At 42.9% G+C, this 72,089-nt stretch overlaps 1 pseudogene; it reads left to right on the top strand.

The window, feature by feature from the left end:
• Positions 1 to 39,911: 39,911 nt before the first annotated feature.
• LOC126093849 (5S ribosomal RNA) lies at positions 39,912 to 40,029 on the top strand (annotated as a pseudogene).
• Positions 40,030 to 72,089: the final 32,060 nt, after the last annotated feature.

Below are 72,089 nucleotides of genomic sequence, written 5' to 3'. Positions count from 1 at the left end.
CCTAGAACTTAGAACTAGTTAAACCTAACTAACCTATGGACATCACACTCATCCATGCCCGAGGCAGGATTCGAACCTGCGACCGTAGCAGTCTCGCGGTTCCAGACTGCAGCGCCAGAAGCGCGGCCACTTCGGCCGGCTCTTCTGTAGCACCACATTTCGAAAGCTTCTATTCTCTTCTTGTCCAAACTATTTATTTTCCATGTTTCACTTCCATACATGGCTACACTCCATACAAATACTTTCAGAAACGACTTCCTGACACTTAAATCTATACTCGATGTTCACAACTTTTTCTTCTTCAGAAAAGCTTTCCCTGCCATTGCCACTCTACATTTTATATCCTCTCTACTTCGACCATCAACAGTTATTTTGCTCCCCAAATAGCAAAACTCCTTTACTACTTTAAGTGTCTCATTTCCTAATCTAATTCCCTCAGCATCACCCGACTTAATTCGACTACATTCCATTATCCTCGTTTTGCTTTTGTTGATGTTCATCTTATATCCTCCTTTCAAGACACTGTCCATTCCATTCAACTGCTGTTCCAAGTCCTTTGCTGTCTCTGACAGAATTACAATGTCATCGGCGAACCTCAAAGTTTTTATTTCTTATCCCTGGATTTTAATACCTGCTCCAAATTTTTCTTTTGTTTCCTTTACTGCTTGCTCAATATACAGATTGAATAACATCGGGGAGAGGCTACAACCCTGTCTCACTCCCTTCCCAACCACTGCTTCCCTTTCATGCCCCTCGACTCTTGTAACTGCCATCTGGTTTCTGTACAAATTGTAAATAGCCTTTCGCTCTCTGTATTTTACTCCTGCCACCTTTAGAATCTGAAAGAGAGTATTCCAGTCAACATTGTCAAAAGCTTTCTCTAAGTCTACAAATGCTAGAAACGTAGGTTTGCCTTTCTTTAATCTTTCTTCTAAGATAAGTCGTAAGGTCAGTATTGCCTCACGTGTTCCAACATAGTAGCTTAGTCAGCTTAATTACATGATCTAACCTGCTAGCATTCACAACGGTAACGGCTCTCTAGCCGTATCGTACATTGTAACATCCCCCCCCCCCCCAGCTTTACTATAATATTCGATACCAGGAATTTGTAGCCACTGTGGCACTTTTCCTGTTATGTAATTGTACTATATAATACTATTAATGATATTTAAACAGAATTTACGAATAATTAAATAATATGTAAATATGTAACATAATAATCACTATGAACCATCAACATTAACTCAGAACTATAATAATCAGTATGTAATTAATTTGATTAGAAGTAGTTATAAATGTTAGCATCGTTATTACTTTCGTTAATTCACTGTAATTAGATCTCGAAAGTTCAGTTCGGAAAATGTTATTGCAAATCGATTAAAAAGCAAGAACCAAATTTAAATTCACGTAATTTCCAGTGATACGTAATTTCAAACCGAAATTTGTAAACCAGAATTAATACCATTACTAAAATCATTAATTAATCATTGTTAGCAGATGTAATTAACTCCATTACTTACGTTTGTATCCATATTTCCAAGTTATGAGCCATTAAAGAGGTTAAACAACTTGTGTATATATTACGTAAAAGTTAGCAATATTTTCCGATCGATAATTTATTTGCATTTATTAAAATAATGAAACGCATTATTGTAAAAAATACATATTTAATTTTCAATCTTAAATTGTACAATATCTAACCTAAAACTCATCTGTAATGAACTAATGTTTTATGCTGTAAGTAATCTGATTGTCAACCTTTTATATATTTGTAACTATTAATTGTAACTATTAATTGCATTGTGGTGTAGTAACTGAAATAATGAACACTCATTGTTCGGTATATATACAAGCAAACGCGGCAATGCACCGTCAGTTTGCCTAGGGGCTCACTTTCTAGTCAAGTGTTATCGGTCAGTAAGTCAGCCTGTCAGCTGTTGGATTGTGAAAGAGACTATATGTGAAGTTTGATGTATTCTGCAATGACTTTGGAAAAATGTTATCATCAACAAATAAACCTCCGCAAATTGTATAACCTGGAGTTTTAATTAGAAGAAATCACCGGCTACCCGACTCACGCAAATTACAAGATAAATGCCACAAAAATACTTTGTTATGCATCGCCCTCACTTATGTCCACTCCAGGTGCAAATAAATAGGTAAATATATTAACGCATCGGTGAATAAATCATATGCATTCATAACGTAAGGGAGATGTCATAACTTCCGGTAACTATATACATCGGACCTTATTAGTACAGGTCCGCAGCTCGTGGTCTCAGGGTAGCGTTCTTGCTTCACGAGCTTGGGGTCCTGGGTTCGGTTCCGGCGAGGTCAGGTATTTTCACCTGCCCCCAGATGACTGGGTGTTGTTGTGTCGTATTCGTCACTCATCATCATTCACGCACATTACGGTCGGAGGAAACCACCACCTTAGGGCCTTGGCTACTACGGCGGTGCGAGTCTCCCGCATCGTTTCCCTACGCTCCGTAAAGAAGCATGGGACTTCATTTCCGTATTAGTGCAGACTGTCAGTTGGTTAGTTCATTAAGCTTTCATTATTGTCAGACAACGGAGTTTACCCTTGTGTCAATTCTCACATGCCAAGCGCGTCTTTAAGCAAAATAACCTCTCGGTATGGCTAACTATTGCTCCTTATTAATATTATAACTTAGTATGTTTTAGTGCACTACTCCTCGGGTCCTGTCATTGTTCGCGTTTCCCGCCAAGTTCCTGGGGAATCAATTCAAGTTGTTCATGGCGATCTGAGTGGTCTGGCCCAGTCAGTTGATGAAGGAAGGAAACTGCACAATGCAGTTACCGTATTTGTAATATAGCTGTGACAAAGGAAAACGGGTCGGCGCCTCGGCTTTGAATTCTTATGGACTAAGTTGTGTACATAACAGCTGTGTTGAAGTTATGCTGAAAGGTTTGTTGAAGTGCCTCTTTAACTGCGTGCCTAACAGTATTTTCTTATATTCTGTGCGAGTGCACGAAATCCATTTAATCACGTTTTAATCTCTGTAAATTAGTACTAGCCAGTTATTGAAAGTGGGTTTTACGATTTAGCCAGTTGTGTCTTGAAAAATGATTGTTTCTTAAATGAATGACTAACGGTCATTTTTATGTATGCATTCTTGATGTTATAAATTTAATCAATCATTTTTAGCCTCAAATTTTGGCACGAATTCAGGGAGTTACTAGGTGTTCTAAATGTTGATTGCCTTCATAATGGCTAAATATGTAAAGCAAACATCATACTTAAAATATCATTTTCTTGGGGTGTGTTAAGATTATTTTTGATAGAGAGTTCTTAAGAAAATTTTTATCTTTTTTTAATAGATTATTATTTTAAATAGATTTTAGATTGCTCAAGTTGAGTGAGACCTGAAAAAAAATTCCGTGAGATTTATTATCATAAATATACGCCATATCAAATTGAGCTGGCCTATTATTAAATAAATTTTCTGTTAAAATTTTTAACTGTGAATGGTGTTGCTATTGTGTTACATTTCCACACCAGGGGCTTTGTGCTGGCCTCTACATCACCCCTGGTAGAACACTTATCAGGTTTGTTTCTGCAGCTTTAGCTTCAGTGCCGACATTGCTTTAAGCCCAAGAACTGAGGGACTTCCTTCATGATGAACTTAACTTTACTCAGATTTCAAGATGTTTATTTCTACATGTTAAGGAACTTAAATATCCGTCTTTGGGATTCAGGAAATTTGTCTATCATTGAAGAGGTTTTCTTTGATTGTTTCATTGTGGAAGAATTTTGTGTAATTTCAGATTTAAAGGAATTTTACTTCCATAGTGCATCGAGATTTTTGTTAACGTTGTGTTAGAGAAATAGACCTGTGTCACTCTGACGGCCTTGCTGTTTATGTGAATCTCCGAAAGGACAGATACCATTGGTGATCTTGCAGCTCTCGAAGAATGAAATTGCAATGAAATCCAGACCTTTAGCTGCTGACATTCGTTGATAAAGTGTAATTTCATATTTAGAGAGCTGCAAGATCACCAATGGTATCTGTCCTTTCGGACATGTAGCTAAGGCTTATCGACCAATCATCTTCTTCACTGCGGATGCACTCACATTGGCCGAACTCTTACGGGACTTTCGCCATGTGGGATGATTGAGCGGTTCTAGGCACTAGAGTCTGTAACCGCGCGACCGCTACGGTCGCAGTTTCGAATCCTGCCTCGGGCATGGATGTGTATTAGGTTTAAGTAGATCTAAGTTCTAGGGGACTGATAACCTTAGAAGTTAAGTCCCATAGTACTCAGATCCATTTGAACCATATTACGGGAATCGGTAGATTGACTGCCGCGAGTAATGAGTATGGGGTGCAGCGGCACTACAAATGTAGTGTGTGGACAGTAAATTGGAAATGTGGGTCTCATGGGAGCGTACCAGATATAAATCCCTGCAGTCGTACTATTCTCTGTGTCTTCGGTGGCTCAGATCGATGTAGTGTCTGCTATGTAAGCTGGAGATCCTGGGTTCGAGTCCCGATTTCGGCACACATTTTCAACTGTCCCTCTTGATACTTATCAACGCCTGTAAGCAGGTAAGGGTCTGGATGTCATTGTAATTTCAACCTTCCGTTTGGTGGATATTTTCGTGGAACCAGATATAGCAGACTCTCAGCCCGTAAAGTTCCATTTCGTGGGCTTCCCGTCTCCCCAATTTTGAGTTCTGTTTTATTTCTCTCAAGCAGTGTATTTTTGTTATTATTTTTATCTTTATTTTTAGGAATATGCTTCCTGACGAGGTAAGAGTTCAGCTGCTTAAGAAATGAGCAGAGGCATTATGGATTTATTTTCATAAGTAGAATTTGCAGTTGGGTGTAATGACGGAGGTGGAAGAGTTCGTTATCATAAGAACTTTTGTCAGTTGATGTACGTTACCTGCTGCACATGATTGCTTGACCTGACATACTATTAATATACGAGGTGCATTCAAGTTCTAAGGCCTCCGATTTTTTTTTCTAATTAACTACTCACCCGAAATCGATGAAACTGGCGTTACTTCTCGCCGTAATCTCCCTTCAGACGCACACATTTTTCACAACGCTGACGCCATGATTCCATGGCAGCGGCGAAGCCTTCTTTAGGAGTCTGTTTTGACCACTGGAAAATCGCTGAGGCAACAGCAGCACGGCTGGTGAATGTGCGGCCACCGAGACTGTCTTTCATTGTTGGAAAAAGCCAAAAGTCACTAGGAGCCAGGTCAGGTAAGTAGGGAGCATGAGGAATCACTTCAAAGTTGTTATCACGAAGGAACTGTTGCGTAACGTTAGCTCGATGCGCGGGTGCGTTGCCTTGGTGAAACAGCACACGTTCAGCCCTTCCCGGGCGTTTTTGTTGCAGTACAGGAAGGAATTTGTTGTTCATAATATTTTCGTAGGATGCACCTGTTACCATAGTGCCCTTTGGAACGCAATGGGTAAGGATTACGCCCTCGCTGTCCCAGAACATGGACACCATCATTTTTTCAGCACTGGCGGTTACCCGAAATTTTTTTGGTGGCGGTGAATCTGTGTGCTTCCATTGAGCTGACTGGCGCTTTGTTTCTGGATTGAAAAATGGCATCCACGTCTCATCCATTGTCACAACCGACGAAAAGAAAGTCACATTCATGCTGTCGTTGCGCGTCAACATTGCTTGGCAACATGCCACACGGGCAGCCATGTGGTCGTCCGTCAGCATTCGTGGCACCCACCTGGATGACACTTTTCGCATTTTCAGGTCGTCATGCAGGATTGTGTGCACAGAACACACAGAAATGCCAACTCTGGAGGCGATCTGTTCAACAGTCATTCGGAGATCCCCCAAAACAATTCTCTCCACTTTCTCGATCATGTCGTCAGACTGGCTTGTGCGAGCCCGAGGTTGTTTCGGTTTGTTGTCACACGATGTTCTGCCTTCATTAAACTGTCACACCCATGAACGCACTATCGACACATCCATAACTCCATCACCACATGTCTCCTTCAACTGTCGATGAATTTCAGTTGGTTTCACACCACGCAAATTCAGAAAATGAATGATTGCATGCTGTTCAAGTAAGGAAAACGTCACCATTTTAAGTATTTAAACAGTTCTCATTCTCGCCGCTGGCGGTAAAATTCCATCTGCCGTACGGTGCTGCCATCTCTGGGACGTATTGACAATGAACGCGGCCTCATTTATAACAATGCGCTTGTTTCTATCTCTTTCCAGTCTGGAGAAAAAAAATCGGAGGCCTTAGAACTTGAATGCACCTCGTATTACGGTTCGCTATTAATAAGGGCAGATTGGGTTGTAAGGAGAAGGAAATAGGGAAAAAATGCACAGGTCACTAATTCACGCTTTGGCCGTGATTCTCCATTAGGGGATAGCCGTTTCGATTTCTGGGAGTGGAAGAAATTCTAATTTCGAGTATTTGGCTGAAGGGGAGCCTCTCTTTAGTGTCTCAAGAAGTGATAGCATGTATCACTTTTGAGCTGCTCTGTCCATCGGATACGGGTTGCTAATCTCGGGACTGGGTTTCATCCTCTACCTTCCCACAATCTATACACAGTACACATCACTACAGTGAACGAACCTCAACGCTGTCATCCACACGAACAGTTACACACAACTGGTGAGGGGTGGGGAACGGCAAGCCAACTCCTTAGGACATTGTCCATGATGGGATTCCTACATCCGCATCAATTCTCATTACCCTGACAGTTTTCCCACTCTGAGTTGTTTAGAATGATTGTTTAAGTACCACAGTAGCTCAGCGATCCGTCTGCCAAAGTAATTTTTGCTTGCAAGCCTAACTGATTCCAGTCTATCACTTATATTGTACTGCTTGAGAAATGTTGTTTTGCAGCGTTTCAGAAACGGAATAAAGCCTCCATATCGTTTACGACTGCAGTGGCGTCCTTGCTCTTATGACAGGTATAACGTAAAAATGAGAAATCATCTCTGGATCAGTCGGAAAAAGAGAGTGCAGGTATTAATAAATTATGTCCGAATAATATTTGAGCTAAAACCCAATTCGTCTCCAGCCCCGCACAAATATGCCGAAAGGAAGCGATTTTCGGTACCTGTGTTAGCAAGTAAAACAATTGGCTGGAACGGAACGGCGTTCAGTGAATGTTGGTGGGGGTACAAAGTCGTGCACAAATAATCCCTTCGGGATACGTGAAGACGACATACTACCAAATTTTGCACTGCATTTTACTGAAAAGGTGTCATTAACAAAAAATCATTTCATACATGCATTTCTGTGGGGGGTAAATATACTGTGCAGAAAATTGTGGTAACGGCTATGTACGTACAAGTCATACCATTGCACAATAATCTATTTGCATTTAACAGCCTCTAGCCACCACTTGCTATTAGTCCGTAACCAAGATCAAACCTCACTGGTCCACTGGAAGCGAAAATTGGTGACGCCTGATCCCTGGCGGATTCACTTCTGAGCGGAAACATTCGCTTGTTTGCCGTTCTTATATCATTATAGTTGACTGCGCATTGTTACCAATTTTTCAAGCTCGTGAGTGGTCGTTTACAAAAAATTAACTTCGTGTGTAGATCAAAATGCCGAAACGTTCAGTGGCATCGTAATGGGACTGGATAAAAAGTTATTCCGAGTACAGTCAATGCGACAAACAGTATCTGCTAGGAACATACTTAAATGGTTCAAATGACTCTTTGCACTATGGGACTTACCATCTGAGGTCATCAATCCCCTAGATCTTAGAACTACTTAAACCTAACTGACCTAAGGATGTCACACAAGGACGTCACACACATCCACGCCCGAGGCAGGATTCGAACCTGCGACCATAGCAGTCGTGTGGTTCCGGGCTGAAGCACCTAGGACCACTCGGTCACAGCGGCCGACTGAAAATACTTACCTTTGATACTATGTTAATGAAAGGAATTCAAACAAAATTTATGATTCATGACAAATATTTCCATCGGAAAAAAATATTTCCTAAAATTTTTAGTGTATGCTTGGTAAGTAACTAATAAGTTAATAAGTCATCAAACAGTTTAAAAAGTTCTATATTATATCTGTTCACGTCACCTCAGAATTTACCAAAAGAGAATTATCGCTTGGATTGCTTTTGGTGCAAACCAGTGGGAACAAAGACAGAGCTTCAATAAATTTAAATATAAAAGAAATTATTCATTTATTGAAAGATGAATATTTAATGTTCCACTGGGTATTAACCTTGTAAAATCAACCCAAAATCCATATTTTGTGACACAAATATAACAAATTGTATGTATGTAAATAACTATATAAAGTTTGAATAAAATATTTAAGGATAGTACTTTTCATTTAGCTCTTCTTGATATATGATACGTGACATGTCAAGAAAAGTTAACAACACAAGTCATGGTTCATGTACAATCGAAAAGGCTGAAAATGTATGTAACTGAAGTCTCTTAAACCCAGAGACTGAGTGGAAACTATCATAAAACTGACGTAACCGTCTGAGACGTAAGTTATTCGGTTGTCTCACACTAATTGAAACCACTCTTACCAGGACAGTGAGTGAGAAACGTTCATGTAGCTGACGTGGCCGCAGAGACTAGCGTCATTCGATTGTTTCATCCGACTGACATGAACGAAAAAATTCGAGTAGCCAGTCGGATTTTAAAAACAGGCGGGAGTCCCATCGCAACTTGCTTATTTCTCCTGGGAGAATAAGAGACGTCAACAGGAAATATGTAAAACAAACGAATCTAGTAAGGCTGAACTACAGCGGCGACCATGCATTTTGAAACTCCCTTGCTGCACACTTTGCTCCTTGCCCTCTGGCCTACAGACAAAAGTGAGCAATCCTGACGCATAGGTCGTGCAAAACAACGTGTAATGCCCGACTACAACTAGAATACAAAACATGTAGTTACTCTTTCGAACATTCGTCTCTGCGGGATTGAAAATAAATTAGAGGTCTAACGACACTAAGTAACTTACTAAGTATGTAACAAGATTAGTGTCGCTGGGATCTATTATTTGTGCACTATAAGGTGGCAGTTCTCGTTGGGGTACTGGGGACAGAGGTACAGGATCCCTATCTCATCCCGCCAGCCGCTGTGGCCGAGGGGTTCTAGGGGCTTCAGTCCGGATCCGCGCTGCTGCTACTGTCGCAGGTTCGAATCCTGCCAGGGACATGGATGTGTGTGACGTCCTTAGGTTAGTTAGGTTTAAGTAGTTCTAAGTCTAGGGGACTGATGACCTCAGATGTTAAGTCCCATAGTGCTTAGAGCCATTTCAACCTGTATCATCCACAGACTAATTTGACATTGTAGGCAGCATGGTATAAGAAACCAGTACGTACCTATGTCTCGTCCTTTTTAGAAATCAAAAGAGACACGGAGAGGTAAATATGGCTTAAATGAATCTGTTTGGTCGAAACTGAGAGTCTGTAGCTACAGAGTAGAAAATATCAATAGACAGTGCCACCGCTGCTAGTATTTTTTACTTGTAGTGCTAGACACACTGAGTTGACCAAAGTCATGGAATAGCGCTATGTACGTACTCAGACGGCGGCATTATCGAGGAAATAAGGTACAAAAGGGCGCCGGCCGGGTTGGGTGAGCGGCTCTAGACGCCACATCTGGAACCGCGCGACCGCTACGGTCGCAGGTTCGAATCCTGCCTCGGGCATGGGTGTGTGTGCTGTCATTAGGTTAGTTAGGTTTAAGTAGTTCTAAGTTCTAGGGGACTGATGGCCTCAGAAGTTAAGTCTCATAGTGCTCAGGGCCATTTGAACCATTTTTTTTTATATAAAAGGGCACAGCACTGGTGGAGATGTCACCTGTACTCATGTGAGCCGTGTAAAAAGCGTCCGACGTAATTTAAGTCGTACGACGAAATTTGAACGCAGAATGGTAGCTAGAGCTAGACGCATGGGAGATTCTATTCAAGAAATCGCTGGGGAATTCAATATTCCGAGATCCACAGTGTCAATACTGTGCCGAGAATGCCAAATATCAGGCACTGCCTCTCACCACGGACAATGCAGTGGCAGACAGCCTCAGTTAACGACCGAGAGCGGCGGAATTCGCTTAAAATTGTCAGTGCTAACAGACAAGCGTGAAATAACAGCAGAAAGCAATGTGGGAAGTACGACTAACGTATCCGTTAGGACAGTGCGGCGAAATTTTGCGTTAATGGCTTAGGGCAGCAGACGACCGACACGAGTGCCTTTGCTAACAGCACGACATCGCCTGCATCGCTTCTACTGGGCTCGTGACCATATCGGTCATACGGATAACCGTGGCCTGGTCTCATGAATCCCTGTTCCAGTTGGAGTGGACTAATGGTACGATTCGTGCGTGGTGCAGTTCCCATCGAACCATGACCTAAAGCCTTGCAGACAAACAAAAATTACGCGAAGCGAAATGTAATGTGGGGAGGGCTATGCGAGAGGCGTTCAATGAATTCGAAAGTAAAGTTCTATGTACTGACTTGGCAGAAAATCCTAAGAAATTTTGGTCTTACGTCAAAGCGGTAGGTGGATCAAAACAAAATGTCCAGACACTCTGTGACCAAAATGGTACTGAAACAGAGGATGACAGACTAAAGGCCGAAATACTAAATGTCTTTTTCCAAAGTTGTTTCACAGAGGAAGATTGCACTGTAGTTCCTTCTCTAGATTGTCGCACAGATGACAAAATGGTAGATATCGAAATAGACGACAGAGGGATAGAGAAACAATTAAAATCGCTCAAAAGAGGAAAGGCCTCTGGACCTGATGGGATACCAGTTCAATTTTACACAGAGTACGCGAAGGAACTTGCCCCCCTTCTTGCAGCGGTGTACCGTAGGTCTCTAGAAGAGCGTAGCGTTCCAAAGGATTGGAAAAGGGCACAGGCCATCCCCGTTTTCAAGAAGGGACGTCGAACAGATGTGCAGAACTATAGACCTATATCTCTAACGTCGATCAGTTGTAGAATTTTGGAGCACGTATTGTGTTCGAGTATAATGACTTTTCTGGAGACTAGAAATCTACTCTGTAGGAATCAATCATGTGAAACCCAGCTCGCGCTATTCGTCCACGAGACTCAGAGGGCCATAGGACGGGTTCACAGGTAGATGCCGTGTTTCTTGACTTCCGCAAGGCGTTCGATACAGTTCCCCACAGTCGTTTAATGAACAAAGTAAGAGCATATAGACTATCAGACCAATTGTGTGAATGGATTGAGGAGTTCCTAGATAGCAGGACGCAGCATGTCATTCTCAATGGAGAGAAGTCTTCCGAAGTAAGAGTGATTTCAGGTGTGCCGCAGGGGAGTGTCATAGGACCGTTGCTATTCACAATATACATAAATGACCTGGTGGATGACATCGGAAGTTCACTGAGGCTTTTTGCAGATGATGCTGTGGTGTATCGAGAGGTTGTAACAATGGAAAATTGTACTGAAATGCAGGAGGATCTGCAGCGAATTGACGCATGGTGCAGGGAATGGCAATTGAATCTCAATGTAGACAAGTGTAATGTGCTGCGAATACACAGAAAGATAGATCCTTTATCATTTAGTTACAAAATAGCAGGTCAGCAACTGGAAGCAGTTAATACCATAAATTATCTGGGAGTACGCATTAGGAGTGATTTAAAACGGAATGATCATATAATGTTGATCGTCGGTAAAGCAGATGCCAGACTGAGATTCACTGGAAGAATCCTAAGTAAATGCAATCCGAATACAAAGGAAGTAGGTTACAGTACGCTTGTTCGCCCACTGCTTGAATACTGCTCAGCAGTGTGGGATCCGTACCAGATAGGTTTGATAGAAGAGATAGAGAAGATCCAGGGGAGAGCAGCGCGCTTCGTTGCAGGATCATTTAGTAATCGCGAAAGCGTTACGGAGATGGTAGATAAACTCCAGTGGAAGACTCTGGAGGAGAGACGCTCAGTAGCTCGGTACGGGCTTTTGTCAAAGTTTCGAGAACATATCTTCACCGAAGAGTCAAGCAGTATATTGCTCCCTCCTACGTATATCTCGCGAAGAGACCATGAGAATAAAATCAGAGAGATTAGAGCCCACACAGAGGCATACCGACAATCCTTCTTTCCACGAACAATACGAGACTGGAATAGAAGGGAGAACCGATAGAGGTACTCAAGGTACCCTCCGCCACACACCGTGAGGTGGCTTGTGGAGTATGGATGTAGATGTAGATGTAGACCCCAAGTTGTCAACAGGGCACTAATCAAGCTGGTCGTGGCTCCAAAATGGTGTGGGCTGTGTTTACATGGTTCAACTGAACTGATATTGACGCTGTATGGCTATGTTCGGCTACTTGAAGACCATCTTCAGCCATTCATGGAATTCATAATTCCTTAAAAGTGACAGAATTTTTATGGACGGCAATACGCCATGTCACTGGGCCACAATTGTTGCCATTGGTTTTAAGAACACTCTGGACAATTCAAGCGAATGAACTACCCAGCCCGATCAGCAGACATGAATCCCATTGAAAATTTATGGGACGTAATCGAGAGGCCAGTTCTTGCACAAAATCCTGCATCGGCACTAGTTTCGCAATTACAGACGGCTATAGAGGCAGCATGGTTCGATATTTGTCCAGGGAACTTCCAACGACTGGTTAAGTTCATGCCACGTCGACCTATTGTACGACGCCGGGCAAAAGGAGGTACGACACGAAATTCCGTGGCTTTCGTGGCTTCAGGGTATTTCACTGACATACAGTTGCATGATGACAGAAATAATTCCTACTGACAACTCTCCAGGTTACACGAGTAAGAGGCGCGCTTTCCACATGCGTTGTTCACTCGAGCAACTTAAGCCAAGGAGGAGTTTCCCGCAAACAAGAGAATATTTTCTAATACACCGCAAGAAGCTAGTGCAAAAAAGTGGCAAGGAGAATGTACAACTCCGAGATTGGTATATTGTTGTTGTCGTGGTCTTCAGTCCTGAGACTGGTTTGATGCAGCTCTCCATGCTACTCTATCCTGTGCAAGCTTCTTCATCTCCCAGTACCTACTGCAGCCTAAATCCTTATGAATCTGCTTAGTGTACTAATCTCTTGGTCTGCCTCTACGATTTTTACCCTCCACGCTGCCCTTCAGTACTAAATTTGTGATCGCTTAATGCCTCAGAACATGTCCTACCAACGGATCCCTTCCTCTAGTCAAGTTGTGCCACAAACTCCTCTTCTCTTTAATTCTATTCAGTACCTACTCATTAGTTATGTGATCTACCCATCGAGATTGGTATATAAACTAACAAAAGACGAATTACCCGAAATACATGGAGGAGTGGGACATACAGAGGTCCTTTAAAAGACTATGGTCCAGAGTGTCTAGAACCGGATGCAAAAGAAATAGATAAGACTTATCAGACGAACAGTGGACAAAAGTAGACTACAGCCGACCTTATGCTGTGCAAGCTATACCTAAGCACTTGCACTTTGCGCGAATGCTGCCCCAATGCGACAGCTCTAGATCCAAATTTTCCTACCTCTGTATTCCTCCAGCTGCGCTTGTTTTCTTCCACCATCCCTTCAGTTATGGTTTTCAGCAACGATTCACGTAGCATGCACCAAACAATTCACTCTCTTCAATTTATTTCGCTCCCTATTAGGTACTATTTCTTGTTGACCCTTTAGGGAACAGTTTCATTTCTTTCTTGGTAAATACACCTTCTCGTCTTCAGTATCACCACACTGCAAACGCTTATAATCGTTTCATTGTTATCTCTTCCATTGTCCACGTTTCCAATCTACAATGGTACGTAGAAAGTCAGAATGTTCAAATGTGTGTGAAATCTCGGACTTAACTGCTAAGGTCATCAGTCGCTAAGCTTACACACTACTTAACCTAAATTACCCTAAGGACAAACACACACTTCCATTCCCGAGGGAGGACTCGAACCTCCGCCGGCACCAGCCGCACAGTCCATGACAGCAGTGCCTCAGACCACTAGGGTAATCTCGCGCGGCATACGTAGAGCTGTGCACAAAATATAGTTGTTCATGAAACATTTTCTAATCTCAGGGCTTATATTTTAGGACACTGCCTGCTATCATTTTACAGGAATCCGTTTTTACTAGAGTAGGTCTTTCTGTTGGCATCTTTCTTGGCATTTTCATTCTTTACCCATTCTGCTTCCTAAATGATTGGTGTGTAGAATTTATCACACTGCAGACATACCATCAGACTTTTGGCGAAATAGCATCCACAGTACCCCGAAGATAGATGGTGTAGATGCATGGGGCAACTCTTTCACATTCAGCTCAAGACCCCACGCACCCAAGTCTCCGACAAATGGATGAAAAGTAGGACGGAGACAAAATCTGAGGATCTATTAGACGACAGCGAGTTTTTCTTTATGAAAGCTAAAGGGACCATAGGAGACGATCTACGTTTGCATTTCACAACCGAATCCATAATTAAGAGAATACGAGACATTTCTATGGGATTTGTCAGCCTAGAAAAATAGTTAGACAATGTAAAGCTGCTGCAAGATGTTCGGAATTCCAGGATAATATGTATTAGCAATAGCAAAAAATGGTCAATATAAAATACGTACAATAAACAAAACTAAGAATAGTAGTCCTAGAATGAAGTGCTCGGATTTAAAGGGCGTAAGACTGGGGTGCCTCCTTGCCCTATGCAATGACGAGTGGAGAAAAGACGCCAGTGATAACATTCGCTGATGACATCATCGTTCCCAGTGAAAGTGAGGAACATTACAGAATCACTTGAATAGACTGAATGGTCTATTGAGAACAGAATAGAACATGGGTTGAGCGTAGACCGAGGACAGACAAAAGTAATGAAGAGTGGCAGAAATGAGATTATCGATAAACTTGACACCTAATAAGGCGGATTGTAGTAATTCTTGCTATCTTGGCAGCACAGTAATACACAAGGAGAAAACACGCAGGCCAGAGCAGACAAAAAAAGTCTTTACTGACCAAGAGGCGTTTACTGGAATGGAACATTATTCTTAATTTGAGGAAGGTATTTGCGTGATATTTGGAGCACAGAACTCTACGGAAGCTTATTAAGAGTAGTTAGAAAACTGGTAAAGAAGAGAAGCGTTTTACATGTGGTGCTATAAGAGGATGTTGAAAATTAGGTGCACTGATAAGACAGGAAATGAGGAAGTTCTCCGCAATATTGGTGAGGAAAGGAATATGGGGATATCACTGTCAACAAGAGGATAAGGCTTAATGGGACATGTGTCAAGACATGAAGGGTTAACTGTCATGGTGCTAAGTGGAACTGTAGAGGGTGCAAATATAGCGGAAGATGTATTGCAGTATATCGAACAAACAATTGAGAACGCTAGGTGTAAGTGCTGCTCGTGATATTGTGAAATTTAGAGGTAAGCCCACAAGCGTTATCAGATTAGTCAGAAGAGTTATAATACGAAACCAATTAACTAATGCAAGAGTCATTAGATATTTAAGTATTCAGTAGATCCTGGAAACTCAGCAGTTCTCGTAATTATTAGGTCCACATTTCAAGATGGAAAAAGGAGGTAGTGGTAACTTATGAGACATTCCAAGTGCTGTAGTAAAGACCTTCCTTTTTCTTAGAACTCTTCTCGGTGCTTTATTTTGCTGAATTGGAAACTTCCAGAGTACAGACTTCGGCGTCAGATAGTAATAAGACTGCAGTTATACCGAAGATAAGAGTGCCACTGCAACCGCAATAAGCGTAAAACGATTATTGGTGTAATAAAATGCGGTCTTCTAGGACCATAATCCAGCTATTTCCACTTTTCCAATACGAGAAAGTTTGCAAGAGTGTTCAAGCAGACTGTTCACGCCTATCTTTGACACAATTCTGTTACAGCGGTAAGAATGGAATCATTTTATGGCTCTTGGTCGTTGATTCACGTCGGACGATGTTGCCTGCAATTGGCAACGAGACGTCATGAGGAACAATTTCTACTCTTCGACCACCGCCTCTTAGCCCGGAAGTTTAATTAATGATATTTTATCCTGTTGTTTTTTCATGTAAATACGCAATCGTAACTCTTCTTAATTACTTTTATCAAATATACATTGAACAAATATTAGTAGTACAGCTATCCCAAGACATCTGTGGATCCAACTGTTTGCAGCGTATATTCACTGTAAATCCCTAGTCGGTAAATTAACTCCTTCTCTATAACAGCAGAAAGATCTTTGATGTGTCGTGAAACTGTATTACTAGATACCTGTACCGCATCTACTTTTCTTGGCAGTCTGTTCGTTAATAAGACATAACGCTAAGTCTTTTACACATGGCTTAATACGTTTCTCTCCAATTGAACGAGATTCACCATTAAGTGCGTTACGGTAACTTGCGCAGTAAGATGCTGCGGTTACATACTCATTTTCCGTTTTTGCAAAAGAAATTATTTGGTGTTTCGACCTTTTTGTTGAGACGCTCTCTCTTTCAAAAAAGTGAGTTCCTTTGTGGTCAGAATGCATTGATTCTAAGTGCCTACGAAGTATGGCTGAGGTCAAAGAATTTTTGCGTGTTTTGGGTTGACATAAGACACACTGCGTAACCAAAGCTTGTGACTCCCCAGCACACATGAATCCAAATTTTCAATAGCTTTCATAGTGCCAGCGTTTAGGTATATTAGTACGGGACACTATCTTTTGAAGAAATCCGAGTGTTGTGGATTGGCAAGACAGCCAACCCACTATGACAGGAAGCCGAAAGGCACGTGTTTTAGCTCACGCAGGCTGGCGTGAGGTCTGGAACAGTTAAAGGAATTGAGACTAGTAAAAAAAAGTACGTAGCTGCTGGAATACTTAACTTTAATCCATAATTGGTGAACATCGCTCTTGACGGTACATGTTTTACAGCATCAATAGTAACTGGTAATGGCGCCTTGCTAGGTCGTAGCAAATGACGTAGGTGAAGGCTATGCTAACTATCGTCTCGGCAAATGAGAGCGTAATTTGTCAGTGAACCATCGCTAGCAAAGTCGTCTGTACAACTGGGCGAGTGCTAGGAAGTCTCTCTAGACCTGCCGTGTGGCGGCGCTCGGTCTGCAATCACTGATAGTGGCGACACGCGGGTCCGACGTATACTAACGGACCGCGGCCGATTTAAAGGCTACCACCTAGCAAGTGTGGTGTCTGGCGGTGACACCACACCGAGAATGTGTATCCTCTGCTTCTTCGGCGGTGGATGTACCAGTTTAAGTTGGCGTCCAGCTCCACCAAGTTCAATATTTTAGAATTTCGTTCCCAGAAAGACGTTCGTCATCTCAGATTCGTGTAGGGAGCGGGGTAACAGAGTATGTGGGCTGACTAAATGTCATTAGCTGTACGGGGGTTGTCCAGAAAGTTATGCAGACCATGTTCATTGTTCAACAATTCTGTATTGAACATAATGAGAATGAGACACACGAAAGAATAGTGTTTTATCTACACACCCTATTTCTCCACGTAATCTCCATCCTGTACTGTGGCCCTTCTGCAGCACGAAATAAGGGCTTTTACGCGCTGTCGGTACCAATCCTTGTCCTAGTGGCGGAGCCAGTATTTCGCTGTGTGAATCACCTCCTCATCGTCCTCAAACTGTCTTCCACGAATGGCATCCTTCAATCTCTCCTCGCGAATGACATCAGCTCGCTGCAACGTGTCAGGTGTGACAGCCGTGGATGGTCTCCCCGATCGCTGCAAATCGTGGAGCTCCGCCGAACCGCCTTCTGATGACCTCACCCTCCGTGCTCAATTCTATCGACAGCCGAAGCTCCATATACTTTGCACAAGAGTTTGTGAATATTCCCCACAGCTTATTACTCTGCAGGTAGAAGTTCAATGACGGCACGTTGCTTGTAACGTACAGCACCTACAGACTCCATTTTGAAACTGACCTACACCTACGCCATTTGTCGGAAGTGACGGAAACTTGGTGCGCTCACTCAGGAGACTTCAGATAATACATACGTAACGTTTTGTATTCGAGCAATGTTTTCGGCAGAGAAAAAAAATGCGGTGTATTACTTTCTGGGCAACGCTCGATTTGTTAGTCGCTCTATGCTGTATGATCGACTTGAAGAAAAATATCTCAGTCTTCGTTTTTGAATGACTGCAGGTTCTGCACATACAGTAGGTAAGAAGGGACAGCGAAGATTAGTAATGAAATCACGCCAAACGGCAGATCGGTGCGACGTTGAACTATTGTGTCTTCCCTCCTAGAAACATTGAAAAATAAGACATACTAAAATGAAACTAAACTTGTGTATTGCAGGATTAATAATAAAACAGAAGTAATTCAAAAAAGCTCGTATATTATGAAATCATTCACGGATAAAGCCCACGAAGCTTACATTGCGATAGTTGAGAACAGAAAGACAAATGAGAACGGCCAGGCTTCTCCTAGTTGCTCTCAAAAAAATTTGAAGACTGTGCCTTCTTTTATCACACAGGCAAAACAAATATGAACATTGAATCTTTGCTCGCGAATGTTTATACAGATTTTTAGGTCTCTAACTTGCCAGTGGTTTGTTTAAGGGCGGCCTCACGGGAGCGTAGGAAGCGGAGAGGGTCCGTGCCCACTGTTTGGAAAACGGATGAAAGAGGGGACCGTTGCTATGCTTGCCTTTCAGTGGCGACCATTCAAGCGTGCATCCGCTTCACTAGCTGCGGGAAAAGTACGAGTACAAATGGAGGTAATAATTTCTGTGAAAGCCCATCGCAGATACGTTAATGTTCTTACACACCTCGTACGTTATTTCTCTATTGAGACGCACAACACAACTTATTCAGGATAGTGCCACAGGTGTTAGATCACTGAGGTTGGTAGCAGTCGGAAACATAAGACAGTGGATGCAAGGTTATTCGACGTATAGAGAAATTTGCTACGTTCAAATTCGGAAGGTCGCACGCCGCCGACAGCTTTCTCATTTGCATGAGCACGCCGTTCTGAAAACCCAAATGCAGGACACAAAACATTATCACATATCACTACGTGTGTTGTCATTTTAACGGCAAATTCGGCACTCAGGTGAATGCTAAATGGAACTGAAGAAAAAGAAGGAGCCAATCCATTATTTATTTACACACTTGTATAGCTGTTCAACACGAACCAAGTGTTGTAGATTCATAGGTCGATCAGCTGATCCACTTTTTCCTACTCCGTTGACTTGGTTCATCTTGAAGAATGTATTCGGATACGTTGGCCATCAGAAGCTCGTCAATGTGCAATGGCATGCTTCCATGTCCGAAGGAACAATGTGTCGTACTTTGGAACGACACAGGCTCTTCAGTATCATATTTCTCCGCCGACACCGGGCAAGCGACATTCAATTAAAATGTCTCCGTTGTACAGGCATATACATAATGAATGTACGAGTACACGTTGTAGACACATGGTTGACGACATATGGAAGCTTGGGTCTAGCAACGAGTCGTGCTTGCATAGCCTACTCCTAAGGCGACCGCTCGCGGTTGTCGGGATATCACGGTTAGAGTCTTTGTATGTCCATCTCTATATACAGACAGTTGCGGGAATTCTGCTGTTCATTGCAGAATATCGAATTAAAACACCTTTCAGACGTCTGAATTTCCAATTGTTGTTTCATTGGGCAATGGTTTCGGCGATATTGCGCCATCTTCAGGCCCTTGACCGACATGTAGGAGGATTCTCACCTCTGGTCCCTTCAAAATAGGGCCCAGAATTCAATGATTGGTATCAACAGATTTTTGACACAGCTATCACTTCGGTCATCACTTGCCGACTAACTTGTGTGCTCAATTCGGTAAATGATGACCGGAGGGATCGTGGTGTCAAAAATCTACGGAATCCTACCATTGAATGCTGGGCTCTATTTTGAACGGGCTAGAGGTGGGAATAATCCTACCAGTCGGCGAAGGACCTGAAGATGGCGTAATATATCGTCGAAACTGGTCGCTCAATAAAACAACTGGAAATTTAGACGGCTAAAAGGTGTTTTGATACGATATTCTATATCGTTACGAGACCAGGGCGGCATAAAATTACTTTCTCGTCATTCCATCTCACATCTGCTAGTTGTCCATATTCGTAACTGCAAGTACATTTCATATACACTCCTGGAAATTGAAATAAGAACACCGTGAATTCATTGTCCCAGGAAGGGGAAACTTTATTGACACATTCCTGGGGTCAGATACATCACATGATCACACTGACAGAACCACAGGCACATAGACACAGGCAACAGAGCATGCACAATGTCGGCACTAGTACAGTGTATATCCACCTTTCGCAGCAATGCAGGCTGCTATTCTCCCATGGAGACGATCGTAGAGATGCTGGATGTAGTCCTGTGGAACGGCTTGCCATGCCATTTCCACCTGGCGCCTCAGTTGGACCAGCGTTCGTGCTGGACGTGCAGACCGCGTGAGACAACGCTTCATCCAGTCCCAAACATGCTCAATGGGGGACAGATCCGGAGATCTTGCTGGCCAGGGTAGTTGACTTACACCTTCTAGAGCACGTTGGGTGGCACGGGATACATGCGGACGTGCATTGTCCTGTTGGAACAGCAAGTTCCCTTGCCGGTCTAGGAATGGTAGAACGATGGGTTCGATGACGGTTTGGATGTACCGTGCACTATTCAGTGTCCCCTCGACGATCACCAGTGGTGTACGGCCAGTGTTGGAGATCGCTCCCCACACCATGATGCCGGGTGTTGGCCCTGTGTGCCTCGGTCGTATGCAGTCCTGATTGTGGCGCTCACCTGCACGGCGCCAAACACGCATACGACCATCATTGGCACCAAGGCAGAAGCGACTCTCATCGCTGAAGACGACACGTCTCCATTCGTCCCTCCATTCACGCCTGTCGCGACACCACTGGAGGCGGGCTGCACGATGTTGGGGCGTGAGCGGAAGACGGCCTAACGGTGTGCGGGACCGTAGCCCAGCTTCATTGAGACGGTTGCGAATGGTCCTCGCCGATACCCCAGGAGCAACAGTGTCCCTAATTTGCTGGGAAGTGGCGGTGCGGTCCCCTACGGCACTGCGTAGGATCCTACGGTCTTGGCGTGCATCCGTGCGTCGCTGCGGTCCGGTCCCAGGTCGACGGGCACGTGCACCTTCCGCCGACCACTGGCGACAACATCGATGTACTGTGGAGACCTCACGCCCCACGTGTTGAGCAATTCGGCGGTACGTCCACCCGGCCTCCCGCATGCCCACTATACGCCCTCGCTCAAAGTCCGTCAACTGCACATACGGTTCACGTCCACGCTGTCGCGGCATGCTACCAGTGTTAAAGACTGCGATGGAGCTCCGTATGCCACGGCAAACTGGCTGACACTGACGGCGGCGGTGCTCAAATGCTGCGCAGCTAGCGCCATTCGACGGCCAACACCGCGGTTCCTGGTGTGTCCGCTGTGCCGTGCGTGTGATCATTGCTTGTACAGCCCTCTCGCAGTGTCCGGAGCAAGTATGGTGGGTCTGACACACCGGTGTCAATGTGTTCTTTTTTCCATTTCCAGGAGTGTAATTCATTTTTGTTTCAAAAATTCACGAGTTTAAGCCTAGGCAGTAAATTTCAGTACCAGTTTCCAAAAAGACTTAAAGCCAACATAAAGGACTGAACAGGTACCGAGACCGATTGTTGGTACGTATAATTCAAGTTATCAAATCAGCTTCTAACATACCGGCACGCATTCCGGTATTTCGCCGACCTCTACAGTACAGTTACAAGCAAACACGGAGACTTGAGGATGTTCTGTTTTGTTTCTCTACACTCGCGGACCTACTGACAATTAATTTTCATTACATTACAGCACTAATTCGGAGTTATACGATTGTGAAGAGCCATATTTTAATTATATGGGTTGCCACTCATACAGATCAAAGCAAATTCTCCGGTAACGAAACACCATTTCATGACTCTGACGATCAAAGAAACAGTGTCTCTTAATGGCAACTAAGAGTTACAGCAAAAAGGTTTATTGCAAATATACATGCCCATCGTACTCGTTTTGTGGCACTGTCAGGGGTCGGTTATGAAATTTACATACATTAAAGTAGTATCGTCGACATGTTGAGAGCGTGTTATTACTAGTGTTTTGCGGAGCACTTATTCGTTTCTGGCGGAACACCAGTGTTCCACGGAAAACAGTTTAGGAAACCCTGATGTAACTGAGAGAAGATAGTGGAAATGACGCGATTCCACGAATTATCCAACATATTGCCGCTATCACGCTTAATAATCACCTCTCCAAAGCGTATGCCCGCAGACCGTCTAATAACGCCGTCCAAAAGCGATGTTGTTGTCAAGAAAATTACATATTCCACTGACTGTGCAAATGAGATACTTTGCTCAACAAAAGCAGACACCACGGAATGGAAAAAGCGAGTGCAGTGCTGGTGTTCACTGCAACGTTATCTTGCAGAGTGCCTGTGTACCCACCTGTATAATTCGTAATACACCAGCCATTTATTTAACTAAACCCAGTCTTCCGCAGCCGTAAATAAACCTGTATGAATTCCGTCCCTTCGGATCGCATACTGTCGGAAACCTTACGTGAGGGACGAAAGATCATTTTAAGTTATCTGGCCGTCTAGTGGAAACGTTGCCCACATAACGAACAAATGAAGGGGATTTTGACGGGGTCCTTTCTTCCTAGGTTGAATGGTCAACATCGCGTCACCAAAATGGAGAACCCAAAACACTCATCAAAATCCATATCCGTTAAGTACGTGCCATAATACCAATTATAGACGTTCTAACGTCACATTCGTTGGCTTCACCAATTCAAAATGGAACTGTCACCTTCCAAGCAAAGCCAGATCCAAGCTACGCTTCAAAGCAGTATCTCACAACAAACTACATGGATGCCGCCTCAGTCCAAAAAGCTTGAAGACTACATTAATAAAAACTAGAGAAGGGTTAAGATGGTAGGTTTGTGTCACAGGAATTCTATATGAGCTCCTTCAATGCACAGAAGGTCACACAACCACTCTCAAATGTCAGAAAAGGCAATCTTTGAGATACTGTTCAAATCGTGCGTCGAAGTGGCTTGAATGTCGGTTACGTTGTCAAAGTGTTGATCTCTCATTCTAATATCAGCACTTTGTCGTTTTGCGGTAGGTTCAAATTAATTACACCAGTTACGGTCACCCATGCTGCATTTTTTTTTTCAGGAAAGATCTGTCCGTCTTTTGCATTCCTACCACGTCAGGCTAGTGTTCAAGATTCGTTGTTTTTATTCAGCGGCCAAGGTGAGCGTGGAAAGCATTGCACACTATTACGTCTTCTTGAAAATATTCGGGAGATTGTCTTGAATATTTGATTTAGAGATGCTGCAGTATTGGTATTTATGACATGCCAATGTCTACACACTACAGTAGCATGTCCCCTGCTTAACTATGTGTGCTGACAGCTGATTGGTCGAACGCATATCTATTGTTTACAGTTGTTAGTCCAGGCTGCCACGGTAGTTACTGTGCTGACGTCGCTTATACGCCAGTAAAATATCAGTCCCGGAGCTTTTTCGACGTACGGATATTTAGAGAAACACGCCGTTGCCCAGGTATTTATTTATATCAAGCTTTTATTAGCCCTTCTCCTCCACCCTCCTCCCTCCGACCATCTCCTCTTTACTCCTCTCTGCCTATCTCCTCTTGCCCCCTCTCTGTCTACCTCCTACTTCCCCATCTCTCTACCCATCCTCCATCTCAGTATTCGCATCTCTTCACTCCTCCCTGTATCTCCTTCACCCCCATCCCTCCCCCACTCTGTCCACCACCACCTCTTTCTGTTCACGTCCTCCAAACCTATCGCGACCTGCCCCTCTTTCTCACTATCACCCCCTCCCCCTGCCAATCTGCTCCTCATCCTCTCTCCATCTGCTTCTTCCCTGTCTCCTTCTCCGCTATCCAGTTCCATATTCTCCTGCCTCTCTCGATCTCCTCCTCCCCTTTCTGTGTCCATCGCCTTCTCTCCCCTCTCTGTGAATTTCCTTCTCCCCTTCTGTCTGTTCATCTACTCCTCCCACCCCTACCCCCCCAATCACTCTGTCTATTCCTCCCATCTTTGTCCATATAATCCTGTTTTCTTTGTCTGTCCATCTCCTCCTCTCTCGTCTCTTTGCACATTTCTCCCTTCCCTATCGCTGTCCATCTTCACCTCCTCACTGAGTGAGGTGGCGCAGTGGTTAGCACACTGGACTCGCATTCGGGAGGACGACGGTCCAATCCCGCGTCCGGCCATCCTGATTTAGGTTTTCCGTGATTTCCCTAAATTGCTTCACGCAAATGCCGGGATGGTTCCTTTGAAAGGGCACGGCCGACTTCGTTCCCCATCCTTCCCTAATCTGATGAGACCGATGATATCGCAGTTTGGTCTCTTCCCCTGAAATCAACCCAACGCCTTCACCTCCTCCTATCTGTGCCTCTCTTCTCCTTCCACTCGCCATCTTTCTCCTCCTCCTCCTAACTATCCCTCTCTCCTCCTTTCGCCTTGCTGTCTTTTGATCTTGTCGTCCTCCCTTCTCTCTCAACGTTATCAGACTCGTCCCAGTAGGAGGCTGATCGTTCTCAAACCTACACAATTTCTTTCCACATTTTACCTAATATGTGCATCAAATTTAACCGAAATTTACGACGAGCATTTTACTTGTGGGTTTGCTCGCATATGCACATATACCATACATTTCATACATATTTAACATATTTGTACACATATTGTACACATATTCCGCTGTATATCTAGCGAATTTCGCATTGCAGTTTCATTTTCAAGCACCTTATTATTTATGACGTCATACCTCCTATATGTGCTGCACAGTGATGTAATTTTGCAGGTACATCCAGTGGTGTATGTGTCTGCAAAATTATGTCACATGCCTCCCGTCTGCGAAATTTCTTGTCAATAGAAATAGTAGTACAGAATTAATAAAACGTCATGGACGTTCTCACTGTTTATGACAACATATCTCCTGAACTAGGTGCTGTACAACGCTATGTTTTTCCAAGTACATTCAGCGGCATATGTGAATATAGTCTGCGAAATGTGCTGCCAATCGAGTTGGTAGTAAGGAAGTAAGAAATTCAAATGGTTCAAATGGGTCTGAGCACTATGGGACTTAACATCTGAGGTCATCAGTCCCCTAGACCTTAGAACAACTTAAACCTAATTAACCTAAGGACATCACGCACATCCATGCCGGAGGCAGGATTCGAATCTACGACCGTATCGGTCGCGCGGTTCCGGACTGAAGGGCCTAAAAACGCTCGGCCAGTGGCCGGCGAAGTAAGAAATTAAAACGTGCTCGTTGTGGCAGTTTTTACTCGCATCTCAGTATTTGACGTCATATCCTTTGGTCCTTATCCCCACGGTGATTCTATGCAGACAGTTACTGATATATGTACCAAATTTGGTTGAAATCGGTCCAGTGGTTTCGGAGGAGACGTCGAACATACATTTGTACATACATACATACATACATACAGTTTTATAATCTGTATACAAATAAATAGTCTAAATGTAAATCACAGATTAATAACGTTGCGGATCAGGGTCGACACACGGTACTGGTAGGTTTCCATCCACCAGTGCTAGGAAAGTAGTAATGTTTATTGAGTTTCCACTTTTATATATCGTTACGTGAGGAAAAAATAACGAAAACGTATTCGTATTAGCGCTAAGCGACATTGGCATGGTTACCGTATAGCAACGACGCAGGATTATGCAGTAAGGATTTAATTGGTATCTTGTGGTATCACTTTGGAGTTTCAGAGGTATAACTGTCATTCTACCTCCCGTCGATGTGCCAGTTGCATAGTAAGGGTAATCATTTGATCTTTCAGACTTTCTCGCAGACATGGATAGTTTCTGATATTTTGGATTTGTACTCGAGGAGTAATTTTCTTTACGACTTACATCGAACCGTCAAATGAAACCGAAATACTTGTGTGTTGTACGAAACAAAGTCAAGGACTGAGCAAATATGACGCATACCACATACGCTTCGATGCGACATTTTTGCATGTTGGGCAAAGATGTCAAGAACACAAGTGCTATACTGCGGTCGAACAGCTCACAAAGATCAGCTGTCCCCGACCACTGCCTCACTGTGAGCGTGAAGTCAAATACGAATAACCGGGGCAGTGTTACAAAAGTGGTAACAGAGGTCATAATAGTGGATAATTTAATTAACAAGAGCTGAAGCTTTATTTTAAGTAAACGGTGTGATCCTGCGCCCAGATGGCTCAAACAACATGATAAAATATTTTATCAATGCGCTCTCTCCCTCCCTCTCTCTCTCTCTCTCTTTCTCTCTGCTCACATAACATTGTATTAAGACGTTTATTCGTCAAGACTATCTTTCCACGGCACTTTTCTTCGCAATATTTTTTTTTTACAGTTTGGCGTACTATTTGATTCGTCTTAAATTCTTGTAACACTTTTTTATTCTTTGACTGACTCTATGATACCTACATGGGTTCATTTTTATTTTATTTTCGTACTACTGAACAATTTCTACCTTACGCTATTTCCAGTTATCGTGTTAAAAGTTTATCTTAGAAAAAAATAATAAAACTTTTTTACTGTTTCATCATTTAATATCTGCTATGGCGAAAGATGCTGTTAACAAAGAACTTACGATATAAGTATACTGCACATGTATCAAGATGATACATTCTTGTATGACACGTTTTCTGTAGAAAGCTGGTAGCATGAATTTAGTGTTATGAGCAGCGGACGGCTTAAATGTAGGGCTATGAACACAGCTTAGCTCCAGTTATATTTCAGCTATAGCAATATATAACCTACCAGTTGCAACAAGATAATAAATTACGGAAATACTTTGGATCTAGATACTAACGCCTCGCCGGTAGCTGCCACCGAGCGGTTCTAGGCGTTTCAGTCCGGAACAGCTCCGCTACTACGGTCGCAGCTTCAAATCCTACCTCAGGCATGGATGTGTGTGATGTCCTTGTGTTAGTTAGGTTTAAGTAGTTCTAAGTCTAGGGGACTGATGACCCCATAGTGCTTAGAGCCATTTGAACTAAAATCTCGACATCAGTCAAATGAAATCGGAACACCTCCCACAACGGGTCCATGGAACGGTTCCATTCATAATCATCGCACTCTTTAAGACATTTGTCCTACTGGGTAACGAGACAGTCAACTCCTATTCGTAGACAGTTGTCGGCCGCTGATACACACAAAACCGCACCGTTTTGCACTCCCTCGTCCGAGTGAAAGCAACGTTGACGTATGTCTTTCTACAGGTCACCATCATTACACGCTCGAGGCCTCTCTCTCTTTTAAAAATATGTTTGTTCGGTTAGCAAGTTCCAAATCACTACGTTTGTCGCAAATATCATCAATGAAAGATATACTTAACAATGAGGATTAAATGAGGCAACCACGGAGAGCTTTCGAAATATTTTTCGAAACAATTGGCAACTAGACTGCGAAATTTAATTCTTATGAACTATACATAACGTACGAATGCATGCTCTCACGGCGACATCCAATAATAAAATATTCTCGGTTTTCAAACCGCGTCAAGTGGTTAACGAGCTTTCGGCAGAGACCTCCTCCTAAGTTATTAAGTGTTTGACTGTCGTCTGAATGCCGCTGGCGTGCTTATATAGCCGCGCCACCGCCAGTGACGTCACTGGTGCCCAGTTCCGGACCATATATGGCGGTTGAAACCAGACGGACGGCGTCGGGATGGAGAGCCCATTAGCTCCAGTTGTACCCAACCTCTCTACAGAGCATTTTGAGGATTCGGCCTTGGACACGGCTCCTGCAAATCCTAGCTGTTTTTATCGCTACGTCGACGATATCTTCGCCATATGGCCTCATGGACATGAAAAGCTCTAAGAGTTCTTGGAACACATCAACTACCGCATAAAGCTCAGAATAGAGGTAGAGAAGGACGGTTCCTTGATGTTTCTGGACGTCCATGTCCGTCGTGAACCCAGTGGGTGTGTCGCTCACAGCGTTTACCTCAAGCCCACAAACACGGACCAGTATCTGCACGCCACCAGTTACCACGACCCAGTAGAGAAACGGTCTGTTCTGAGGACCTTGGTACATCGAGCTGAAATCGTTTCAGACCCCGAAAACCTACATCTACATCTACATCTACATTTATACTCCGCAAGCCACCCAACGGTGTGTGGCGGAGGGCACTTTACGTGCCACTGTCATTACCTCCCTTTCCTGTTCCAGTCGCGTATGGTTCGCGGGAAGAACGACTGTCTTAAAGCCTCTGTGCGCGCTCTAATCTCTCTAATTTTACATTCGTGATCTCCTCGGGAGGTATAAGTAGGGGGAAGCAATATATTCGATACCTCATCCAGAAACGCACCCTCTCGAAACCTGGCGAGCAAGCTACACCGCGATGCAGAGCGCCTCTCTTGCAGAGTCTGCCACTTGAGTTTGTTAAACATCTCCGTAACGCTATCACGGTTACCAAATAACCCTGTGACGAAACGCGCCGCTCTTCTTTGGATCTTCTCTATCTCCTCCGTCAACCCGATCTGGTGCGGATCCCACACTGATGAGCATTACTCAAGTATAGGTCGAACGAGTGTTTTGTAAGCCACCTCCTTTGTTGATGGACTACATTTTCTAAGGACTCTCCCAATGAATCTCAACCTGGTACCCGCCTTACCAACAATTAATTTAATGTGATCATTCCACTTCAAATCGTTCCGCACGCATACTCCCAGATATTTTACAGAAGTAACTGCTACAAGTGTTTGTTCCGCTATGATATAATCATACAATAAAGGATCCTTCTTTCTATGTATTCTCAATACATTACATTTGTCTATGTTAAGGGTCAGTTGCCACTCCCTGCACCAAGTGCCTATCCGCTGCAGATCTTCCTGCAATTCGCTACAATTTTCTAATGCTGCAACTTCTCTGTATACTACAGCATCATCCGCGAAAAGCCGCATGGAACTTCCGACACTATCTACTAGGTCATTTATATATATTGTGAAAAGCAATGGTCCCATAACACTCCCCTGTGGCACGCCAGAGGTTACTTTAACGTCTGTAGACGTCTCTCCGTTGATAACAACATGCTGTGTTCTGTTTGCTAAAAACTCTTCAATCCAGCCACACAGCTGGTCTGATATTCCGTAGGCTCTTACTTTGTTTATCAGGCGACAGTGCGGAACTGTATCGAACGCCTTCCGGAAGTCGAGAAAAATAGCATCTACCTGGGAGCCTGTATCTAATATTTTCTGGGTCTCATGAACAAATAGAGCGAGTTGGGTCTCACACGATCGCTGTTTCCGGAATCCATGTTGATTCCTACATAGTAGATTCTGAGTTTCCAAAAACGACATGATACTCGAGCAAAAAACATGTTCTAAAATTCTACAACAGATCGACGTCAGAGATATAGGTCTATAGTTTTGCGCATCTGCTCGACGACCCTTCTTGAAGACTGGGACTACCTGTGCTCTTTTCCAATCATTTGGAAACTTCCGTTCCTCTAGAGACTTGCGGTACACGGCTGTTAGAAGGGGGGCAAGTTCTTTCGCGTACTCTGTGTAGAATCGAATTGGTATCCCGTCAGGTCCAGTGGACTTTCCTCTGTTGAGTGATTCCAGTTGCTTTTCTATTCCTTGGACACTTATTTCGATGTCAGCCATTTTTTCGTTTGTGCAAGGATTTAGAGAAGGAACTGCAGTGCGGTCTTCCTCTGTGAAACAGCTTTGGAAAAAGGTGTTTAGTATTTCAGCTTTACGCTTGTCATCCTCTGTTTCAATGCCATCATCATCCCGGAGTGTCTGGGCATGCTGTTTCGAGCCACTTACTGATTTAACATAAGACTAGAACTTCCTAGGATTTTCTGTCAAGTCGGTACCTAGTATTTTACTTTCGAATTCACTAAACGCTTCACGCATAGCCCTCCTTACGCTAACTTTGACATCGTTTAGCTTCTGTTTGTCTGAATGGTTTTGGCTGCGTTTACCTGCTGAGGTAACTGAGTCAGCTACGTCAAGTTCTTATGGAAAACAGTTACAACAATAGAGAAATTTCGCAAGCAGTTTAAGCCGTGAAAGTAGAAGGTCTCTGAAGAAGACACGAAGAAGACTGCGTTTGTAAGGTGGCTATAATTTCGCACCTAAGAAGCACTCATCCACATACTTTGAAGTGAACTACAACCCCAATTAGGTATCATTTGATAGGTTATACATCGTATATACGAATATTTAAAGGAGACTGACATTGTCACATACGCCTTGTAAATAATTGCAAACGCTTATTGCACGACGGGTGACGGAGTGTCTTTATTAACAGAACGGCGTAATGAATGATTGCCTATACTAGTAGAGACTGGAACGCCAGTGGAGATGAAACGGCAGGCAGAACTCCAGCTCTGGGTGTAAGGCCCGCAAGGGTGTTGGTCCTGCTTAAAAACAGGAAGACGGACGTCGTGGCATCTGAGCTCTGGAACACAATAGGTTGACGGCCGGCCGCTATAGTAGCAGGACCGGAAGGATAACTGGGAACTCTGCAAATCTTGGGCGCAGGTGAGAGGAATGAAGAAGCGGCACCTCGGGAACCATGCAGGCTTGGTTATTTCCTAGGATTTTTACTCAAAAGCGTACCATTGTAAGAGGTTTCTCCTCACAAACTTTCTGCGCTGTACAATAAAAGGCTAAAATATGGTTGGTCGGCGTTCGAAAGAATCTATACAGTGGGAGAATATTCCGTGGTTTCGGGAACATGAAAAGTGTTCGCAGTTACTAGGGTGGGGAGCTGAGCCTTGCTGGGAAGCCAGCGGTTGAAAGACGACGTCTTACATTGTGAGCGCCCGTGTGTGACTGTCGCTCAGTATCAGCTTTGTTGATACAGACGGACTTGCTGTCTTTGCTCTGAGAAGAGTTTATAGTTAGAACAGTTAGGCACTGTACTGTCCCGAACCTATACGGTTCTGGACTTCACCTCTGGGTTGGAAGTCGTCTTGAGTTCGCAGCGTTCAGTAATTGAGAGCACTTCTTCTGCCTATACTTACGTTGAGACATTATCTGAATTCTGTCGTTGTGGCTGGGAGTTCGCGTTTCTCGTCTGTAGAACACAGAAAGGAGAGGACAGAGTATATTAACCAGAGGACTGCCTTCTGCTGTCCTAGTGTTTGAAAGAGTTTGTTTGTGGCTGGAGTTCTACCATCGTCACAGACGAGTATGAGAACCATCACTTCGATGCACCGGACGCAGTACACATGGTGATATCGCAAATTGCTTTGGCTTATTAGGGCTATAAACAGCTGTGATCACGTTAGTTTATTTCCACTGAGGCTCCACACCACTGTAGATCATCTTTGAAACTAGTGTCTTTTAGTGTCTGGTACGTAGATGATATCAGTCATTTCGCTTTAGTGATATTAGACCACGCAGTCATAAAGGGGCGGATTTGGGCAATTGATTAATAATTTCAGTTAGGAAATATAGTCTATTGTACTTAAAGGGTGGATTTTAATCTATAATTAATACATATTGAACAAAAACGTTTATCATTTAGTGGTGTTAGTTGCCTTCATCATTCATTTATGTTTAGATTGTAATTTATTTGTAAAAAAGAGCATTAAGACATCCTAAGATGTGCTTCAGGGTGTAGTCAGACCGGGCCAAATCTACGATTTAGCGTTCATTATTTTCCGTAGCGCACATTCATTTTTTACACCCGCCTGGAGTAGCATCTCAGACGTTTCCACCGTTTTGTGGCTTAATATCATGGAAGATCAGCGGGCTCCTGAAGAGACATAAAATCGACACAGTCTTCAGGCCTCCAGCAAAGATCCGGCAACTAAGGAAGCCTGTGAAAAACGATGTAGGCCTCCGAACATCTGGAATATATTGGTAGAAAATACCGTCAGTGTGTGGGCAGATTTATGTTAGTCAGACTGTCCGCATTATTGAACAGCGTCGCATACAACACGAAAGGTGTTTGCGCATACGCTGCAACGGACCATGTACTGGAAAACGAACAACGAATTACATTCGACTATACTTCTGTTATTAAACGGACCAACGGCTGCTGGGACAGTGTAATAAATGAAGCAATAGAGAACAAAATATCGGACGTCTGAAGGAAGTACGGGCTAGGACCCTGTGATTGGGTAGGCGAAGCAGACGCGGTGGTCGCGGCACTATGTTGTTGTTGTTGTTGTTGTTGTTGTTGTGGTCTTCAGTCCTGAGACTGGTTTGATGCAGCTCTCCATGCTACTCTATCCTGTGCAAGCTTCTTCATCTCCCAGTACTTACTGCAACCTACATCCTTCTGAATCTGCTTAGTGTATTCATCTCTTGGTCTCCCTCTACGATTTTTACCCTCCACGCTGCCCTCCAATGCTAAATTTGTGATATCTTCATGCCTCAGAACATGTCCTACCACCCGGCACTTCTTCTTATCAAGTTGTGCCACAAACTGCTCTTGTCCCCAATTCTATTCAAAACCTCCTCATTAGTTATGTGATCTACCCATCTAATCTTCAGAATTCTTCTGTAGCACCACATTTCAAAAGCTTTTATTCTCTTCTTCTCTAAACTATTTATCGTCCGTGTTTCACTTCCATACATGGCTACACTCCATACAAATACTTTCATAAACGACCTCCTGTCACTTAAATCTATACTCGATGTTAACAAATTTCTCTTCTTCAGAAACGCTTTCCTTGCCATTGCCAGTCTACATTTTATGTCCTCTCTGCTTCGACCATCAACAGTTATTTTGCTCCCCAAATAGCAAAACTCCTTTTCTACTTTAAGTGTCTCATTTCCTAATCTAATTCCCTCAGCACTTAATTCGACTACATTCCATTATCCTCGTTTTGCTTTTGTTGATGTTCATCTTATATCCTCCTTTCAAGGCACTGTCCATTCCGTTCAACTGCTCTTCCAAGTCCTTTGCTGTCTCTGACAGAATTACAATGTCATCGGCGAACCTCAACGTTTTTATTTCTTCTCCATGGACTTTAATACCTACTCGGAATTTTTCTTTTGTTTGCTTTACAGCTTGCTCAATATACAGATTGAATAACATCGGGGATAGGCTACATGCCTGTCTAACTCCCTTCCCAACCACTGCTTCGATTTCATACCCCTCGACTCTTATAACTGTCATCTGCTTTCTGTACAAATTGTAAATAGCCTTTCGCTCCCTGTATTTTACCCCTGACACCTTCAGAATTTGAAAGAGAGTATTCCAGTCAACATTGTCAAAAGCTTTCTCTAAGACTACAAATGCAAGAAACGTTGGTTTGCCTTTTCTTAATCTAGCTTCTAAGATAAGTCGTAGGGTCAGTATTGCCTCACGTGTTCCAACTTTTCTGCGGAATCCAAACTGATCTTCGCCGAGGTCGGCTTCTACCAGTTTTTCCATTCGTCTGTAAAGAATTCGCGTTAGTATTTTGCAGCTGTGACTTATTAAACAGATAGTTCGGTTTTTCACATCTGTCAACACCTGCTTTCTTTGGGTTTGGAATTATTATATTCCTCTTGAAGTCTGAGGGTATTTCGCCTGTCTCATACATCTTGCTCACCATACATTGCTATAAATGTGCGGAACTGGGCACCAGTGACGTCACAGGCTACGGCGCGGTAGCGGCATTCACACATGACAACGGCAGAGGGGATCTCTGCCGAAAACTGGTGATCACTCTCACCACAGGCAGTGTAATCCACGTGACATTTATTTTTGCGTGTCGGAACACCGCTTGCATAGACGAGAAAACACTGCGGCGTTTTCGAGCACGCGATGCGAGTTCCAGCATGGGGTGAAGGTTCGGCCCCCGGCCCCTCCTATGTGCCAGGTAGGCAGCGCCGTAACTCACTCACTCCTCCCTCCCTCCCTCCCATCCTCCCACCACACCATTACGGAAGGGAGCGAGCCTGTCCGGCCGCGAGGTGAAAGGAATTACGGCGCCGACCGGAATCACGGTGAAAAACTGGGCGCGTTCCAAAGGGCCCGGATCCCTGTTAATATATATTCCCGCCTAAAAGCACTGTGGGCGGCGAGTTTGAGCGTACTGATGAAAATTCATAAGCGGATACAGACTCCATAAATACCGCAAAGTGTGCTATGTATAAAAAGTACACTAGAGATCGCCTAGAAATTTGTGTCCCTACTACGAAGTTTAAGCCGCTGTTTGACAAAGACTAATTAAGGGGAGCCGGAGGTGCCTATGCTGCCCATGTTAAAATCACTAAGTTTGAGGAACGTTTATGAATAAACTACCAAATAGAAAAACTTGAATCTTTTTTTACATATAGAGTGGTTTAGTATTGCAGTTATGACAGAGGGATTTTGGAGTATCTTTTCTAGTTTCCTTCCAATTATTTTTTTTATTAATGACCCAATTTTTTTACAAATAATTGATTTATATTTAAACTGAAATGAAACTACTGAACATATTGCCAAATGGCTGTGTTACAATGTAATTTTGACCACTAGGAGTGCTGTATAAAAATTTCATCTCTCTAGCTTGAGTGGATTTTGAGAAAATGTTCCTTATATTCGAAAAATTCTAATTTATGGGAAATGGCTATCAAAGTTTCTCAATACATTCCTGCACTATAGGATGGATTATCAGGGTCTTCTTCTTCATCCTCCAAAAGCTTCCTCTTCTGTCTTCTTTTCTGGCCTGTTGTTCCATCATACTTCATATGACTTTCTCTTCTTTCTGCTCCTCTTATCCTTTCTCTGTCAATATGCTCGTACAGTGTTCACCCCAGCTGTAAATCCTAATGCCTTCAGAACTTCACACTTCACACTGTTCCCTTGGTTGTAGGTTCCTACTGCATCATAAATGCCAAAGTGCAGTGTTTTTATGCTTACAAACAGCCTTTTAAGAGTCACTTTCCAAATAAATTTGTTTACACTCTCATTAGGATTCTACGTCTTTCCGTGTAGACACTAGTGTAACAATTCTGGCTGTGCTAAGTCATGAAAAAATGGTTTTATTGCATTTATCACAGCTGCTGGCAAACCATGTTTGTGATCATAGTCCTTTTTTGCATTATATTTGCACCAGGAATCTTTTGGGCACAGGCTGTGTTGAGGGTATTCATTAGAAGAGGCAGTATGAAGGAAAAATGCCCACACTGCTTTTCGCATGTCACTAACATTACTATTATTTTGCTTTATAGCATACCCATAGTATCTCTGTAGACGTTCAATCACCTCATCAGTAAGCCTGCCTCTCCCTCCTATTGTCTTTCCATCACTGAGTTTACTTGAGCCCAAAGTTCGTTTGAGCCTTCGAAGCCGTGCACCCATACACTTTTGCACATGCCCAATGCATTCCAACTTTTCAACTACAAATTCATTTCATATGGTTTCAGTACCTCTATAGTCTTGAAACCTTTGTTGCCACCATCCCTAAGATAGTATTTGTACCTAACGTTGTATCTGGGAACTGAACGTTCAAAAATTTGTTTCACTCCATCCACTTCCATTGCTCCACTTGATCCACTAAAATTTGCCTCACAGGTTCCATTGTGCTCTCCTTTGATTTTATTTTTGCGCCTACAATGTTTTGATAATATTGCAACATCTATCACTTTTGCACTATCACCACAAGTAGCAGTTACAACCCCATTGAGGGATTTATGACCCTCTTTTGCCAGGAACCATCTAATGCCACTACCATATCCGTAGAACCACCGTTCATTTCTACAGATTCCTCCACTGCTTCCTTCATGGTTTTCAAAGCCACAACAGAGGATCCTACCAGTTCACAGTAGTACCCAAATTTGCTTGGAGGCAATGGCAAGTTCATAATACCACTAAACAGTTTACCAGCAGCAGACCCCTTTTCCAATGGATCGAAGACCATACACACGTCGAACATTCACATCAAACACTCTAGATCGTCCATTTCCACCAAAGAGACTTGCATGTGAATTGTATAAAGTCATTTGATACTTGCAACATGCACAGATTATCTTCATCTCACAAGCTAAACCAAAGTGCTTTGTTATCTCTAGTCCCACTCCTACACTTGAACACATTTTGCACAGAACACTTTCTTTCAGCACAGAAGATAATAATCCAGTATTCAGTACTTCGTTAATATTATCACTGTCACTAACATATTCACGAAATCTGTCACTTCCACCAGTCAGCTTCTTGCTAGAAGATGTCACAGGGCTATGGCCGGCCATGTGTCGCTTAGCAGAAGAACGCACTGTTTCAGTAATTGTAGTATCGCAACTTGGTATTAGTGTTAATTTTATTTTCCCTATGTTCTTAATCTTCTTATATACACGGTTACTAAAACGTGGCATCGTAACCAGAACAACGCTTTACACAAGAAGTATAATACTACCAACAACAGGCGCAACACTGAACTAATTCGAAACGGTAAACAGCAAAGAGACGATGTTCCGCGCTCTTAGCGCTTCATTTGTCACAGAAAACAATGTAGCCAATCCTTGCACACTCGCTGTATGCGTAACATAAGGCGCTGTATGCGTAACAGGCCGAGAAAGTCCCAAGCAGTTCGCCAGGAAGTCACGAGAGGGTGTTAGATGCATTCAGCGGACGCCCATTTCCTCTGCAGGCGTGGGGTAAAATGGTAATAACTCCACTTCTAGGGCGAGTAGAACAATAATTCAAAGTTTACTTTAAAGAGGCATGTTCCAATTAATTTTCGGTAGCAAAAAATATCGTAATTTTTTGGATTTGACCACCTCCGGCTCCCCTTAAGTTTGCAAACATGGCTAAACACACTCTACTAAGGCCTTACGATGTTAAACAACTTCCTCTGGCTTTTGTGGTGTCATATCCTAACAATAGAAAAGAGCAGGTCGCAGTAAAAATGACAGAACATGAATAAAATTACTTTCAAAGGGCACACTTTAAATGCAGTACGACAACTATTAATTTTCTCTGCGTTGAGCGTACTGTACCCATAAGACAGAAGAGAAAACTGGCCACACAAATGAAGAATTACATTATAATGTTAAGAAGAGTAAATCGCCATTTAACTGTGGTTCAAATGGCTCTGAGCACTATGGGACTCAACATCTGAGGTCATCAGTCCCCTAGAACTTAGAACTACTTAAACCTAACTAACCTAAGGACATCACACACATCCATGCCTGAGGCAGGATTCGAACCTGCGACCGTAGCAGTCGCGTGGTTCCGGACTGAAGTGCCTAGAACCGCTCGGCCACCGCGGCCGGCATTTAACTGTGTATTACTATATTTATCTCCTATATTCTCTTAATTTCGGCTTTTATGCCATTATCAAGTACAATGGTAAGGCTTTGGACTGCCTTAACCGATGTGGCATAATAATGGTCTAACAACTTTTAGTATTGTACTTGATATGGCAGTAAAGATGAAATCTAGGTAGTGCAGAAGATGATTATAATAACACGCAGTGAAATAGGGTTCACACTTTTGAGCATCACTGTATGATTTTGCCTCAGTACGATAGAAAAGTTATCAAATTATAATAATTTGTAGCAGTTATTGTGGTCGTTAGTCTGAAGAATGAATTGATGCAGCTTTCCACGCTATATTATTCTGTGCTAGCTTCATCATCATCAGTGCAAATCCCTGTCCAGCCACTGTGCTTCACGTTTTCCATGACTTTTCTACCTCGCTCCAGGCAAATGCCGGGACGGTTCCTTTGAAAGCTTCCTTGCAAATTCCAAGCTTGTGCTCCGTCCCTAACGACCGCGATGTGATTCGTGTGATATGTGGTATCGACCGACCCGCTCTTTTAGTAAAGTTGAGCCACAAAATATGTTTCGAAAATTCCTATCCTTTTAAAAGTGTGTGTCGGACCGGGTTGGAAACTGAAATTGTCGCTTTCCCAGGGAAATGCTCTAACGACTGAGCTATCCAATCACGACTGAGAAATCCAACTAGCAGAAACTCACGTCAATGTCTGTTCTACCCATTATGGCAAAACTATGAGGGCCTGTCATTAGCTGCGTATGGATACCTCACTCGGTTCACCGACACACGAAAAAATCACAGCAACAACGATTCCGCAAAACAGAGCCAATAAGATGCACATAACCTCAACAGACCCGTGGGCGTTGCGAAAAAAAAAGTGGAATGAGCGCTTAACCACGAAAGGCCAATGTCCCAAGCTCGAGCCCCGTTACGGTACACAGGTATAATCTTCCAGGAAGTTTCAAATCAGCATACAGTCCGAGGCAGCGTGAAGCTTCATTTTGGATAAAGCTCATATCTACTCAACAAATAGTGAGCATTCTTCTGGAGAACCCCTTTTTCAAAAGCATGGATCCCCTTCATGTAAGGTCTGTTTACAAACATGTTTGACTTCCACACAAAGCTACATTTCATACAGGTCTTTCTAACTTTTAAATTTATATTTGAAGTTAACTACTTTATTTTTTCTATTAAGTCTTAATGGCGTCTGCATTTTATACGGTCTTTCAAAAAGCTAGCAAATTTTTAGATATTAAATCATGATATTTATTTTTTGAAGACTTAGCAAAAGCCGGCTGGAGTGGCCGAACGATTCTAGGTGCTACAATCCGGAACCGCGCGACCGCTACGGTTGCAGATTCGAATCCTGCCTCGGGCATGGATGTGTGTGCAGTCCTTAGGTGAGTTAGGTTTAAGTAGATCTAAGTTCTAGAGGACTGATGACCTCAGAAGTTAAGTCCCATTGACCTCAGAGCCATTTGAACCATTTGAACTTAGCAATATGCGTTCACATATTCATCACACCTTCCGATTTTGGGTACCGTTTGCAGAATGATGTCCGACAATGACCTCCCCTACCGCACTCCTATTCAAGTTTTTTGTCCATCAAATTCTGTGTGACTTCCTCTTTTTCTCGTCTTGCATTTCCCCAAAGACGCGTCGAATTTCCTTCTTTAACTATTCGATGTTTCGGAAGTTATTCAAAAAATGGTTCAAATGGCTCTGAGCACTATGGGACTTAACATCTATGGTCATCAGTCCCCTAGAACTTAGAAGTACTTAAACCTAACTAAATCACAAAACACCCAGTCATCAAGAGGCAGAGAAAATCCCTGACCCCGCCGGGAATCGAACCCGGAAACCCGGGCGTGGGAAGCGAGAGCGCTACCGCACGACCACGAGCTGCGGACTTCGGAAGTTATTGATATACGCCAATTATTTAAGATAACCCGAAATAAAAATGGCAAGAGGTTACGACTCATGACCTTCTTCGTCATTGTTGATCACTATTACGAGAGACGACGCGATGCAACTCAGGTGTTTTGTGAAAATTGTGAGAGGTGCTACATCCCGTTGAAACCACAACTCTTAAACGTCGATTCCATTAAAACCAGGCCAGAAAAATGATTTACCGTAACATGGATTACATTTTCATTAACTTTCACAGCTTTTGCGTCCTCTTCTTCAAAACAACAAGGGTCTGTTGTGCAAGCACACCGCGCCTCACGCACCACCCTAAAGTCCACCACAAACGGTCAGTAGTTGCGGATGCATGTCCCTCTGTTGAACCATATGAGGATTTTATGACCTCCAGTTACGGCACTTCTGTTTATTCATAGATCCATTTGAATGGAAGTGCGCCTCGTCATTAGAGATGACGTTCCTCACAAAACAGACGTCTTCCTGCCGTCTTCTTAGCAACCAAACTGATGCCTTTCCTTTTGAACGGGATCTTTCTGCTGTTGCTCTGACTGAATTATGAAGGGGTGGTAACTGGGATCATAACTGAAACTTCGCCGTACTGGAGAACATTCTATGCCTAGTTCTTAGGAATGGCGAAGAACCGACATCACTCCACTGACAACCAACTGTCACGAATCACCGCAATGTTTTGCACAGATCGGCCATCGGCCACAATCGCTACTATAGTCTTCATATTAGGCTACTGTGTTAATACCGGCCACAACAGCTACTATAATCTTCATATTAGGCTACTGTGTTAATCCTGTAGAATTTTAGTTTTTCATATTGATATTCGGCAACGGCCTTGCCACAGTGGATACACCGGTTCCCGTCAGATTACCGAAGTTAAGCGCTGTCGGGCGTAGCCGGCACTTGGATGGGTGACTATCCGGGCCGCCATGAGCTGTTGCCGATTTCCGGGGTGCACTCAGCCTCGTGATTCCAATTGAGGAGCTACTCGACCGAATAGTAGCGGCTCCGGTCAAAGAAAACCATCGTAACAACCTGGAGAGCAGTGTGCTGACCATACGCCCCTCCTATCCCCATCCTCAACTGAGGATGACACGGCGGTCGGATGGTACCGATGGGCCACTTGTGCCCTAGCGATGGAGTGCTTTATATTGATATTCCGGTTACTATAGATTTATTTATCGACTGTCGTTTCACAGTTGCTATGTGAGTTTAGATATTGTCATTTGCTCATTTGGGGCTAGTGAGTGAAGCAGTAGACGCTAGAAAATCGAGTTCCAAGTAGAGAAATCTGAACAATTCTGACATGTTCTTCTGTTCGAGTTCAGCAGAGGATTGCAAGTAAAGGCAGCCCGAAATATTTGCGTCGTGTATGGCGATAATGCCTTGTACAGAACACGGCAAGAAATTGGTAATCTCCTCTTAAAAAAGATCGTTTTGACATTAGTGACCCTCCACATTCAGAAAGACGTTCGGGGTTTGATAAAATCGTTCAAATGCATTAATCCACAGGGATACAGTTCAGTGTACTCGACAACTAGCAAGTGTAATGATCTGTGATCATGCCACCATCGTGCAAAATTTGCATGCAATTAGCAAGGTTAAAAATCGCCTGTATGGTCACCTCATGTTCTAAGCCAAAATGAAAAAAAAAAAAAAAATTCGCTGGGTCACCTTATGTGCATCACTGCTTATTCGTCATCAACTGGCTAGTGAACAACTTTGACCATTCTTGTTATGTGTCGTCAACGGTGACGAGAAATGATGGCTTCATGCCAATATAAGGAAAAGAAATGATAGAACCCAAACAAAGCTGCAACTCTCCACACGAAGACCTACACGCATCCACAAAAGATACACTACTGGCCATTAAAATTGCTACACCACGAAGATGACGTGCTACAGACATGAAATTTAACCGACAGGAAGAAGATGCTGTGATATGCAAATGATAAGCTTTTCAGAGCATTCACACAAGGTTGGCGCCGGTGGCGACACCTACAACGTGCTGACATGAGGAAAGTTTCCAACCGATTTCTCATACACAAACAGCAGTTGACCGGCGTTGCCTGGTGAAACGTTGTTGTGATGCCTCGCGTAAGGAGGAGAAATGTGTACCATCACGTTTCCGACTTTGATAAAGGTCAGATTGTAGCCTATAGCGATTGCGGTTTATCGTATCGCGACCTTGCTGCTCGCGTTGGTCGAGATCCAGTGACTGTTAGCAGAATATGGAATCGGTGGGTTCGGGAGGGTAATATGAAATGCCGTGCTGGATCCTAACGGCCTCGTATCACTAGCAGTCGAGATGACAGGTACCTTATCCGCATGGCTGTAACGGATCGTGCAGCCACGTCTCGATCCATGAGTCAACAGGTGCGGACGTTTGCAAGACGACTACCATCTGCACGAACAGTTCGACGACGTTCTCACCAGCATGGACTATCAGCTCGGAGACCATGGCTTCGGTTACCCTTGACGCTGCATCACAGACAGGAGCGCCTGCGATGGTGTACTCAACGGCGAACCTGGGTGCACGAAAGGCAAAACGTAATTTTTTCGGACGAATCCAGGTTCTGTTTACAGAATCGTGATGGTCGCATCCGTGTTTGGCGACATCGCGGTGAACGCACGTTGGAAGTGTTTATTCGTCATCGCCATACTGGCGTATCACCCGGCGTAATGGTATGGGGTGCCATTGGTTACACGTCTCGGTCACCTCTTGTTCGCATTGACGGCACTTTGAACAGTGTTCGTTACATTTCAGATGTGTTACGACCCATGGCTCTACCCTTTACACGATGCCTGCTAAACCCTACATTTCAGCATGACAATGCACGACCGCATGTTGCAAGTCCTGTGCGGGCCTTTCTGGATACAGAAAATGTTCGACTGCTGCCCTGGCTAGCACATTCTCCAGATCTATCACCAATTTAAAACGTCTGGTCAATGGTGGCTGAGCAACTGGCTCGTCACAATACGCCAGTCACTACTCTTGATGGGCAGCTGTACCTGTACACGCCATCTCTGTTTGACTCAATGCCCAGGCGTATCAAGGCCGTTATTAGGGCCAGAGGTCGTTGTTCTCGATACTGATTTCTCAGGATCTATGCACCCAAACTGCGTGAAAAAGTAATCACATGTCTGATCTAGTATATTTGTCCAGTGAATACCCGTCCATCATCTGCATTTCTTATTGGTGTAGCAATTTTAATGGACCGTTGTGTGATATCACGCCTCTGGTGGAACAGTAACTATGTGATGTACTAGGAACTACTTTCCCGATGTGATATTTATTGTCTACAACAGACGCCTTGCAGACACAATCGAACAGCGACCAGGAAACCTGCGTGAAGTGGTGGTACCACAGGACAAAGCCCGCTCGCAGTCTGCTAGACCGGCAGAAAATTCTGCACAGGTGTTGGGGTAGGAACTCATACTGCAGCCACCTTATTCACCTGATCTTGCGCCCTATCCTATTCCGCTGTCTTTCGAACAACGTTCAAGGAACATCCTTTCCGGACGGAAATGCGCTCCGCACAGGGCTCGATGAGTTCTTCGCCCCACAAGCACGTGATTTCTACAGTCGTGGAATCGAAAGCTGGCCACAGTGTTGGTAGACTGTCGTAAATAGTGAAGCAGAATACACACTACTTGCTACACCAAGAAGAAATGCGGATGATAAACGGGCATTCATTGGACAAATTTTTTATACTAGAACTGACATGTGATTACATTTTCACGCAGTTTGGGTGCATAGATCCTGAGAAATCAGTACCCAGAACAACCACCTCAGCCTTGATACGCCTGGCCATCGAGTCAAACGGAGCTTGGATGGCGTGTACGGGTACAGCTGCCCACGCAGCTCCAACACGATACCACAGTTCATCAAGAGTAGTGACTGCCGTATTGTGACGAGCCAGTTGCTTGGCCACCATTAACCAGACGTTTTCAATTGGTGAGAGGTCTGGAGAATGTGCTGGCCAGGGCAGCAGTAGTACATTTTCTGAATCCAGGACGGCCGGTGTGGCCGTGCGGTTCTAGGAGCTTCCGTCTGGAACCGCGTGATCGCTACCGTCGCAGGTTCGAATCCTGCCTCGGTCATGGACGTGCGTGATGTCCTTACGTTAGTTAGGTTTAAGTAGTTCTAAGTTCTAGGGGACTAATGACCACAGATGTTAAGTCCCATAGTGCTCAGAGCCATTTGAACCATTCCTTCTGTGTCCAGAAAGGCCCGTACAGGACCTGCAACATGCGGTCGTGCATTATCCTGCTGAAATGTAGGGTTTCGCAGGCGTCGAATGAAGGGTAGAGCCACGGATTGTAACACATCTGAAATGTAACTTCCACTGTTCAAAGAGCCGTCAATGCGAACAAGAGGTGACAGAGACGTGTAACCAATGGCACCCCATACCATTACGCCGGGTGATACGCCAGTATGGCGATGACGAATACACGCTTCGAATGTGTGTTCCCCGCGATGTCGCCAAACACGGATGCGACCATCATGATGCTGTAAACGGAACATGGATTCATCCGAAAAAATAACGTTTTGCCATTCGTGCACCCAGGTTCGTCGTTGAGTACACCATCGCAGGGGCTCTTATCTGTGATGCAGCGTCAACGGTAACCGCAATCCCGGTCTCCGAGCAGATAGTCCATGCTACTGCAAACGTCGTCGAACTGTTTGTGCAGATGGTTGTTGTCTTGGAAACGTCCCCATCTGTTGACTCAGGGATCGAGACGTGGCTGCACGATCCGTTACAGCCATGAGGATAAGATGCCTGTCATCTCAACTGCTAGTGATACGAGGCCATTGGGATCCAGCACGGCGTTCCATATTACCCTCCTGACGCCACCGATTCCATATTCTGCTAACAGTCATTCGATCTCGACCAACGCGAGCAGCAAGGTCGCGATACGATAAACCGCAATCGCTATAGGCTACAATCTGACCTTTATCATAGTCGGAAACGTGATGGTACGCATGTCTCCTCCTTACACGAGGCAACACAACAACGTTTCACCAGGCAACGCTGGTCAACTGCAGTTTGTGTACGAGAAATCGGTTGGAAACTTTCCTCATGTCAGCACGTTGTAGGTGTCGCCACCGGCGCCAACCTTGTGTGAATGTTCTGAAAAGCTAATCATTAGCATATCAGACCATCTTCTTTCTGTACCTTAAATTTCGCGTCTGTAGCACGTCATCTTCGTGGTGCAGCAATTTTAATGGCCAGTAGTATATTACTGATAACTAAAGTCTCTTTTACGTAGGTATGTTGTGGTAACTAAACTCATGGAAAAACCCTACGACCTTATGTAGCAACCTAATATTTTCACTGCCACACCAATACGTACCCTTTCGTGAAAGGAAAGTGCATCTGTGTATCTTCATCTATATTTTTCTTATAAAGCCCAGTTTCCTTATCACCTTTAACTTGTTTTGGGTATATGCAAGCTGAAGCGAATAATGAAAATTTTTACTAGGCACTTACTAGCACTTACTCGCTTCAGTCCACAAACATACATCATACGTGTTTAAGGCTTGAAAAGGTCCCCGGAACCATAAAATTAGCTTTGATTAAAGCACCTATGCCTGTGTTTCACGTAGGATCCCCCTTTTCGTTCCAAGCTGAAGAGCTACTCCAGTACAGTACTGTTGGAGAGCTGTTTAGTGGGAATACGAAGTGGACTGACATATGAACAGGAATTTGGAGTGAGGAGGGACGCGTGGTAGGGTAGGTCCTGCAGTTGTGCAAAGCCACTGGGCAGCGTGGCGTCGTGGTTAGCGCATCTGCCTAGGCAGTAGGAGACCAGTGTTCGAATCCTTGCCTTGGTAGAAATTTTCATTTGCCATTTCAGCCTACTTATATACATCATAGTCTTTGCGACTTGAAAAGGTCTCTAGAACCATATAATATCATTTATCTACCCTGTGTCCTTGTATATGTAACTGGAAGGAAGCAAGTAATCTTAAATCTTCTCCACTGCCGTCAGAGATTTTCTTTGAGGCGTAAGTTCGTATCGCCAATCTAACTGTTAGCAGTTTTGGGTAAGGACAGAGACGCTGGTCAGTCACAGAGAGCGGTAGTCTCCTTTCCGCTCGCTAGCTACATGTGTCTAGTTGGCAACGGGTTTTTGGTGAACGTGTGCCCATAAATGGAAGAGAGAGTATTTTCCGGTGGGAACTGGTAAGTGATGGATGGGTTTCAGCGAGCACTGCTCTAGGAACATGAACAAAGCATTCGGTTATAACAGTTCAATGTGGGTTCGTAGTTAATTTAGTTCAGCACTTTAGGGAGATCAAGCAAAGGTTTGGCTAATCTTGTTTAGTCCAAATTTTTCTTGGGTTAAATTCTACTTTTATGCAGTTTCGTGTGTTATGCTTTGTACTGACAGGATGATCGTTAATGGTTGTTTTGTCAGTCTAAATTGGGAGATGTTACTTGCAATATGTTTTTATGTCGATAATATTCATGCATTGGTGTGCATCTGTTGAATTTTTGCTATTTCCTTTGTGAATGTTGGACTGTATCCTGCCCATCAGCCAACACCATGGTCATTAATCCGATACTATTAATTGGTAACTATATTAGAACTTTACATTTCATCATAATCACTTCAGTGAATACTCATGTGCATGTATAATTCTGAACTATATCACGGTTTCTGAGTTTATAGAAGGTAACTGCGTTTTTTTCGGTCAGCCGGACGGTCGTAACGCGTAGTGACTTGGTTGTCACCATTGCCTCGAATGCCTGGTTTCATTATTTCTCGTAATTTTTCTAAGTTGTACGGCCATAATTCCCATTATATATTCTCCAACTGATGTTTTACATTTGAAAATGACGACGTAAATCGTTGTAACCGATAATGGAAACCCTTTTGTTTTTACATTATGTTTTGTGACTATGGCTTCGCTATTGTAGTCTCAAACAAACATTTAAGTTATATTTTTGTCCCACTCCTTACGACATTGATGTCGGAATATAGAGTAAAAGGAAATCTTAAAGATACACAACAATATGCTCCACCGAGAGATGAAAGTGCACTACACTATTTCATGCCGACGCACTTCCTGATGGACGCTTTATATCCTCCCTACTTCAGCCACAGTCTTTTATTTTGTTGCCTAAAGAACAAATTGAATTTTAAAATAATTATACAAAACCTGTTGAGAAAGACACCCATCCAAACACGTATATGGGAACTCGGGGCGGAACAACGTACTAAATGTTAAACAATTTGTGTAAAATAAAGGAACACAAGATAACACTTCTTAAAGATATAAAAAATTATCTTGCAGGCACCTTAAATGCAAAGCACTTAAAACTGAATGTCATGTATTGTTTATATTTTGGCAAAGAAATGCTTGCATATTTCTTGTTCTGCTCCATCCACGGGACAGTATGTGATAAGGCAATATCGCTCACTGCACATTTTTAAATAGATTAAATGTTTCGATCACTCGGGATGATCTTCAGATCTAACTACTTGTGTCAACATCCCGCCTTGTCTACTTAAAACACATACCAGCGTACTCTGTATTCTAGTTAAATATATGCAACTGAGACCGAACAGTAACTGAGAACTATCTTAAATATAGCATAAACTTTGAAATTATTGGTAATACCATCATATAACTAAGACATACAGTTGTTTTGTGAACAATTTAGCCTAAGGAATATAGAATCTTTAAAAAATTCCTTAACTATAAAAATATTTTTTCAAGTCATTTTGAAAAGATATAATTACTTTTTAAGCTCGATATCTAGTTACTGTTACTCTATTGAATCTTATTGTATTTTCTGCCTTACGAATACATAACACAACATGCCTAATAATAAATTCTAAAATACAATCCTGTCCAAATAGAAAAGTTTTTTATCAGATCTACGTGGTAAACTATTTCTTTCTGCTAGTTCATAGACTAATGATCTGACAATGGGATGTATCACCATTTGACGAAAGGGTATGTTCTTCACTGAATACAAGTATGTTACCACATCGTCCTCTTCTTTTGCTGTGAACAATTTTTTTAAAATATTACATGATTTGTGAACTCTATACTTGGTATTATTCTTAGCGTCATTGATTTGTAACCATGGACTAGAAGTGTGGTATCTCTCGTAAGGTGGAACAGTGTTTTCGTAAAAGTAATGTTGAGTTTGGTTTCCAAACAACAGACACGCTAAAAACACGCTTTCCGCACCAAATTGATCCTGAGCTTTTAATAAGTTAGGTGTGTCTGTGTGTGTGTGTGTGTGTGTGTGTGTGTGTGTGTGGTCTTCAGCCCAGAGACTGGTTTGATGCAGGTCTCCATGCTACTTTATCCTGTGCAAGCTTCTTCATCTCCCAGTACCTACTGCAACCACATCCTTCTGAATCTCATTAGTGTATTCATGTCTTGGTCTCCCTCTACGACTTTTACCCTCCACGCTGCCCTCCAATACTAAATAGGTGATCCCTTGATGCCTCAGAATATGTCCTACTAACCGATCCCTTCTTCTAGTCAAGTTGTGTCTCAAATTTCTCTTCTCTCCAATTCTGCTCAATACCTCCTCATTTGTTATGTGATCTACACATCTAATCTTCAGCATTCTTCTGTAGCACCACATTTCAAAAGCTTCTATTCTCTTCTTGTCCAAACTGTTTATCGTCCATGTTTCACTTCCATACATGGCTACACTACATACAAATACTTTCAAAAACGACGTCCTGACACTTAAATCTATACTCGAAGTTAACAAATTTCTCTTCTTCAGAAACGCTTTCCTTGCCATTGCCAGTCTACATTTTATATCCTCTCTACTTCGACCATCATCAGTTATTTTGCTTCCCAAGTAGCAAAACTCCTTTACTACTTTAAGTGTCTCATTTCCTAATCTAATTCCCTCAGCATCACCTGACTTAATTCGACTACATTCCATTATCCTCGTTTTGCTGTTGTTTATGTTCATCTTATACCCTCCTTTCAAGACACTGTCCATTCCGTTCAACTGCTCTTCCAAGTCCTTTGCTGTCTCTGACAGAGTTACAGTGTCATCGGCGAACCTATAAGTTTTTATTTCTTCTCCATGGATTTTAATTCCTACTCCGAATTTCTGATTTGTTTCCTTTACTGCTTGCTCAATATACAGATTGAATAACATCAGGGATATGCTACGACCCTGTCTCACTCCCTTCCCAACCACTGCTTCCCTATCATGCCTCTCGACTCTTATAACTGCCATCTGGTCTCTGTACAAATTGAAAATAGCCTTTCGCTCCCTGTATTTTACCCCTGCCACCTTCAGAATTTGAAAGAGAGTATTCCAGTCAACATTGTCAAAAGCTTTCTCTAAGTCAACAAATGCTAGAAACGTAGGTTTGCCTTTCCTTAATCTATTTTCTAAGATAAGTCGTAGGCTATGTATTGCCTCACGTGTTCCAACATTTCTATGGAATCCAAACTGATCTTCCCCGAATTTGGCTTCTACCAGTTTTTCCATTCGTCTGTAAAGAAATCGTGTTAGTATTTTGCAGCCGTGGCTTATTAAACTGACAGCTCGGTAATTTTCATATCTGTCAACACCTGCTTTCTTTGGGATTGGAATTATTATATTCATCTTTAAGTCAGGGGGTATTTCGCCTGTCTCATACGTCTTGCTCACTAGATGGCAGAGATTTGTTAGGCCTGGCTCTGCCAAGGAATTAATATATTCTTCTTGAAGTCAGAGGGTATTTCGCCTGTCTCATACATCTTGTTCACTAGAAGGTAGAGTTTTGTTAGGCCTGGCTCTCCCAAGGCAGTCAATAGTTCTAATGGAATGTTGTCTGCTCCCGGGGCCTTGTTTCGACAAAGGTCTTTCAGTGCTCTGTCAAACTCTTCATCTACATTCTCTTCCATTTCTATAATATTGTCCTCAAGAACATCGCTCTTGTATAGACCCTTTATATACTCCTTCCACCTTTCCGCTTTCCCTTCTTTGCTTAGGACAGCGTTTCCATCTGAGCTCTTGATATAGATAAAAGTTGTTTTCTTTTCTCCAAAGGTCTCTTTAATTTTCCTATAGGTAGTATCTATCTTACCAATAGTGATATGCTTCTCGACATCCTTACATTTGTCCGCTAGCCATTCCTGCTTAGCCAGTTTGCACTTCCTGTCTATATATTTTTGGAGACTTTTGTATTTCTTTTTGCCTGCTTCATTTAGTTAGGGGTGTATAAAGTTAAATATAACGACTGTGACCAGATTTATATAGACTAGATTCGATACTTGTTTTATGCACCATATGAACTCTCAAAACGACACGGCTCTTGGTGTGTACATCGCTGCAGAGGGACATACGGTGCGGATACTCGGCACTGTATGGAGGTGGTGCACGATGCGCCCGAAGGAAGGATGCCTGACTTATTGGAGGAATCGGAAATTTACAGTTGTCAGAAAAAGGACTGACCCCATACCAAATGAACAACGAGAATTTCATCAAGACTATTTCTTCAATGTTTTTCACGAAATTTTTGATCATAAATGGCTGCCATGTACTGGACATGAGCTGGTCCAATAATTTTGATCTGCAGTTTTGATTTTCTCCATCATTCTGTTCACACGCGATGGACGCCAGTCCACACTGTGTTAATGTGGTGGGAGGTCTAGGTTCATCCACACTGCCAGTCTTTCAGCCTTCTATTTTTCATTCTATATTCGTGTGTTAAAAGCTATGTTGTATTCCATGGCTTTTAACTTTAGCTAAATATATTGCTTTGTATTGGCAACTTCTCATTTACATTTTCATGAATTAATCACTACAATTCCGTCATCAGATGATCAGATGAGTTTCTCTTTTTGTTCTTGGTCTTAACCCTCCTTTTTATTCTATATTACCATAATCATGTTTCTCTTTGTAATACGTTTTGTAATTGTGCATTTTTAATGCCTCTGCCGGCTTATCTTGGCAATTCTTGATCACTCTTCACAAGCACAGACAGTCGTCAGTCTGCTTATGGATTAAAATTGGTCACAAATAAGTTTGATCTACTGTGCATACTTGTATCTGGTCTTCATAGCTTCGACAAGCTGTTTGTAACGATGAAGTTTAAAATTTTTATCCTTAAGTGCAGCGTTATTGAGCGTGGTGTTATGAGCTGTTTAGCGTATGTCTGATCCCTGGTGACCTGCAGGTAAGGGAAAAATTAAGATAATGCAAGTTTAAAGAAAACACTGTCACCAAAACCAAACGTTTTATTGAAGGAGAAGTATTAGGGGTAGCCAAAATAAGCTGAAAGTATGGGTAGATATATTAATGAAGGAAGCCACCTGTCTATATAACAAAACTTGTGGTCACTATAACCATTTGGTTTATGAACTTAAAATATGAAAAAAATAATTTATTTCTGAATTAAGTACATAATATTTGATTATTGGGTAAGGTACTGTAATGGCATACACATGAAAACATAACATGAAGCTATATCACAGATATGGAAAATGACCGAAAACGGTTGGTGGTTTAAAGAAACAACCCAGAAAATAAATACGACCACAATTGCCGAAGTGGATGTTGGAAACAATTAGCTGGCTGCAGACAAAACCATGCAATTGAACAGTGACTTAAGTAGCCTTATGTCTCCGTCAGTTCGGTGACTGCATACCAAGCTCATTCTTACTGCTCTTAAGTGGTGTGAGTGCGGAAGACAGTAACAGTAATGGACGGAAATTCTTAGTACAGCTCACCGTCTGGACTCAGTTCTAACAATTAACCAACCAACTCCGCCCGAACAGGCCATGAAGGCCGTACGACATGCCGTTGTGTCATGTTGCATGGGGGCTTAATAAAATGATTTTAGTAGCTGTATGTCCGATTACGCAAGTCTCGTAAACTGCTGGCCCTGACAACTAATTGTTACGCTATCTGACTGCATATAATGACAACAAAGAATGAAAAGAAAATTTTCATTAACACAATTAATTAATTAAGTCCCCAGCAACTATAAAATCTACGAATCCAACAAAGCACAAGTGTAACTGTTCTGTATGTGGTAGTATGACTCAACGCACATCTGGCACGGTTCTTCTTCAATAAGACAAGAATTTTTAAATATCAATTATACTGACGTGATAAAGGAAAATTAGAAATACTATAACTGTGCAAGAAAACCAAAATTACACTCTAATACAAGAACACAAGCCAGATGCTTTGTTGACTGAACCTGTAATGAAGCATTATTCAGGACACACAATAATAAGAAAATAAGAACAGTAGTTAGTTACCTTAATTTATATTGACGAAAAGCACTCAGATCATTACAATATCTCCATTGGAACAATATCTGCTGTCTCTCCCATCAAATAACTGCATAAACATGGAACAACACTCTCCACTACCGCATCTCACTCTAACTTCAGCTACAAGCAATGTCCACCACAACTTCCCGGCAAGAACTGCTCGCCACTACCTCTCAATACGCACTGCCAGTGGAGGCGGCGGAACAATACTCTCTCTGGCGCGATTTTTGGCGCTGTGGCTCAGTGTAGCCACCTTTCAATGTTCATCCGACAGGCGTCACTGGATGCGGATATGGAGGGGCATGTGGTCATCACGCCGCTCTCCCAGCCGTATGCCAGTTTACGGGACCGCAGCCGCCACTTCTCAATGAGGTAGCTCCTCAATTTGCCGCACAAGGGCTGAGTGCACCCCACGTGCCAACAGCGTTCGGCAGACCGGATGGTGCTAGCCCAGACCGACAGCCCTTAACTTCGGTGATCTGACGGGAACCTATGTTACCACTGAGGCAAGGCCGCTGGCATACTCAGTTCTACTGGGAGCAAATCATATCTTGTCAATCGCCTGGCAACACATGTTCTCCTCGGGCTCTAAGCTGCAGGTGTTCCCCATGTTAACACCGCGAAATCTCTCGCTTTTTCCGCCAGTGTAGGAATCTCTCCAGCCAACTGCAGCAGGTGCTTTGAGTTTCGAACAACAATAAATTTAAAGAACTTTAACAAACTCCTTACAGATTAAGTCATGATTAACCAATGATGGTCTGGCAAGGGCAGGAAGCCAGAAAATATTTCCAACTGTATGACTAGTTTGTAATCATGGCCAAATGAAATGCTCACATATAGACATACTGCAGAAAGTGCACCCTCTACAAAAATAGTTATAGTCAGTCAATTATTATGGGAATTTTAAACAAACATTTCTTCATAGCATGGTCACAGGGAAAATTTTACTGTTCTGAAGGCTACACCTGGCTCAGGTTTTATCTTTCATGAAAAGCCTTCTTTTAGTTTATTGCACAACGCAATTTTCAGCAGTCACGCTGCCCCCTGAGTTCTTCCTGTGAAAGATGGGATGTGGCGAATTCTGTGACTTCTACCCTCTCAGGAGGCTGCTTCTAGCACTGAAACATTTATGACCCCCTGGGCATATTCAGTATTTTTCCATGTTGTGCGAGCCAGCTAAATAGAACTCCAAGGTTGTAAAAAATAGCAGGCCACCCATTGTAATAATAAAAGTAAAGGTGCAAGAGAAGTAGTTAGCTGAACAATCATTGACAGTACTGAAAATTGTATGCAAGTCTGATGCAGCTTTAAAGAACTGTTAATGGCTGTTGGGATGTGCATATTACATGATTAAATATGTTACATGACACTTTGGGGATAAACTGCCTTCTAAGAGAATATTTCTTTGTTTATAATTATTTATGTGCTCTGATTACAGTAGTTAATACCTTTTATGCTGATTTATTTCATTACTGTAAAGAAACTGTTTGATTCCTTTACCACTATAGATTCAAAATCTCTTTGTATCTCATTGATATAGGCAGAAATTTATTGAAGTTGTCTCTTATTGAGAATAGTATGTCTTTAACATTTTTTACATCCATGTTTTGGAATGCCCTGAAAGTGATTATGATTCGCATTGATCTAACAGCTGCTTTTCCTTTCTTAGATAGTCCCAAGATACACAGAGGATGCAGTCTATATACACTGACACAATGTTTTTACCATGATTGATATATTACTATTTGTATGTTTCTTTACCTTGAAAAACACACATACACACACACACACACACGCACACACACACACACACACACACACACACACACACACACACACACACAGATGAAATGAATTACAACTAAACCAGTTTTCTGTTCTGCTTGTTCTTTCGGAGCTAAGGATGGTTGTGTGAGAAACTGAAACTAGTTACCGTATTTAAAGATGTGTATTGTTTGAAAATCGAGATAATAAAAAAAATTATGTCTAATTTTTTTAAGAATTTGCTATTAATAGGTTGACAAAAACGTAGACACGATTCTGGACATGTGTGGCACCAACAGTCTTCTCGCGCGTTCTGCATATGTTTCTAACCAACACATTGACCAGAATATGGTAGGATAAAGTGTTGTACCTAGACGATAATGTGCTTAGGAATACATATTTTGGTCGATATTTCAGTCAAGTGGCTGGTCTTATAGACCCATGAATGACTGTGCAGTAGAGGCTGCCATAAGCATTCTTGGTAATTTTCTTCAGTTTTTGTTGTTGTTAGGCATGAGCTTGAATTTTGCGTTGCATTTGTATATATTTCGCGCTCTATGCATTTAAGTGTTATATGATATGTTACAGCTATTTCGAATAATTTGTTGATTCGCCAGGCACAGAATTTTATATTGAGTAAAATTCTAATTATTTTTAATTTTTAGAATTTTCTACGGTGCATGGAGGGTATGTCTGGCATTTAGTTTGATGTGGTGAGCGATAACGTAAAGTAAACCTAATATCCACCCTCCAACTTGGCAAGCATGTAGCCTAGAAAATTTTGTGGCTCCTTTCTCAGTAGGGGTTCTAACGCACTCTATCGTCTTTTGGACCATACAACGCAAATCTCACGTAGGTGCAAAGCAGTTGGTCAAATAATTAGCTTAGTAACTAAGAAATTAAGCAAAATACAGTTATATAATAATTATAAAGGGAAATATGTCCCAACCAGTAAATAATATTGGCGAAATGCATTGAATTAAATATTAACTTGCAGAGTTCATTTCAAATAAAGTCAACTGCGGAAACACAATTCTATTATGAATAAATGTTCCTCAGTCACTGATCAAAATAAATAAAACAATGAATAGCAAGCAGTGCGGCAGGCGCTGTTTATAGTCGAAGTTAGCACTGCAAATAACTCACTATTGTCATCAGCTACGAAAGACTAGTTATATTCACACTTCCAAAAATAACTTCATCAAGGACGGTCACTCAGAGAAGTAGTACCGATCGAGCACAGAGCCTTTAAAAATTCAGTGCTTGCCAAAGTTTATGCACAGCCCAAAGACCGCAAATACTAGGCACTATGAACGAGCGGCAGCACTCTGATCGCCCACAATATCACGAATCATACCACCAACAAAACACCTCAGCGAAACGACTGTTGTCATAGAAGCATCGAGACTCGCTGTGCCTACTTGTTTAAGGGTGTCAGTCACGTGACCTACTGCTGTATACAACACACAAGCTTCCAATGTGCCACTGTATCAAAATACAGTTTTTCATACTCCATTTCATTTACATGTATGTAATAAATATAGTCACAATTTCTTAAGTATCTACACTGAGGTTGACGAAAGTTATGGGACAGCAAAATCTACGTATAAAGATGGCAGTAGTATCACCTACACAAGATATAAAAAGGTACGACATTGACGAAGCTGTCGTTTCTACTCAGGTGATTCATGTGAATAAGTTTCCGAATGATTGTGGACGCACAACGGGAATTCACAGACCTTTAACGCGACATGGTAGTTGGAGCAAGATGCATGGGACATTCCATTTCGAAAATCGTTAAGGAATTCAGTATTCCGAAGTCCACAGTGTCAATAGTGTGATGAGAATACAACATTTGACACTCAAAGCAGTAGCCGGCAATCTTCACTTAACGACCGAGAGCAGCAGCGTTTGCCTAGACTTGTTAGAGCTAACAGACAAGCAACACTGCGTAAAATAACCGCAGAAATCAACGTGCGGCGTATGACGAACGTATCTGTTAGGATGTGGCTGCGAAAATTGGCGTTAATGTGCTATAGCAGCAGACACCGTCGCGAGTGCCTATGCTAACAGCAGCACATAGCCTGCAGCGCCTCACCTGGGCTCATGACCATATCACTTGGAACCTAGACGTCTGGAAAACTGTGACCTGGCCACATGAGTCTACATTTCAGTTGGTAAGATCTATGGTAAGGTTCGAGTGTGGTGCAGACCTCCAATAAGCCGTGGGTCCAATTTGTCAACGAAGAACTGTGTAAACTGGTGCTGGCTCCATAATGGTGTAGGCTGCGTTTACATAGAATGGACTGGGTCCTCTACTAATGAACATATCGTTGCCTGGGAATGGCTATATTCGGCTACTTCGACTACGACCATTTTCAGCCAAAGCCCGGGAATTTTATGGATGACAACGCTGCGTGTCATCGAGCCCCAATTGATCACGACTAGTTCTAAGAATATTCCGGATAATTTGAGCAAATGATTTGGCCACAAAACCCCATCGAAAACTTATGAGACAATATCAAGAGGTCAGTTCTTGCAAATAAATTCGCAAGTATGGACTTCTATAGAGGCAGCATGGCTCATTACTTTCCTAAGAGACTTTCAACGAATTGTTGAGTCCACACCACTTCGTTTTGCATCACCACGACGGGCAAAGAGACGCCCGGAGGTGTCTCATGACTTTTATCACCCCAGTGTACATTACATTCATTTTTAAAAATAGCTGTAAGATTCTGACAAAAACTAGATGGTTTACATTTGTGATTAGCTGATGGCCCATCACGTGACACATTCATGCTTACTGTCGTAGTAGCATTCTGGTCGAACGAATTAGTTTACATTGCCAACTACACTGATCAGTTAGAATATTATGACCACCTAATTAATAGCCGGTATGACCACTTTTGGCACCGATAACACCGGCAACGCGTTGGGTCATGGAAGCAGTGAGGCCTTGAGGTCGCTAGAGGGAGTTGGTTGAATGTTTCAAATGGCTCTAAGCACTACGGGACTTAACATCTGCGGTCATCAGCCCCCTAGACTTAGAACTACTTAAACCTAACTAACCTAAGGACATCACACACGTCCACTCCCGAGGCTAGCTTCGAACCTGCGACCATAGTAGTAGCGCGGCTCCGAACTGTCGCACCTACAAGCGCTCGGCCACAGTGGCCGGTCAAGGGAGTTGGCACCGCATCTGCACACACAAGTTACTTAATTCCCGCAATTTCCGGGTAGGGAGTGATGAGTTTTCACGCCACTTTCAATCACATCCCAGATGTGTCAGATAGGGTTCATAGCTGGCGAGAAAAAAAAAAAAAATGTTCAAATGGCTCTGAGCACTATAGGACTCAACTGCTGAGGTCATTATTCCCCTAGAACTTAGAACTAGTTAAACCTAACTAACCTAAGGACATGACAAACATCCATGCCCGAGGCAGGATTCGAACCTGCGACTGTAGCGGTCTTGCGGGTCCAGACTGCAGCGCCTTTAACCGCACGGCCACTTCGGCCGGCATAGCTGGTGAGCTTGGCCGTCACAATATCAATTGTAACTCACCACTGTGATCTTCAAACCCACTCCATCACACTCTTAACCTTGTGACATGGCGCATTATCTTGTTGAAAAACGACACTGCCATCAGGAAAAATGATTGTCATGAATGGGTATACGTGTTCTGCAGATAGTATACGATATTCCTTGGCCATCATGGGGCTTGCACGAGCTCCACTAGACCCATCGATGTCCACATGAATGTTGCCCAGAGTATAATGGAGCCGGCACCAACTTGTCCCCATCCCACAGTACAGTCCTCAAGGAGCTGCGCTCTCCCATCGGCATAATGAAGAAGGTATCGAGATTAGACATACTATGCAACACTCTCCCACTGCACCAACGTCCAGTGCCAATGGTCACATGCCTATTTCAGTCGTAGTTGCCCATATCATTAGCACATGCATGTGTCGTCGGCTGCGGAAGGCTATCATTAGGAGTGTTCGGAGCACTGTGTTTCCAGACACTTTTACACTCTGCCCAGCATTAAAGTCTGATGTTAGTTCCTCTGCCCAGCCCATCCAGCTTATGCAATCCGACATCCGTGTAGAGTAGCGGCCGGCCAACCCCCGACGTGTGGACGCGGTTTCCCCTTGGTTTCGCCATCTACATCTACATCTACATCCATACTTCGCAAGCAACCTGACGGTGTGTGGCGGAGGGTACCTTCAGTACCTCTATCGGTTCTCCCTTCTATTCCAGCCTCGTATTGTTCGTGGAAAGAAGGATTGTCGGTATGCCTCTGTGTGGGTTCTAATCTCTCTGATTTTATCCTCATGGTCTCTTCGCGAGATATACGTAGGAGGGAGCAATATACTGCTTGACTCTTCGGTGAAGGTATGTTCTCGAAACTTTGACAAAAGCCCGTACCGAGCTACTGAGCGTCTCTCCTGCAGAGTCTTCCACTGGAGTTTATCTATCATCTCCGTAACGCTTTCGCGATTACTAAATGATCCTGTAACGAAGCGCGCTGCTCTCCGTTGGATCTTGTCTATGTCTTGTATCAACCCTATCTGGTACGGATCCCACACTGCTGAGCAGTATTCAAGCAGTGGGCCAACAAGCGTACTGTAACCTACTTCCTTTGTTTTCGGATTGCATTTCCTTAGGATTCTTCCAATGAATCTCAGTCTGGCATCTGCTTTACCGACGATCAACATTATATGATCATTCCATTTTAAATCACTCCTAAGGCGTACTCCCAGATAATTTATGGTATTAACTGCTTCCAGTTGCTGACCTGCTATTTTGTAACTAAATGATAAAGGATCTATCTTTCTGTGTATTCGCAGCACATTACACTTGTCTACATTGAGATTCAGTTGCCATTCCCTGCACCATGCGTCAATTCGCTGCAGATCCTCCTGCATTTCAGTACAATTTTCCATTGTTACAACCTCTCGATACACCACAGCGTCATCTGCAAAAAGCCTCAGTGAACTTCCGATGTCATCCACCAAGTCATTTATGTATATTGTGAATAGCAACGGTCCTATGACACTCCCCTGCGGCACACCTGAAATCACTCTTACTTCGGAAGACTTCTCTCCATTGAGAATGACATGCTGCGTTCTGTTATCTAGGAACTCTTCAATCCAATCACACAATCGGTCTGATAGTCCATATGCTCTTACTTTGTTCATTAAACGAGGACAGTCACTACAGCACTCCTCGAACACCTGACAAATCGTGCAGTTCCGAAATGATCGCGCCGTGTCTCTGGGCCATCATAACATGCCCTCGGTCAAACTCAGGTGATCGTGCGCCTTCCACATTCTAGACACTGATAGCACGTTCGCTGCTGCCACATGTGCTGTGCGTGTTCCTGACTAGCTGTCAGTCCTCCCCATGTGACACTGCTATCGCCCGGACAGATTTGTATCGATAGTAGGTCGGTGGTCATAATCTTCTGGCTGATCAATGTACAACAAAATCTATTTGCAGGAATAATTACTGCATGGCACTTACTGTAGAAGGAACTAGCTCATGCAAATAATGCGTGTACATATGGGGAATGGTTTTGGACAGTGTTGCAGCAACAATAAATAATAATTTGTTTAATAATTTATATGTGTAATCATAGCATCAACAAACCTGTCTCACAGAGTAAGTGACGTCAGTAATGTTGTAACGTGGGTGTTTATTCTAGAATTGAGAACAACTGTGTAAGTAGAAATGACAAGTTTAATGTTGCAAATTTTAGCACAAAATTTACAGGTTTTATACAGTTTTCAACTCGGCAACATAAAAACAGCCCACTGTATAACGCATCTCGCCAACATCAAAAAGTGAAATAATGCTATACACAACACTATTAAATATTAACTCTCTGAAAGAACATTAATTCTAAACACAAAAATATGAAAGTTTAATTGGTAGTTTCTTTACAAAAATGCTCCTACACATACGTTATGATGTTGATCAGTACTACGAAAACAGTCCGATTCCGCTTCAAAGTTTGATACTATTTAGGATGACGATCAAATCTACGGTGGATGGTTAATTATGTGACCAATCTGAGCACAAGATTACCCAAGGCCGCTCGAGTTTACGGTGGACGCAAACTGGTGAACCAACAAAGTTTACACCTCTGCATGCAGTATTTACCGTAAACTGCAACGTGCTGCTGTTTGCAAGGCCGCTCTCTCCCACTGAAATTCCTACAAAACTAATCGGCCCTATGCTGAACTTTCCAACAGAAACTTTCCCTATGTTTCTCGTTATGCGAGAAATCATGTACTCATCCCTATTCTTAGTATGTGGTAATATACACGCACATGGTTGGAGCAGCATGCATATTATAGTGCCCTCTCAGTTCTCACAAGAACAATCAACTAATTTGGCTGGTTCGTTTCTCCACAGTTGGAGCTAAGCATTGATACAACTAATCTCTAGCTGGATTGCATCCGCTTTGAACGCAGTGTCCACACAAATTTCTTGTCAGTGTCGTACAGAGCGTTAAGTGCTCCTTTCTGCACTTGACTCCAGTTCAGAGAAGAGTCCCCGAAAATTTCTCTCTTGTCCTACTCATGGCAGAACTTCCTCCCCCAGTTGGGTTCATTCGTTCTTCATGTCACGGCCTTTTTCGACCAATAAGAGCGTTCCTCTTATTTTGTGGAAACTTTCTCTACCAATCGCAATGTCCCTTCTATCAAACTGCATCGAAACTTCAATATTTTTCTCCTTCCTAGTGCATTTCCGCCAATCGAACGTTTTGTGCCCGTTCTAGACGTCTGAAGTACATTATCCTTTCCTTGTGTCACACTCACTGGACATCTGATCGAAATGCTTTATTAGTTTTTGTTCGTATCCCGTTGGAATTCCGAAACGCAGCTTTCTAAAGCTTTTTCTCTCTCCCTTGTACAGATGTGCTGACACAAAGCAGTCATCCCTCCTGAATCACCTGGTTGGGGTCACTGACCTTCCTCCTGCCACCCCTTTAAGTGGTTTCCGTTGTAAGCTATCTTACAGAGTATTTGATGTCAGTACCATACATAGGGCTTCATTACGTATGCTTAACTGATATGTAGACAATTTTAAGATAGAAATATCAAATTATTAAACAATAGTAGTTTTTAAACCATAAGTCTTGTGAATTGACTATAAAGTTTTGGGAGGCTAGAGCAACTGCCGATCATAGAAATTTCTCTCAGACCTGCGAGAAATGTCTGAAATTTATGTGGACAGATAGTATTTTGAAGCTAATATTTCACTCGTTAGTCCATGATGGATCTCATTGCTCCCTCATTGGGGCCTTTGCAGCCAGTGGGAAAATCCTGTGGCTGCTCAACAGCTGATCGTTTGCCACCACTTTTCCACTACGCCTTCTTCGGCGCAGAACACACTGACTCCCTGGCCCAACTGACGAAATCGTATAAAATAGTCACCCCATAGGCTGGCAATGAGGATTTCAGAAATTGCTCGACGTGTGGGGTGTTCGAGGAGTGCTGTGGTGTCTTCAACATGTGGCGATACCCATTCCTCATTGCAGATGTCGGACGTCGTAGGCTGGGCACACTGATACACTGGTATCAGTGATCATAAGTCAGTGGTTGCATCAATGACTACAAGTGTAATAAGAAATGCCAAGAAAAGAAGGAAAATATATATGCTTAACAAGAGTGATAGGGCACAAATCGCAGAATATCTGAGTGACCACCATCAAACGTTCATTTCTGAGGAAGAGGATGTGGAACAAAAATTGAAAAAATTCAGAAACATCGTCCAGTACGCCTTAGATAAGTTCGTACCGACTAAGGTCCAAAGCGAGGGGAAAGATCCACCGTGGTATAACAATCATGTACGAAAGGTACTACGGAAACAAAGAAAGCTTCATCATAGGTTTAAGAGTAGTAGAATCATAGCTGATAAGGAAAAGCTGAACGAAGCGAAAAAGAGCGTAAAGAGAGCAATGAGAGAAGCATTCAACGAATTCGAACATAAAACATTGGCAAACAATCTAAACAAGAACCCTAAAAAGTTTTGGTCATATGTAAAATCGGTAAGCGGATCTAAATCCCCTATTCAGTCACTCGTTGACCACGATGGCACCGAAACAGAGGACGACCGAAGAAAGGCAGAAATACTGAATTCAGTGTTCCGAAACTGTTTCACTGCGGAAAATCGTAACACGGTCCCTGACTTCAGCCGTCGCACGGACGCCAAAATGGAAAATATTGAAATAAACGATATCGGAATTGAAAAACAACTGCTATCACTTAGTAGCGGAAAAGCATCCGGACCACACGAGATACCCTTAAGATTCTACAGTGATTATGCTAAAGAACTTGCCCTCTTTCTATCAGCAATTTATCGTAGATCGCTGGAAGAACGTAAAGTACCTAGCGACTGGAAGAAAGCGCAGGTCGTTCCCATTTTCAAGAAGGGTCATAAATCAGATGCGAATAATTATAGGCCTATTTCGCTTACGTCAATCTGTTGTAGAATAATGGAACATGTTTTGTGTTCTCGTATTATGACGTTCTTAGATAATACAAATCTCCTTCATCATAACCAACATGGATTCCGCAAACAGAGATCATGTGAAACTCAGCTCGCCCTATTTGCCCAAGAAATTCACAGTGCCGTAGACACTGGCGAGCAGATTGATGCCGCATTCCTGGACTTCAGGAAGGCATTTGATACGGTTCCGGACTTACGTTTAGTGAAAAAAATACGAGCTTACGGAATATCGGACCAGGTTTGTGATTGGATTCAGGATTTCCTAGAAGAAAGAACACAACATGTCATTCTTAACGGTTCAAAATCTGCAGATGTAGAGGTAATTTCGGGAGTACCGCAAGGAAGCGTGATAGGACCTTTATTGTTTACAATATACATAAATGACTTAGTTGACAACATCGGTAGCTCCGTGAGGCTATTTGCAGATGACACGGTTGTCTACAAGAAAGTAGCAACATCAGAAGACTCGTACGTACTCCAGGAAGACCTGCAGAGGATTAATGCATGGTGCGACAGCTGGCAGCTTTCCCTAAACGTAGATAAATGTAATATAATGCGCATACATAGGGGCAGAAATCCATTCCAGTATGATTATGCCATAGGTGGTAAATCATTGGAAGCGGTAACGACCGTAAAATACTTAGGAGTTACTATCCGGAGCGATCTGAAGTGGAATGATCACATAAAACAAATAGTGGGAAAAGCAGGCGCCAGGTTGAGATTCATAGGAAGAATTCTAAGAAAATGTGACTCATCGACGAAAGAAGTAGCTTACAAAACGCTTGTTCGTCCGATTCTTGAGTATTGCTCATCAGTATGGGACCCTTACCAGGTTGGATTAATAGAAGAGATAGACATGATCCAGCGAAAAGCAGCGCGATTCGTCATGGGGACATTTAGTCAGCGCGAGAGCGTTACGGAGATGCTGAACAAGCTCCAGTGGCGGACACTTCAAGAAAGGCGTTACGCAATACGGAGAGGTTTATTATCGAGAGAGCACATTCCGGGAAGAGATGGGCAACATATTACTACCGCCCACATATATCTCGCGTAATGATCACAACGAAAAGATCCGAGAAATTAGAGCAAATACGGAGACTTACAAGCAGTCGTTCTTCCCACGCACAATTCGTGAATGGAACAGGGAAGGGGGGATCAGATAGTGGTACAATAAGTACCCTCCGCCACACACCGTAAGGTGGCTCGCGGAGTATAGATGTAGATGTAGATGTAGATGTAAAACAGGACAGGCGGCGAACTGTGTCGTAACTAACAATAGAAATTAATGCTGGGCAGAATACAAGAGTGTCTTAACACACAGTGCTCCGAACACTCTAAACGATGGGCCTCCGCATCCGACAACCCATGCATATACACTGTTAATACCACTAAATCGGAATCTAGGACTGAAATAAGCTCGTGACCATCGGCACTAAACGTCGGCGCAGTGGCAGAGCGTTGTATGGTCTGATTAATCCCGATATATCCTTCATCACGCGGATGGGAGGGCGCTGACTCGTCGACTTCCATGGGGACAGCTCCTTGACACCTGTACTGCGAGACGGAAACAAGCTGGCGTTACGCTCAGAGGAACATTCACATCGGCATCCATAGGTCCAGTGGAGATCGTACAAGGCACCATGACGGCCAAGAAGTATTGTACACTGGTTGCAAACCACGTACACACATTCATGGTGATCGTCTTTCCCGACAGCAGTGGCATTTTTCAACAAGATAATGTGCCACCTCACAAGCGCAGGAGCGTAATGGAGTGGTTCGAGGAACATAAAATGGCAAGTTACAACAACTGATGTGCCTGCACCCCCCCCCCCCCCCCCAAACACACGCAGACAGGGGAAATTTGAACCCATGGGTAGACATTTGGGATGTGACTGAATGTGATGTCAGGATTCATCGACCCCTGCCCGGATTTTATGGGAATTACGTGACTAGTGAAAGCAGATGTGCTGCCAAGTCACTGCAGATACTTACCAAGTGCTCACTGCTTCCATGCCACGACGCATCGCCCTGTAATCCTTGCCAGAGTTGGACATACCGATCATTAGGAAGGTAGTCACAACGGTCTGGCTCATCGGTGTGTATGGTCAACACACACAACATTGGAAGCATTCGCCGAACTGTATAGCCACCTTTTGACTGAACAAAATACAGCCGGCAAAACTTAAAGTGCAGATGTATGTTCACTTTATATCATCATTAGAAATAGTTATGTAACATGTAGGCGGTTAACTCCCGTTTCGCCGGCTGTGATTCATCTTACATTTTGAAACACAAGAAGTTCTTTTACCATGGAACATGGATAGCTTGCAGCTGACTGAATTTCTCTCATCTCCTAACAATTTACCAGCCTTTCAATAAAAATTTGTATTAGATCTCAACAGTTGTATTCCAATATGTTTTTTCAGCTGTAGCTAGATTTTGATAATACGTCTGGTTGATTTAATTTGACTTACGGATTATTAGTATGTATCAGAGAAATATACGGTATTGGCAAGATTTGTTCCATGGCAGCGCTTTTAAATTTTGAGTCGAATATTTTTGTTCCTAACTACATGATCATGTTGTAGCTTCGAATAGGCTGCCATGTGTTGGGAGTAATTTTTGTAATTTCAAAAGAAGACAGCAGCACACAAAATGTGAATGCCAAAATTTAAAAATGAAGTAAGAATATATATCAAATTTTTATTACAGAGTCAAAGTCTGAGAAGCGTCAAAGTCTGAGAAGCGTTCTTTGGTGAACACTCTGGCTTAGCAAATAAGAATCAAATGGTAGAATCAGTTTATGAGAGTTTTTTCCTGCAGCAGGGGAAAACTATGACGTTATGGACGGAAAAAGAAATAAATAGCAGAATACAAGAAACCAGGAATGATTTTGCTAAACTAAACAGTGTTGTCAAAACTGCCTTTGTTCAGACTGAAGAGGGATATCTACTACCGGTGTGGATTACGACTTTTGTCTTATGGCGGTGTGATACTGACTTCTAATGTGAAAACCATTCGAAACTAAGTCTTGCTGAAGGAAGCAAGGAAGATTGGTTTAACGTCCCGTCGACATCGTGGTCATTAGAACAGAAGAACCATATGGACTGTGTCAAGGATGTGGAAGGACATCGGCCGTGCCCTTTCAAAAGAACCAGGAGAGATATAGGGAAATCACGGAAAACCTAAATGTGGATGGCTGGACGCGGGTTTTAACCGTCGTCCTCCCGAATGTGAGTCCACGGTGCTAACCGCTGCAGCTAAGGCCTGCTGGACGAGCGGTGGAGATATGCATGTTGGAAATTATCAGAGCAGACAGGAAAACAAACACATGAATTAGGGAACAAAGTGGAATCCTTCTTATGATTATGACCCTAAAGAAATTGAAACGGATGAGAGATGGACATGCATCCAGGTGAATTAATAGTAGAAACTTGAAGCGGATTCTTTGCTGGATTTGGAAGAGTAAGAGAAGGCCGAGACGAGAACCCACTAGAAGGAGGATAAATGAGACAAGACACGAGGATACATGCTGCGGCGCTAAAGTCTATATTGCACGTCAGCCAGTAGTGGATGTCAAGTAGATAATGTTGATGATGACGATGGCAAGGTGACGCTAGAAGGGCCTCCACGCTTCTACATTCATTCACTTTTTTACGCCACCACCACTAGATGCATTAAGACGCACTCGTGTGGGTCTTATTATTGAAATGCACTTATCTGGAAACGTGAAATAGCACAATCGTACAATCGTGTTAGAGGTTAGACGTTCGTGACAAACTCTCAGCAATCCGTGTAATTAAGCCATTGAAACTTCGGATTACTAGCATAGCAGATTGAGTGATGCTTTGATCAATGTCTGCACTGCAGTTCCTTCTCTAAATCCTCGCACAAACTAAAAAATGCCTAACATCGAAATAAGTGTCCAAGGAATAGAAAAGCAACTGAAATCACTCAACAGAGGAAAGTCCACTGGACCTGACAGAATACCAATTCGATCGTAACATAGAGTACCCGAAAGAACTTGCCCCCCTTCTAACAGCCGTGTACCGCAAGTCTCTAGAGGAATAGAAGGTTCCAAATGATTGGAACAGAGCACAGGTATTCCCAGTCTTCAAGAAGGGTCGTCGAGCAGATGCGCAAAACTATAGACCTATATCTCTGACGTCGATCTGTTGTAGAATTTTAGAACATGTTTCTTGCTCGAGTATCATGTCGTTTTTGGAAACTCAGAATCTACTATGTAGGAATCAACATGGATTCCGGAAACAGCGATCGTGTGAAACCCAACTCGCTTTATTTGTTCATGAGACCCAGAAAATATTAGATACAGGCTCCCAGGTAGATGCTATTTTTCTTGACTTCCGGAAGGGGTTCGATACAGTTCCGCACTGTCGCCTGATAAACAAAGTAAGAGCCTACGGAATATCAGACCAGCTGTGTGGCTGGATTGAAGAGTTTTTAGCAAACAGAACACAGCATGTTGTTATCAACGGAGAGACGTCTACAGACATTAAAGTAACCTCTGGCGTGCCACAGGGGAGTGTTACGGGACCATTGCTTTTCACAATATATATAAATGACCTAGTAGATAGTGTCGGAAGTTCCATGCGGCTTTTCGCGGATGATGCTGTAGTATACAGAGAAGTTGAAGCATTAGAAAATTGTAGCGAAATGCAGGAAGATCTGCAGCGGATAGGCACTTGGTGCAGGGAGTGGCAACTGACCCTTAACATAGACAAATGTAATGTATTGCGAATACATGGAAAGAAGGATCCTTTATTTTATGATTATATGATAGCGGAACAAACACTGGTAGCAGTTACTTCTGTAAAATATCTGGGAGTATGCGTACGTAACGATTTGAAGTGGAATGATCATATAAAATTAATTGTTAGTAAGACGGGTGCCAGGTTGAGATTCGTCGGGAGAGTCCTTAGAAAATGTAGTCCATCAACAAAGGAGGTGGCTTACAAAACACTCGTTCGACCTATACTTGAGTATTGCTCATCAGTGTGGGATCCGTACCAGGTCGGGTTGACGGAGGAGGTAGAGAAGATCTAAAGAAGAGCGGCGCGTTTCGTCACAGGGTTTTTGGTAAGCATGATAGCGTTACGGAGATGTTTAGCAAACTCAAGTGGCAGTCTCTTCAAGAGAGGCGCACTGCATCGGAGTGTAGCTTGCTGTCCAGGTTTCGAGAGGGTGCGTTTCTGGATGAGGTATCGAATATATTGCCTCCTCCTACTTATACTTCCCGAGGAGATCACGAATGTAAAATTAGAGAGATTCGAGCGCGCGCATGGAGGCTTTCCGGCAGTCGTTCTTCCCCCGAACCATACGCGAGTGTAACAGGAAAGGGAGGTAATGACAGTGACACGTAAAGTGCCCTCCACCACACACCGTCGGGTAGCTTTCGGAGTATAAATGTAGACGTAGATCTAGAATGTCTGTGCGACAGACAATTAATTTATCTGCTTAGCTTTCTGTGGATCAATACAACAAACGTGTAGTTCCTGAAGAGGGGCAGCAGTCTTTTCAGTAGTTGCAGGGCAACAGTCTGCACGACTGACTGATCTGGTCTTATAATTTCGGAAAAAGTGCCATGGGTATGTTGGTCCAGCGAACGGCTGGAAACTAGGGGAAACTACAGCCCTTACTTTTACCGAGGACATGCAGCCCTACTGTACTGTTGAATGATGTGGGCATCCTCTTCGGTAAAATATTCCGGAGGTAAAATACTCCCACATTTGGATGTTCGGGCGACGGGAAGTACACAGGAGGACATCGTCATCAGGAGAAATAAAACTGGCGTTCTATGGATCGAAGCGTGGAATGTTATATTCCTTAATCGAAGGTAGGTCAGATAATTTTTATGCTTAGGTTGGAGTTAAATATAGTGGAAATTAGTGAGGTTTGGAGCCAGGAGGGACAGTACTTCTGGTCGGGTGAATACAGAGCTGTAAATACAAAATCAAATAGGAGTAATGCAGGATTTGATTCAATAATAAATAAGAAAATAGGAATGTGGACAAGCTACTATGAACAGCATTGTGAACGCATTATCGTAGCCCAGATAGACACGAAACCAACACCCACCACAGTACCACAGGTTTATATGCTAACTAACTCCGCAGATGATGAAGAGTTAGAGAAATGTATGATGAGGTAAATTGTTCAGATAGTTAATTGAGACGAAAATTTCATAATGATGGGGCACTGGAATTCGACAACAGGAAAGGGAAAAGAGGGAAAAGTAGCAGTGAATATGGACTGGAGGAAAAGGAATGAAAGAAAGTTGTATAAGTGGAAGAGGTCTGAAGACACGGGACTGTCCCAGATTGATTACGTAATTGTAAGAAATAGATTTGGGTACCAGATTTCAAACTTTAAGACCTTTCCCGGTGCAGATGTGGTCTCTGATCACAATTTATTGGTTAAGAACTAGAGACTAAAACTGAAGAAACTGCAAAAAGATAGGACATCAAGGAGACGAGGCCTGGATAATTTGAAAGAGGGTTTCGGGGGGGGGGGGGGGGGGCATCGGCCGACGATTGACTAGGACAGGGGAAAGTAACACAGTAAAAGAACAAAGCACTTGTAGTTGTTGTTGTGGTCTTCAGTCCTGAGACTGGTTTGATACAGCTCTCCATGCTACTCTATCCTGTGCAAGCTTCTCCATCCCCCAGTACTTACTGCAACCTACAGCCTTCTGAATCTGCTTAGTGTATTCATCTCTTGGTCTCCCTCTACGATTTTTACCCTCCACGCTGCCCTCCAATGCTAAATTTGTGATCCCTTCATGCCTCAGAACATGTCCTACCAACCGGCCCTTCTTCTTGTCAAGTTGTGCCACAAACTCCTCTTCTCCCCAACTTAGAGAGGAAATAATGAATGTAGCAAAGGATCCAATAATTAAGACAAAACGTAGTAGAAGTCCTTGGATATCAGAGGTGATATTGAATTTAACTGAAGAAAGATGAAAACATAAAAAGGCAGCAAATGAAGTCGGCAAAAGGAAATAGAAACATCCAAAAAATTAACTGACAAGAAGGGAAATAGGGCTACGCAGGAATAGCTAGAGGTTAGCTGTAAGGGTTTAGAAGCACATTTCACAGGGGGAAAGGTAGTTACAGTTTACAGGAAAATTAAAGAGGTCCTTGGAGAAAACCGAAGCAACTTTATAAGTATGAAGCGCTCAGATGGTAAACCAGTACTAAGCGATGAAGGAGAAGCTGAGAGTTGGTAGGAGTATGTAGAAGGTCCATACAATGGAAACGAACTAGAAACGAATTTTCCAGCAATGTAATAGTGCGAGAACAATTTGACAGAACACTGAACGACCTATGTAGACACTAGGCCACTGGAATATAGGACACATCAGGACTACTGATAGCCTTTGGAGAGATAGTCGTGACAAAACTATTCTCTCTGTTGAGTAAGATGTGTGATCCACGCGATATACCCTCAGACTTCAAGAATAATGCAACAATTCCAATTTCAAAGAAATCAGGGGCTGACGGATGTAAATATTACCGAATTACCAACTTAGTAAGTCATGGTTGCAAAGCACTAACACAAATTCATGCGGAAGATGCTGAAGAAGGGAAAAATAGGTAGAAGGCGACCCTGGGGAAGAACATTTTGGATTTCAGAGAAATGTGAGAACACGTGAGGCAATACTGACCCTACGACTTCTCTTTGAAGATAGTTTAAGCAATAACAAACCTACATTTACAGCATTTGTAGACTTAGAGAAAGCTTTTGACAACTGTGAATGGAATACTCTCCTTGAAATTCTGAAGGTAGCAGGTCGAAAATACAGGGAGTGAAAACCTATTTACAACTTCTACGAAAACCAGATGGCAGTTATCGGAGTCGAGGGGAATGAAAGGTAAGCAGTGGCCGACAAGGGCGTGAGACAAGGTTGTAGTCCACCCCCAGTGTTATTCAAGCTGTAAAGCAAACCAAAGAAAAATTTGGAGTGGGAATAAAAGGACTTGGACGAGCAGTCTTCAAAGACGGCGTCTTGAAAGGAGGGTATAAGATCAAGAATAACAAAAGCAAAACAAGGATAATGGATTTTACTTAAATTAAATCAGGTGATTCTGAGGGAATTAGGTTAGGAAGCGAGACACTGAAATTAGTTGATGAGTTTTGTTATTTGAGCAGCAGAATAACTGTCTGTGGCCGAAGTAGAGGAGACATAATATGTAGATTCACAATGCCAAGAAAAGTGTTTCTGAAGAAATGTTTTTACGGTGGATATAGATGTAAGTGTTAGGAAGTGTCTCCTGAAGTATTTTTCTGGAATGCAGCAATGTGGAAGTGAAACATGGATGATAAACAGTTTATACAAGTAGAGAGTGCTACAGAGAAAATGCTGAAAATTAGATGGGTAGATCGCGTAACTAATAAGGAGGTACTGAACGTAATTGGAGAGGCAAGAAACTGTGGCACAATCTGACTAAAAGCGGGATCTGTTCATGGAACAAATTCTGAAACATGAAGGTTTCATCTGTTTAGTGTTGGAGGGAAGTGTGGGTAATAAAAATCGAGGAAGGGACCAAGAGCTGAATACATTTAAGAAGATTCAGAAGGATGTAGATTGCAGTATTATTTCGGAGATGAAGGTGTTTGCACAGGACAGAGTAGCTTGGAGAGCTGCATCAACTAGTCTTCGGATGAAGACTACAACAGCAACAAACATATTACAAACAGTGTTGTGCCTGGTATCATGTACAGTATTTTTGCCTGCAAGGCAAGCGCAAAGCCTTATGTCGAATGTAAGCGACATACTGAATATCCGGAATTCCCTAGTTGCGTATGTTCTGATTCGCTGTCTTACCCCACTCCAATTTAGTAAATCCCTTCCACCACTACTACTGCTTCCCTTCATCATTTCTCTCTTCCTCTTTACGTTCACCCTGCACTCGCCCCTTCTACTTGTAAACGTTGTGTGTGTGTGTGTGTGTGTGTGTGTGTGTACGTGTGTGTGAGCAAGGGTGTAATCTCGCGCTTGTTTCGCAAGCGTAATACCCGGATGCACAATAGCCGTCATAAATAAACGGTCGGAAAACCGGGGCAACTGTAATAATACTACAGTCGAACCCGCGGTAGCGTCATTCGGAAACAGAATCGATGCTAAAACTCGACTACGCCACAGCAGCCAATAATCAAACAGCCAAATTGTACCCCTTTAGTCATTCACGAATAATTCCGATTGCTCACAGCGTAAACTCATTAATACCGTTATCTCTCACTGTTTAACCAATAATTCGAAATTGAAGGCATTTCATCGTTTCACATACATATATTTATTGTGTGTAGCAAGAATTATAATGTCCGGCTGTAGTTAATTAAAACTTTACAGCTGTTTAGACACAAAAACAGAGCTTAGAAAGATTTGATATTGCATACCTGAGGCCACATAATAATGCTAGGTAGATTTTTAGAACTATAGCAGTAGGTAAGAAAGGAAAAAGTAGATTTCTGATAAATTCTACTGTTTCGCGCTGCTAGGGCCTCCGGGATGTGTCTCATGAACCTGAAAGAGTTTTACATCGATCGAAACGTTGTTAGCCTCCTAAAAAGATGCAATTATTGAGACGTGAAACACAATGAACGTTGTAATAGTCGTGCACTGGGATCCTTTTAAGCATGCCCTTCCACTGTATTACTTGAAAGTCATACGTTATCTCAGTTAGCAAACTGCAGGTAACAGTTTATAACTGGATATCTTAGGCATGCACAGCTCATGATTTTTTCATTCAGAAATTAGGCGCGACCAGTAGTTAAAACTGAGAGGCCCTACTTTTTGCCTCAATATACACGACGTGCTATTATACAGATAAGTCTCTAAACAGGATTTCCATTCATTAACGTAGCCCTCAAGCCTTTTTTCCTACTGGTTCAATCAGTTCAGTCGCCTCTGATTTTAGTTGACAAACTACTACACATGTGCTCAATTGCTACACAATGATTTTTGTACACAATCTCTGAAAAGCCTTTGAGTTCTGAAAAATCTTCACTAGCTAAACAAATAGATTTGACCTTTTTCCCCTTTATTTGTGCCGTTTTACTACTTATTCTTTTGCTTGTGCTCTACAGCCACATCATGCAGATACTTCAAACTTCAATTTAACTTTGTTTTCTTGACAAGTAGTTACTATTTCTAGCCTTGTTGTGTATGATCTTTTCTGAAGTGCTATTTTCAGACTTTAATTCTCTCTCTGACCTTACGCTGTTACATTTTAGTCGGCTTTCTAATACCATGTTGTTAGAGAAGGAAATTAGCGTTTTACGTCTCATCGACAACGAGGTCTTAGAGATGGAGCACAAGCGCGGAATAGGGAAGGATGGGAAAGGAAATCGGCCGTAGCCTTTCAAAGGAACCATTATGGCATTTGCCTGAAGCGATTTAGGGGAACTGCGGAAAACCTAAATCAGGATGGCC

Source organism: Schistocerca cancellata, chromosome 7 (assembly GCF_023864275.1).
Source record: "Schistocerca cancellata isolate TAMUIC-IGC-003103 chromosome 7, iqSchCanc2.1, whole genome shotgun sequence".
Taxonomy (NCBI): Eukaryota; Metazoa; Arthropoda; class Insecta; order Orthoptera; family Acrididae; genus Schistocerca; species Schistocerca cancellata.
This window is presented reverse-complemented; position numbering and strand designations above follow the sequence as displayed.